The sequence below is a fragment of the Coregonus lavaretus genome (assembly GCF_964263955.1).
Source record: "Coregonus lavaretus genome assembly, chromosome: 30".
NCBI classification, from domain to species: domain Eukaryota; kingdom Metazoa; phylum Chordata; class Actinopteri; order Salmoniformes; family Salmonidae; genus Coregonus; species Coregonus lavaretus.
The window spans coordinates 32,589,693-32,650,640 of NC_140017.1; the positions used below are offsets into that span (position 1 = coordinate 32,589,693).

The 60,948-nt window shown below is 46.0% G+C and overlaps 2 protein-coding genes across 2 annotated transcripts in view; one reads left to right on the plus strand and one right to left on the minus strand.

The window, feature by feature from the left end:
• LOC311106210 (ephrin type-A receptor 4-like) overlaps positions 1-4,513 on the plus strand; it is a gene marked incomplete at its 3' end in the record, with an annotated part of 69,239 nt that extends 64,726 nt beyond the window's left edge. Inside the window, exon 4 of the mRNA XM_084148517.1 lies at positions 4,473-4,513. Coding sequence (XP_084004643.1) covers positions 4,473-4,513 — 41 coding nt within the window. The remainder of the gene's footprint in view (positions 1-4,472) is intronic.
• Positions 4,514-32,521: 28,008 nt separating this feature from the next.
• LOC311105435 (2-phosphoxylose phosphatase 1-like) lies at positions 32,522-56,481 on the minus strand. The gene is made up of 6 exons (XM_084147585.1): positions 56,360-56,481; positions 55,194-55,337; positions 47,740-47,916; positions 46,269-46,395; positions 34,608-34,747; positions 32,522-34,506 (listed from the first exon to the last, which is right to left on the minus strand). The coding sequence occupies exons 2-6, from the start codon at positions 55,270-55,272 to the stop codon at positions 33,455-33,457; spliced, it is 1,575 nt and encodes a 524-aa protein (XP_084003711.1). The 5' UTR covers positions 55,273-55,337; positions 56,360-56,481; the 3' UTR covers positions 32,522-33,454.
• Between the last annotated feature and the right edge of the window lie 4,467 nt (positions 56,482-60,948).

Consider the following 60,948-nt stretch of genomic DNA (forward strand, 5'->3'; position numbering starts at 1 on the left):
AGAGAAGTGGAGCCGGCCGGCTTCACCCTGGTCAGAGCGGACCGCGATCTGACACAGTCACAGGGAAAATCGATCCTGGTAAGAGAGCGACTCTGTACCCCCGACATTGAACTGCTTTCTGTGTCACTGCGGCCTTACTATCTGCCCCGTGAGTTCCCCCAATTGTTTGTTACCGTTGTGTACTGTTGATAATCACAAGTTTACTGGAGAACTGAGACCAAGTAGAGACTTTGGACAGGGTGGATATGGTATAATAAAGGCAGTTTATTCAGAGGTAAAGATATCTGGAATCGCGTGCACGGACTCGTTCGTCAAACTCTTAGGGAGCTATCTGAAGAGAGCCCCGAAAACATTGTGTGCAGACATTTTATACAATAAATGATGTAGGTTGAATCTAGTAGTTCTGATCTTCTGATTGGTCCTGATGAGTTGGGCGAGGTCCCCTCCACTGTTGCATTGGCTCTGAGTCGGGTTCTCTGTCTTCAAATGTTCAGCCTAAAGAGAGGGGATTTTTGTGTGTGTGTGTGTGTGTGTTTAACAGTGATGATGTGTGTGTGTGTGTGTGTGTGTTATCAGTGATGATGTGTGTGTGTGTGTGTGTGTGTGTGTGTGTGTGTGTCCTCAGAGCAAGAACTCGTGAGTTGGAAGAACTGAGAGACCTATGGCGTGGGTGTTGTCCTTGGCCACCTGCTGACAAGGCTGACAAGATAGGACTCTTTTGTCCATTGTTATAGGATAGGAACAGCATTGATTGAAAACAAACGCCCAACACAAAATGGGTCATGCACAAGATTTTAGTCAGACCAAGCTATAACATTATATATTTACTACGACAGTACATTCAACCAAAAGCTAATATAACAAAGGCATCAGAGATTATTTATAATCTGTCACAGAAACTGGAATCCATCTCCCCAGATCAGTCAATAAATGCTTCTGGTATTGACTTATATGCTGCCCCTGTCTTCATGTTGTTGCTGGACATATCTTTTTTAAAATGTGTGTAGGTCACCTAAATCATCAGAAAAATTGCCCCTCCTGAGAATTTTTTCAGGAGCCGCCACTGACAAGCAGGCAGAAACACACACACACACACACACAGGCAGAAACACACAAACACACACACACTGGTACAGTACATGCTCTGCTGATGACTCTGCTGACAGACAGGACCTGACACTTTGGACAGTGTGTTTTCAAAGCACCAGTCAAGTGAGCGGTTTGTGTCTCCAAAACATGACCTAGAAAAAGGAAAAGAAAAGCCCTCAGCAGCTTCTCAGAGTCTACAGTATCTCAATCCATCTCTCTCTCTCCCTCCCCCTCTCTCACTCGCTCTCTCTGTCTCTCCCACCTGACCCCCCTACATCTCCCTCTCCCACAGCCTAACGAGGTGAGGAAAAGTCAGAGAACTTGTGTGTGTGTGTGTGTGTGTGTGTGTGTGTGTGTGTGTGTGTGTGTGTGTGTGTGTGTGTGTTGGAGGGGCGAGTGGAAGGTGAAATACAGCAGTGGAACCTTTGTTATGACAAGGTAGCAACTGAGACAGGCCAGAGCAACGCTTCCTACCGACATAGTTACAAAGACATCTACCCCGACCCGGACCTCAACAGACTCAATCCAAAGGCACTGAAACACACTCCCCATGACACACACACACACACATTCTTCCAGCAGTAATAAATAAATAAATAAATAAGAACGGTGGGTTTAGAATCCAGTTGAATGTTTTTAATGAGAAAGCCGATACTCTGCCAGGGAATTTTAACGTGGGAGAGAAAGTGTTATTGAGCTTTCCAGGAGGGACGAAGACAGGAAAAGAGCAGAACAGAAAGAGAATAAATGTAACGCTAAAGCCCAGAACGTCAAGGTAAAGCAAAGAGATCCTAAATTACATCACTAACATAATGAAGTAGTGCTGTATATATTATCATGGTTTCTACTGGCTGGCCATGAACCTGGCGGATATCTTTGAGTGACATTAATTATTGTAATTCAATGTGAATGTTCAATGACCAGGATGCCAACGAACACTCAATGTCAATTAGAAATGATGCAATACAGTGATAAACGAGGTGGTACATGTTACCAATATTGGCATATTGATTTATGAGTTAGAACAGTCCCAAAGGACCGGAGCTGCTCAAAGACACAGAATGGCTATAGTGCCATACCCTGGTAGACGTCAATGCACTAATGAGAAATAATCACCAACCCTGGTGACACACGGCAGCCATGTTGTGCCAAAACCAGCTTTCAACAGTCCTTTCAGCATAGAGCTCTATAGAATGAAAGGAAATTAACTAATGCAATCCATCATCAGGGAATCACTGTTTCTTTCTCACTCATCAAAGTGGGGCTGGATGTCAAGGATATTCACTATCAAAAGATCTAATGATGGTACTGATGAGGTATCAGACGAGAAAGGACTCCATCACATTGAAATAACTGTCAGCTTCAGAGACTGTGGTTCCAGGCACTCAAATTGCTGACAAGATCCCGACATACAGTACAACACACTCCCTAACACACAGATTCACACACAGGCAGGTACACATGCTTAAACACACACACAAACACACACACACACACACACTGAAAGCAACAGAAACAGTCTCTTTATTGACATTGACAGATCCAACCTGAGCAGAGATGAAAATAGGCAGAGCTTGGTTTCCCATTTGAGTTCCAGTAGAAGAATGTCAGGCTAAATAAACAGAGTGTCTATCAGAGAACTGATCCAGCCCTGACTCCCTCCTCACTCCCTACTGAATGGATCAGGGGGAGGGTGTTCTGCTACAGGCAGTTACACAGAGCAGGGTTAGGTACACACACACACACACACACACACACATAATCACATGTACATATAGCCTAACACAAACACATACTCTCATGCATGTACACCTACACTGTGAACATGTATACACTCACACGCTCTCACAAAATGCATGTTAATACCCATACACTCATGGCAACATGTCAAGACAAATGTCAACTTACTCCCATATGAATGTGTTCACACACACCCACAAAGACTCTTGTACATGCAGAAGTATGAACAATGACACTTGCCCACAAACATGCCAAAGTGCCAGGACAAATATACACCAGTGAATGCCAAATCATGCTCCAACATGCATCAATGTATTCATGCCTGCATTCACTCACAAGTACATGCCAAGCTTTCACACAAGCCCACTGTATGACAACGCATATAGACCAACGCAGCATAAAGCCAAGACAAGCACACATGCAGATCAGTGCAAAGTACACACCCCTCTTCTACATGGAGTCTGAAAATTGTCCCAGAACAGGGAGTAGAATTAAGTAATCTTATTAAATGTATGTATGTGATTTTTAGAGAAAGCATGGAGCATGTCTTTGTGTGTTTACATCTCTCTACATGTGAATGAGTAGGAGGAGTGTATGTGTGTGTGTATGTGTGTGTGTGTGTGCATGTGTGTGTGTGCGTGTGTGCGTGTGTGTGATCTAGTGTGATGGGCTATCAATGGCTTGTAATATAATAATATATAAATATAATATGCCATTTAGCAGACGCTTTTATCCAAAGCGACTTACAGTCATGCGTGCATACATTTTTATTTTTATTTTTTGTGTATGGGTGGTCCCGGGGATCGAACCCACTACCCTGGCGTTACAAGCGCCGTGCTCTACCAGTGCTCTACCAGCTGAGCTACAGAGGACCAAAATACACATCCCGCTAAAAGGACTATCAGGATGTGTATTTTGGCTCAGGGCTGCTCTCTTCCCTCCAGTCCCATGGACAACCTCCCTCCTGCTTATGCTTTATGTCTCTCTGGCACGTTATGGCATATTTGGGGAAAGTATTGACTTATCGTCTCTGTAAAACGTTAGCCCAGAGGCTGTGAACGCTAAAAGGACGTTGAAACAAAACTGTGGGAGAAAAACATTTAAATTCACCAACACTTGAGAAGCACTGCAGACACCTATATATAGTACCCTGATAGAGCCTCCTATCACACACTAATAGCAAGAGAGATGGAGAGAGAGAGAGAGAGAGAGAGGGGATTGCACATGAGTTAAAAGTCTGGCACACTCTCTCATCAAGTGTTCAAATAAGACTAGTCTCAGGTAGTTTGCATTTAGTTTAACCACCAAGAATGTTTCTGGTTCCTGGACCTATCAAACCCAGAAACTGACACAGCTAAAAAATTAATATCAGAACACCTGAGCGAGCAGTCTGGGGGATGAGCAGGAGAATCCTGATGAAGTTGTACTCGACTGAATCCATATGGATCGGAGAGGAGGAGGAGGAGGAGGAGCTGAGAGTGACTGTGTTCACGAAGATCGAACACGCTTAGAAAAACCCTATTGATTGTGGTCATGGCTGGCCGAGTTCTCCTGTTTGGTTACTCATCTATTTCTGCGGTGTGCTGAGGTCAAGAGTTTCTCTCCCTCCTTTCTCCTCCTTTTCTTGTAACTCTCTCCATCAGTGATGGCCGAGCCAGCTGCTGGAGACACAACTCTCTACTGAGCCAGTGAACAGAGAAAGTTCATGGAAACTTATAATTGCTTAGTTAGAACTTGTACAAGCAATGATCTGACTGTGCTCATACAAGAAACATCTTTGAGCCGCACATAAAGTATAAACAATTTGGGAATCCTATCAAAACATCACTATATCACCTTTGATTATCAGAAGCCAACTGAAGGAGGGGAGAGAAGTATAACATGACTATAACAGATAGGAATGTGTTTCTGAGTGAAACTACCCATTGAGGGAACATAGTAATTGATGCACTGAAGTAAAAGGGCCTGGCTGATGTTTATTGTATGGCTTCCTAAAGTCATTCATCCAAAGCCCCTGTATCCCCCTGTCAGTGCCCTTACAGAAAAACCACTTGATTTCACATGTGGAAAATCACATCATTTCACATGCAATTTCACATATGAAATCATGTGAAAACATGTGTTTTTGGAACGCTTACATGTGATCACACATTTTCACATGTTGCTTTACATGTTATCACATTAACTTCACATAAGATCACGTGATCACATGAAAACATGTGTTTTTGGAACACTTCATGTGGCTTTTCCGTAAGGTTGCCATTAGAAAGAAAGTGGGATGGATGTAGGGAGGAGGGAGACAGGGAGACATGGAGGAGGGGGAGACAGGGAGGGGGGAGACAGAGAGGAGGGAGGAGGGGGAGACAGGGAGGGGGGAGACAGAGAGGAGGGAGACAGAGAGGAGGGAGACAGAGAGGAGGGAGACAGAGAGGAGGGAGACAGAGGAGGGAGACAGAGAGGAGGGAGACAGGGAGGAGGGATACAGGGAGGAGGGAGACAGGGAGGAGGGAGACAGGGAGGAGGGAGATGGAGAGGAGGGAGACGCGGAGGAGGGAGACAGGGAGGAGGGAGATGGAGAGGAGGGAGACGGGGAGGAGGGAGACAGGGAGGAGGGAGACAGGGAGGAGGGAGACAGAGAGGAGGGAGACAGGGAGGAGGGAGACAGGGAGGAGGGAGACAGGGAGGAGGGAGATGGAGAGGAGGGAGACGGGGAGGAGGGAGACAGGGAGGAGGGAGACAGGGAGGAGGGAGACAGAGAGGAGGGAGACAGAGAGGATCTCCCGAGTGGCGCAGTGGTCTAAGGCACTGCATTGCAGTGCTAGCTGTGCCACTAGAGATCCTGGTTCGAATCCAGGCTCTGTCGTAGCCGGCCGAGACCGGGAGACCCATGGGGCGGCGCACAATTGGCCCAGGGTAGGGGAGGGAATGGCCGGCAGGGATGTAGCTCAGTTGACAGAGCATGGCGTTTGCAACGCCAGGGTTGTGGGTTTGATTCCCACGGGGGGCCAGTATGAAAAATAGAGAGGAGGGAGACAGGGAGGAGGGAGACAGAGGAGGGAGACAGAGAGGAGGGAGACAGGGAGGAGGGAGACGGGGAGGAGGGAGACGGGGAGGAGGGAGACGGAGAGGAGGGAGACGGGGAGGAGGGAGACAGAGAGGAGGGAGGAGGGAGACAGAGAGGAGGGAGGAGGGAGACAGAGAGGAGGGAGACAGGGTAAGGTAAACAAAGACAGAAAAGAAAGAGAGGTAGAAAGATAGACAGTGAGAGAGTGAAATGGATTGGCGGAGAAGCTTGTGAACCATGTCAAAATCCAATACTGCAATTTCAGTTGAGGTATATGAGAGATGAGAGAAAGTAGATTTTGGTTTTATTGCGAAAGAAAATTGAAGTGGCAGCTATTGAGCTCCATCAATTATAGATTCCATCACGGCTTGTCAAGGTAGAGTTATCACTGTATAGACATACGTATTTGATGCTTACTGAATGGATGTTAATATTATCAGCAAACGCTAGTCGGGTTATCATGTCATCATCCTATTTAGAAATGTTCAGCCTTTGTACTTATTTTGACTGGTATCGCCAACCTGTTCTACTCACCACCCCGGTCGCTGTGAACTGGCTCCTGGGTAAATGAATGGCTTTAACACACATAGACTTGTGCATGCGCACCTCTCATTAGGGCAAGTCCTTTTAGGATGCCCGCTCTCCTCATTCAGGAAGAGCTGCTGTGAGGCAAGTTTATAATTTGTTCAAGTGAAACACTGTTAAATAAATAAGACCTATTGCTCTATCTGATCCTCCCTCAGTCTCAACAGTTGCTGCTCTACTCCAACTAACTAGGCTGCTAGGTCCTCTATCTCTACACTCTCTCAGATACTGCCTCATAATGGTGGAGAATGTGCAGGCCTATGTAAGTGTGTCTATGTACTTGTAGAGCTTTAGTTGCAGCTCTGGCCTGGGTGTGTTTGTTTAAATGGCACTGGTCATACAGAGGTTAATACGTTTTTATCGCAACGCATTAGCAGAGCTTGTAGCAGTTAACACTGCAGTGGGTCCACCATTAAGTGTCGATGAGAGACAGTACAGCTAGTATGTGTTTATGTACTGTGATACACAGAGAGACAGACCAGCGTACAGCCGACAGTTGGGAGAGGGGGAGGGTGGAGGGGTGAGGGAGAGGGCGTCAAAATGCCCTATCCCAGCTATGTCAACTATTTAATTCAATTCTCTAGAGAGCTGAGCCATCTGTCAAATGGAGTACTCAGCTGTCCCCTTCCTCAGGCATTCCCACAGCCATATCACAGAGCCCCGCTTAACACTAATGCAGCACTATCACGTACACCCACATACGCAAGCTCGCACACACATCCCTACACACACAGAACATGTTTATAGTATGGGAGTGATGTAAGTTTAGATGGATATTGCACTATTAGGACCTAGAGTCTAGGTGTTCACATCCTAACGGCGGCAGCACCAGGTGTGCAGTATTAGCTGCTAGTCGTGTTTAGACATTCATGTTCAACATCACCTCATGTGTAATCCCAATTCATCAGTGATATTGCTGTGCTGTGTATAACAATGTGAAGGGTGTTATGTCTCATAATGCTGATTTGTTATGATGTGACAGTAAACTTTAAGAGGACAGAAGGGGGTGGAGGGGAGGTGGTGAGACGAGGGGGCCTCCTTGGGGAAGACAGAGGGGGGGAGAGAGAGCGAGAGAGAGAGAGAGAGAGAGAGAGAGAGAGAGAGAGAGAGAGTGTGCGTGTAACGGCGGATGACTCATTTTCAGGAGACCTGGGTGGAGACTCCTGCAGGAGATTTTCAAGCGAGCCACAGGAGATGATGACTTCATTACCGCCTGAAAGATAGATGAAAACATTGAATCCTCCCTCCTCCTCTCATCCCTCCATCCGTAAAACAATCCAAAAGTCAAATCTCTCCAGAGACAGAGAAGAAAAACAAGGGAGAGACCATTCAATAATAGCAATCATAATACAACATTATTTGGCTCCCTTGCCTCTCTAGCCTTCACCCCATGCTTTGTTTTGCTGTACCATTGATTTACTTTCATTATTCTGCTTCCCCTTAGCAGCGAGAGAGCATGAGGGATAACACAGAAACATATTTATAATCATAATTTAAAACAGCGCTATGGATTTCTGTATTCCCTGCTGCCTGGCTGCTACCACAGCAGAAACACAGCCACAGACGTTATCTACTGTTGAGACTGCCATGTCATGCTGTGCCACTTCTCTCTCTCTTGTTCTCTCTTTGTTTCTCCCTCTATCTCTCTCCTTCCTTCCTTTCCTCCCCCTCAATCATCCTCAATTCAATTCCTTTCATTCTACATTTCTCCCCGTCTCTCCCTCTTGTTCTCCAGTTCTACCCTCACCTGGTCCTGCTGTCCCTCTGTCGAAGAATGAAATCAAGGTGTCTCCCAGCTGGCTTTCTGTGTTTCTCCTCTGCATGATAAAGGTTACCCACAGTAGGAGCTGAGAGAGATTCAATTCACAATCTCTACCTCTGACAGGGGAGTGCCAGCTGTGTGCGTTTGTATGTGTGTGTGTGTGTGTCCAAGTCATCCAAACAGACACACACACACACACACACAAACCCTAAATGGCGACACGTCACTGTACTCTGAGACCACACCAATACATTCCATCCATATAGCAACCTGCAGAAACACTCACTCACTCACTCACACACACACACACACACACACACAGTATTGTACAGCTAACCTTGTGGGGACACACAATTCAGTCCCATTCAAAATCCTATTTTCCCTAACCCCTAACCCTAAACCTAACCCGTACTCTTACCCTTAACCTAACCTTAACCCTAACCTTAAGGTGACAAGGAATATGGCAGAATACAGACAGTGTAGTTATTCACTCCGCAAGGCAATCAAACAGGCAAAACGTCAGTATAGAGACAAAGTGGAGTCGCAACTCAATGTCTCAGACACGAGATGTATGTGGCAGGGTCTACAGACAATCACAGACTACAAAAGGAAAACCAGCCACGTCGCCGAGATTGACGTCTTGCTTCCAGACAAGCTAAACACCTTCTTCGTCCGCTTTGAGGATAACACAGTGCCACAGACACGGCCCACTACCAAGGACTGTGGGATCTCCTTCTCCGTGGCCGACGTGAGTAAAACATTTAAATTAGTGAACCCTCGGAAGGCTGCCGGCCCAGATGGCATCCCTAGCCGCGTCCTCAGAGCATGCGCAGACCAGCTGGCTGGTGTGTTTACGGACATATTCAATCTCTCCCTGTCCCAGTCTGCTGTCCCCACATGCTTCAAGATGGCCACCATCGCTCCTGTACCCAAGAAAGTAAAGGTAACTGAACTAAACGACTATCGCCCCGTAGCACTCACCTCTGTCATCATGAAGTGCTTTGAAAGACTAGTCAAGGATCATATCACCTCTACCTTACCTGCCACCCTAAACCCACTTCAATTTGCTTACCGCCCCAATAGATCCACAGACGACGCAATCGCCATCACTCTGCCCTATCCCATCTGGACAAGAGGAATACCTATGTAAGAATGCTGTTCATTGACTTTAGCTCAGCATTCAACACCATAGTACCCTCCAAGCTCGAGGCCCTGGGTCTGAACCCCGCCCTGTCCAACTGGGTCCTGGACTTCCTGACGGGCCGCCCCCAGGTGGTGAAGGTAGGAAACAACACCTCCACTTCGCTGATCCTCAACACTGGGGCCCCACAAGGGTGCGTGCTCAGCCCACTCCTGTACTCCCTGTTCACCCATGACTGCGTGGCCAAGCACACCTCCAACTCAATCATCAGGTTTGCAGATGACGCAACAGTAGTAAGCTTGATTACCAACAATGACAAGACAGCCTACAGGGAGGAGGTGAGGGCTCTGGGAGTGTGGTGCCAGGAAAAGAACCTCTCACTCAACGTCAACAAAACAAAGGAGATGATCGTGGACTTCAGGAAACAGCAGAGGGTGCACCCCCCTATCCACATCGATGGGACCGCAGTGGAGAAGGTGGAAAGCTTCAAGTTCCTTGGTGTACACATCACTGACAACCTGAAAAGGACCACCCACACAGACATTGTGGTGAAGAAGGCGCAACAGAGCCTCTTCAACCTCAGGAGGCTAAAGACATTTGTCTTGGCACCTAAAACCCTCACAACCTTTTACAGATGTACAATTGAGAGCATCCTGTCGGGCTGTATCACCGCCTGGTATGGCAACTGCACCGCCCGCAACCGCAAGGCTCTCCAGAGGGTGGTGCGGTCTGCACAACGCATTACCGGGGGCAAACTACCCGCCCTCCAAGACACCTACAGCACCCGATGTCACAGGAAGGCCAAAAAGATCATCAAGGACATCAACCACCCGAGCCACTGCCTGTTCACCCTGCTATCATCCAGAAGGCGAGGTCAGTACAGGTGCATCAAAGCTGGACTGATAAACAGCTTCGATCTCAAGGCCATCAGACTGATAAACAGCCATCACTAGCACATTAGAGGCTGCTGCCTATAGACATAGACTAGAAATCACTGGCCACTTTAACCTCTTCATCACTAGGCACCTGGCTAAAGTGCCTGCCTCGAAAATGCATGCCCAAATTGAATAGAGCATATCTCCAAAACGACAAGGGCTATCAACATAATCTTGGTAGCAAAAGAAAGGTAACACGTGAGATGTATCTTGAAGTGAAATAATTAATGTAGGTATTACTGTGTCAGAATACATGAAGCTAGAACACAGCATAAATTGGGAGGTTTTGATTCCGCCTGAAAGTAACTTCAGGTTTTATAAGGAATGCTTTATTGGACTTATGCAGCTGCAGCCCCTAAACACTATGGGACCATAGCCCAATATCTGACGAGTACTTATGTGAAGTTTGATGCCAATAAAGTAAAGTAAACCAAAGTTGTAGGGGTTTTAGTTGAAGTATGTTTAGGCTGATTACCAAATGGAGACATTTGGGTAGATTTGGGCACCATCAGTGCCATTTGACTTTTATCAGGTACCAGACAGCAAAAGGCATTTAATTTCACTAACATATCACTATATGTGTACATTCCATCAAAATACAACTGTTTTGATGTTGTTTCCCATGTTCTCCCAGACCTCTATACGTGTTCCCATTAAAATAAACCATACAATGGGAAAGTTTGACTCCTGACTTTGAGAAAGCTTTCCCTTTTCTTTTGGGTTGAGGGCTCTTTACAGGGGACTCAGTGTCCGATGAAGACCGTGGCCGAGGGAGGGGAGCAGAAGTGCGTTGTCTAGACAAGCGGCCAGGCTGAGGAAGAGGAGGGTCTGCCTGAGGAAGGGGAAGCTCTGCCTGAGGAAGGGGAAGCTGTGGCTGAGGAGGCAGATGCTCTGGCTGTGGCTCATACCCCTATAAACATCTTCACTGTACAAACAAGACAAAAGAGAAAAGAAAATCATGACTAAAACACACTTGTATTCATTCATTGACATATCTGACTCAAAACAGTCAGATATATAAAATAAATAGTTAGAACTATGAGAATGTTGACTAAAGTGATAATTCTGTGACAATAAATAATACACATAGCGTTCTATTGTAAGTCAACTTGCGTGTGGGCCTCTAAGCTAAACTAGCTAAGCTAGCGCTAACTTACGTTGAGCTTCAGTTACTCAAATATATATTTTAGAATGTATGTTTTGTACTCATACAATAAATTAGTAATAGTAGTATTAGAAGTAATAAATAACAATGGGATTACATACTCTTCTGATGCTTGAGTAGGGCCCTGGACACGATAACCTTTGTTCTCGTCGTTGGGGTCTGGTTCGTCCGGTCTAAGCAGGTCCTCCTCATCGTCTGATTCAGAGTCAATGGGGATACATGGAGTCCAACTTTCATCTGTTACAATTAATAATGCCTCTGTAACTGTATATTTGTTACTAGAGCCTGCCATATTTGAATAAACTTTGCGTTTTACCTCCGAAATTCTAGTGTTGTGGTGCGCTCTGCGTAACCGTGCGTAATGCAGCACGTCAACTAATATGAGACAATGAGGTGCGCACCTGGATATTTCAACAACCGGTTGGTCGATTTTGACATGTGACCCCTCTATCGAAAGCTCTGGATCTGTAGAATTAAATGAGAACAATGACAAACCACCGGGATTGCATCATATATCCAGAAGATTACGACAAAACAGTGCCTGTTGTGATTGAACCAAACTACTGACTTCATCTTCAAACACATTGTTGGCCATGTAAAACGATGGAAACTCATTGAAATCGACTCGGAATGAGAGAGTGACCCTAGAGTATCTTTTCAAGTGGTTTTATTCGATCAGACACTACTTTTGGTAACTGTTAGAAATTGCGTAATTCAAATCTGGTATTGGAATAAGAGAAAACATAATCAAGAGATATTCAATCCAAGCTAAATTTATTATATGCAAAATGTATGTATGATAAGTATGTTGGTTCGTATACGGGCTCACTGAAATACCACACAGGGCAGACAGAGAACTAATCCATTGTTACAGGTTCTTCTTCAAATACTCTGACAGAGATAGTTCCCACCTCTCTGCTGGCCAATCAGAGTAGAGACTGAGCGTGGTTTAGACTTACTCAGCCAATCCGTTGGCGCACGGGCTGGTCCCAGTCCCTTGGCGCATCCCTGTTGCCAGGTGTCTATTTGTTTTGCAACTTATCCAGAAAGTCAGCACTTTTGCAGTACACGTCCTTGGACGGTTCACAGACAACAAAGAGAGAGTCTTCGGGTATTGTGAGACACAAGTTCTTATCTGTCCTACCCCCTAACGTTCCTTACATGAATCACAGCCTGTTATGTGAAACAATTTATATCAGTATAGTACAAACCTTCTATGCTTATCATTAATGCATTCCTTCTAAGCTATTCATCACATACAGATCCAATTATGAGAAAACAAATCCCAACATAACAGAAACAACAAAGGTAAGACGCAGTTTGTTGTTGTGATAAAAAAAAAAGGAAGTTCTTTGATTAATAGTTTAGTGAGGCTATCACTGTTGGAATCTGTGAGGTAGCAGCTTTTGAATGGTGTATCGTTTGTGTAGATAGGTTGAGAAAAATACGTTATCTGTCTACAAATATAGGGGCATGCACGGTTTCAAAATACAGTACTGGTTTTGCTATATACTTATATATTTGCTTGGAGTCTGAATATTATTTAATTTGGGCAACAACAGTTTAGCTAGATTCACAGTTGAGACGCTTCTCGTTCCAGTAGTGTATAACATTCAGGTATTCACACGTTTAAAAACCGTACTATGCCATTGTTTGAGATTGCGGGAGGAGTACCCCGGATATGGGGAACCTCGTGATGAAGAGGTTTAAGAAATGGAACACTAGCCACTTTAATAATGTTTGCATATCTTGCATTACTCATCTCATGTGTATATACTGTATTCTATACTATTCTACGGTATCTTAGTCCATGCCGCTCTAAAATCGCTCGTCCATATGTGTACAGTGAGGGAAAAAAGTATTTGATCCCCTGCTGATTTTGTACGTTTGCCCACTGACAAAGACATGATCAGTCTATCATTTTAATGGTAGGTTTATTTGAACAGTGAGAGACAGAATAACAACAACAAAAATCCAGAAAAACGCATGTCAAAAATTTGCATTTTAATGAGGGAAATAAGTATTTGACCCCACTGCAAAACATGACTTAGTACTTGGTGGCAAAACCCTTGTTGGCAATCACAGAAGTCAGACGTTTCTTGTAGTTGGCCACCAGGTTTGCACACATCTCATGAGGGATTTGTTCCACTCCTCTTTGCAGATCTTCTCCAAGTCATTAAGGTTTCGAGGCTGACGTTTGGCAACTCGAACCTTCAGCTCCCTCCACAGATTTTCTATGGGATTAAGGTCTGGAGACTGGCTAGGCCACTGCAGAACCTTAATGTGCTTCTTCTTGAGCCACTCCTTTGTTGCCTTGGCCGTGTGTTTTGGGTCATTGTCATGCTGGAATACCCATCCACGACCCCTTTTCAATGCCCTGGCTGAGGGAAGGAGGTTCTCACCCAAGATTTGACGGTACATGGCCCCGTCCATCGTCCCTTTGATGCGGTGAAGTTATCCTGTCCCCTTAGCAGAACCCCCCCCCCAAAGCATAACGTTTCCACCTCCATGTTTGACGGTGGGGATGGTGTTCTTGAGGTCATAGGCAGCATTCCTCCTCCTCCAAACACAGCGAGTTGAGTTGATGCCAAAGAGCTTGATTTTGGTCTCATCTGACCACAACACTTTCACCCAGTTCTCCTCTGAATCATTCAGATGTTCATTGGCAAACTTCAGACGGCCCTGTATATGTGCTTTCTTGAGCAGTGGGACCTTGCGGGCGATGCAGGATTTCAGTCCTTCACGGCGTAGTGTGTTACCAATTGTTTTCTTGGTGACTATGGTCCCAGCTGCCTTGAGATCATTGACAAGATCCTCCCGTGTAGTTCTGGGCTGATTCCTCACCGTTCTCATGATCATTGCAACTCCACGACGTGAGATTTGCATGGAGCCCCAGGCCGAGGGAGATTGACAGGTCTTTTGTGTTTCTTCCATTTGCGAATAATCGCACCAACTGTTGTCACCTTCTCACCAAGCTGCTTGGCGATGGTCTTGTAGCCCATTCCAGCCTTGTGTAGGTCTACAATCATGTCCCTGACATCCTTGGAGAACTCTTTGGTCTTGGCCATGGTGGAGAGTTTGGAATCTGATTGATTGATTGCTTCTGTGGACAGGTGTCTTTTATACAGGTAACAAGCTGAGATTAGGAGCACTCCCTTTAAGAGTGTGCTCCTAATCTCAGCTCGTTACCTGTATAAAAGACACCTGGGAGCCAGAAATCTTTCTGATTGAGAGGGGGTCAAATACTTATTTCCCTCATTAAAATGCAAATCAATTTTTAACATTTTTGACATGCGTTTTTCTGGATTTTTTTGTTGTTATTCTGTCTCTCACTGTTCAAATAAACCTACCATTAAAATTATAGACTGATAATTTCTTTGTCAGTGGGCAAACGTACAAAATCAGCAGGGGATCAAATACTTTTTTCCCTCACTGTATATATTCTTAATTCATTTCTTACTTAGATTTGTGTGTATTGGGTATATGTTGTGAAGTTGTTAGATATTACTTCTTAGATATAACTGCACTGTCGGAGCTAGAAGCACAAGCATTTTGCTACACCCGCAATAACATCTGCTAAACACGTGTATGTGACCAATAAAATTTTATTTTATTTGAACCCAAAAACCTAATCTTAACCCTAACCCTAAAACTAACCCTAGCTCCTAACCCTAACTCTTAACGTAATTCTAACCCTAACACTAATTCTAACGTTAACCCTAAACCCCCTAGAAATAGCATTTGACTTCGTGGGGACTAACAAAATGTCCTCAGTTGGTCAAATGTTTGTTTGTTTACTATTCTTGTGGGGTCTTCTGGTCTCCACAAGATAAGTTAAACACGTCCACACACACACACACACACACACACACACACACACACACACACACACACACACACACACACACACACACACACACACACACACACACACACACACACAGGACCCAGAGTAGTACGGTGCTTGACCAGGTAGCACCCAGAGAAAGCCTTGTTCAGCCCATGTTCTGTTCTGCCCCTGGGCATTCAGGGATTCTGTTCCCCAGCCAGGAACCTGCTGAGGAAGACAGGAAGTGGAACCTTTCCACCTGATATGCCGCCTTGCAGAGCCCCAGGGGAATCATTTTGGCATGACCCACGTGATGGATTAGCTGCTATTCCAGAACTGCTGTTCACCTTCGTTCAATCAGCGGCCAATCAGGCAGGCAGACAGACAGATGGTGTGGTGGGGACTCAGGTCCACACAATGGAACAGAACACAAGGTAATGGAGCCAAACTAGGCCACGTTTCAGGAAGACTGCATGGCTTCTAGAGAAAGTTGTGTGTTCTGCAGGAGGAACGCGAGGACGTGAGTTAGAAAGTCATCATTCATGAGATGTTGTTACAGGTGACATGATGAGATTAACCCTTTCCTCTCCTCAAAGAGGACCATGCACGCTACATGCCTCTTTCCATCTCTTGATGACATGATCTGACATATGGTCAGACGGATTCATTTGAATCATAAATGCCTGTATCTTTCATTCCAATCCATTCCATTCTGTGGGAGAATCTCAATTGCATACCCCTCGCTTCCCCTCTCCTCACCTCCTTCTCAAACCCCATTGGAGGAGAAGGTCAGAGGGGAGGGGAGGACTATGCAATTGAGATTCTCCCTCTGTCTACATGACTGCTCTAGCACTGCTCTCTCACACCACGTCTACTCTCTCTCTCTCGTCTTGATCTCTCCCTTCTCTCAGCCTCTCTCTCAGCCCCATGCTGTACAGTGGAGAGGTCTCTCAAGGGAGTAGTGTCTGTGTCCTAGGGATCAGAGACTCACAGACAGGCCTGACCTATTTTATCACAGAGGCAGACTTTTATCCCACTCTCTCTCTGCTTCTCTCCCTCTTCCTCTCTGTCTTTCTCTCCCTCTCTGTCTGCCTCTTCCTCTCTGTCTCTCTCCCTCTCTGTCTGTCTCTCTCCCTCTCTGTCTGCCTCACCCTCTCTCTCTGTCTCTCCCTCTCTGTCTCTCTCCCTCTCTGTGTGTCTCTTCCTCTCTGTGTCTCTCCCTCTCTGTCTGTCTCTCTCCCTGTCTGTCTCTCTCCCTGTCTGTCTCTCTCTCTCCCTCTCTGTCTCTCTCTCTCCCTCTCTGTCTGTCTCTCTCTCTCCCTCTCTGTCTCTCTCTCTCTCCCTCTCTGTCTGTCTCTCACCCTCTCTGTCTGTCTCTCTCTCTGTGTCTGCCTCTCCCTCTGTTTGTCTCTCTCCCTCTCTTTCTCTTTCTCTTTGTCTCTCTCTCTCTCCTTGTCTGCCTCTCCCTCTCTGTCTGTCTCTCTCTCTCTGTCTGCCTCTCCCTCTCTGTCTGTCTCTTCCTCTCTGTCTGTCTCTCCCTCTCTGTCTCTCCCTCTCTGTCTCTCTCCCTCTCTGTCTGTCTCTCTCCCTCTCTGTCTGTCTCTCTCCCTCTGTCTCTCTCCCTCTATGTCTGTCTCTCTCCCTCTCTCTGCCTCTCTCTGTCTGTCTCTCTCCCTCTCTCTCTCTCCCTCTCTCTCTCTCCCTCTCTGCCTCTCCTTCTCTGTCTGCCTCTCCCTCTCTGTCTGCCTCTCCCTCTCTGTCTGTCTCTTAATCTCTGTCTGTCTCTTAATCTCTGTCTGTCTCTGTCTGTCTGTCTGTCTGTCTGTCTGTCTGTCTGTCTGTCTGTCTGTCTGTCTGTCTGTCTGTCTGTCTGTCTGTCTGTCTGTCTGTCTGTCTGTCTGTCTGTCTGTCTGTCTGTCTGTCTCTCTCTCCTCTCTGTCTGTCTCTCTCCCTCTGTCTGTCTCTCTCCCTCTCTGTCTCTCTTCCTCTCTGTCTGCCTCTCTCTCTCTGTCTGCCTCTCCCTCTGTTTCTCTCTCCCTCTCTGTCTATCTCTCTCTCTTTGTCTGTCTCTCTCTCTCTGTCTGCCTCTCCCTCTCTGTCTGTCTCTTCCTCTCTGTCTGTCTCTCTCCCTCTCTCTCTGTCTCTCCCTCTCTGTCTCTCTCCCTCTCTGTGTGTCTCTTCCTCTCTGTGTCTCTCCCTCTCTGTCTGTCTCTCTCCCTGTCTGTCTCTCTCCCTGTCTGTCTCTCTCTCTCTCCCTCTCTGTCTCTCTCTCTCCCTCTCTGTCTGTCTCTCTCTCTCCCTCTCTGTCTCTCTCTCTCTCCCTCTCTGTCTGTCTCTCACCCTCTCTGTCTGTCTCTCTCTCTGTGTCTGCCTCTCCCTCTGTTTGTCTCTCTCCCTCTATTTCTCTTTCTCTTTGTCTCTCTCTCTCTCCTTGTCTGCCTCTCCCTCTCTGTCTGTCTCTCTCTCTCTGTCTGCCTCTCCCTCTCTGTCTGTCTCTTCCTCTCTGTCTGTCTCTCCCTCTCTGTCTCTCCCTCTCTGTCTCTCTCCCTCTCTGTCTGTCTCTCTCCCTCTCTGTCTGTCTCTCTCCCTCTCTCTGCCTCTCTCTGTCTGTCTCTCTCCCTCTCTCTCTCTCCCTCTCTCTCTCTCCCTCTCTGCCTCTCCTTCTCTGTCTGCCTCTCCCTCTCTGTCTGCCTCTCCCTCTCTGTCTGTCTCTTAATCTCTGTCTGTCTCTCTCCCTCCCTCTCTCTGTCTCTCTGTCTGTCTGTCTGTCTGTCTGTCTGTCTGTCTGTCTGTCTGTCTGTCTGTCTGTCTGTCTGTCTGTCTGTCTGTCTGTCTGTCTGTCTGTCTGTCTGTCTGTCTGTCTGTCTGTCTCTCTGTCTGTCTCTCTCCCTCTGTCTGTCTCTCTCCCTCTCTGTCTCTCTTCCTCTCTGTCTGCCTCTCTCTCTCTGTCTGCCTCTCCCTCTGTTTCTCTCTCCCTCTCTGTCTATCTCTCTCTCTTTGTCTGTCTCTCTCTCTGTCTGCCTCTCCCTCTCTGTCTGTCTCTTCCTCTCTGTCTGTCTCTCTCCCTCTCTGTCTGTCTCTTCCTCTCTGTCGGTCTCTCTCCCTCTCTGTCTGTCTCTCTCCCTCTCTGTCTGTCTCTCTCCCTCTCTGTCTGTCTCTCCCTCTCTGTCTGTCTCTCCCTCTCTGTCTGTCTCTCTCCCTCTCTGTCTGTCTCTCTCCCTCTCTGACTGTCTCTCTCCCTCTCTGACTGTCTCTCTCCCTCTCTGTCTGCCTCTCTCTTTCTGTCTGTCTCTCTCCCTCTCTGTCTGTCTCTCTCCCTCTCTGTCTATCGCTCTCTCTTTGTCTGTCTTTCCCTCTCTGTCTGTCTCTGTCCGTCTCTCTCTCTAGAAGGAGATGGCGAGAGCTTCTATAATTGGCATTCTGAGTTCATCACACACACATGCACACACACACACACACACACAGAGAGAGAGAGACAGAGACAGACAAGCAGGCAGATAGACAGACAGAAATGCTTGGAAACAGACAGACACATATTCAATCAATATTTGTAGCAGAGGGAGACAGACAGTGCTGCTGTGTGTGTTGTGATGAATTAGCCCTTGATAGAGCAACGCGGCAGTAATGACCAAACTCAATTAGATCAGCTCTGCCTCTCCGGGCTAAGACTCTGTCCCTTAGAGCGAGACGCATAAATCCAGATTATTTTAGCTAACGAGCACCAACACCAGCCCCAATAAATCACACACACACACACAAACACACACACTTGCACTTGCACACACACGCACGCACGCACGCATGCACACACACACTTGTCCAGTAGCCAGCTCTCACAGGTTCCTTCATCTCAGGGTGTTTGTTTAAGTAAAAGCTCAATAAAGACTCACATCTGAGAAAATACAGCAGGGTTTGGTCTAGACACTGACAGACAGGACACACAGAGTCTTTGGCCCTCAATTAGCTGACCCTTAGCGTAACACACACATACTTCCATGCCCAATCCTTCACTTATGACCCCTTGAGCTCTGTGCCTAAGAATATCACATTTCTTTGTTTGGCAGACAGGTTTGTGTTTTCTACATCATGGTACTGCTAAATACCGTATGCAGATAACTATCTGTCCCTAATAAAAAAATCCCTCAATAAGTAATAGTGTCACAAGAAGTGTATTTATGTGTTTATTGTATTCAACCTTTATTTAACCAGGTTAGTCTCGAGATAAAAAGGGATTTTTCAAGAGAGACCCGGAAAAAGACAGCAATATCAATACATAAGTTTTAGACAAAAAGTCACATGACATCAACAAGACGCAGATACATCAATACAAAAAGCAGCACGGTTTTACACAACACAAGTCACAGTCTCACAATAAGTATGAGTGTGTCAAATATCACTCAGCCACTTAACCCACTTCAGCTATTCTCTGTCAAGCCCTTCTAGTCATAGAACAGCAGCTTCTAACCATAGAACAGTACCTTCTAACTATAGAACAACACCTTCTAACTATAGAACAACACCTTCTAAATATAGAACAACACCTTCTAACTATAGAACAACACCTAACTATAGAACAACACCTTCTAACCATAGAACAGCACTTTCTAACTATAGAACAACATCTTCTAACTATAGAGCAGCACACTCTGACCATAGAACAGCACCTTCTAACCATAGAACAGCATTTTCTAACTATAGAACAGCACCTTCCAACTATAAAACAGCACCCTCGGACCATTGAACAGCACCTTCTAACTATAGAAGAGCACCTTCTAACTATAGAAGAGCACCTTTTAACTATAGAACATCACCTTCTAACTATAGGACAGCACCTTCTAAATATAGAACAACACCATCTAACTATAGAACAACACCATCTAACAATAGAGCAGCACCTTCTAACCATAAATGTGATATGAACCCGTAACCCTGACTCTCATATTGTCTCATCAGTTCTGATGATATTTCTACTTTAGTCTGTTCTAGTAGTGACTACCTCCACACTTTAGTCTGTTCTAGCAGTGACTACCTCCACACTTTAGTCTGTTCTAGTAGTGACTACCTCCACACTTTAGTGTGTTCTAGCAGTGACTACCTCCACACTTTAGTGTGTTCTAGCAATGACTACCTCCACACTGTCTGTTCTAGTAGTGACTACATCCACACTTTAGTCTGTTCTAGTAGTGACTACCTCCACACTGTCTGTTCTAGTAGTGACTACCTCCACACTTTAGTCTGTTCTAGCAGTGACTACCTCCACACTTTAGTCTGTTCTAGCAGTGACTACCTCCACACTTTAGTCTGTTCTAGCAGTGACTACCTCCACACTTTAGTGTGTTCTAGCAGTGACTACCTCCACACTTTAGTCTGTTCTAGTAGTGACTACCTCCACACTTTAGTCTGTTCTAGTAATGACTACCTCCACACTGTCTGTTCTAGTAGTGACTACCTCCACAATTTAGTATGTTCTAGTAGTGACTACCTCCACACTGTCTGTTCTAGTAGTGACTACCTCCACACTTTAGTATTTTCTAGTAGTGACTACCTCCACACTTTAGTCTGTTCTAGCAGTGACTACCTCCACACTTTAGTGTGTTCTAGCAGTGACTACCTCCACACTTTAGTCTGTTCTAGCAGTGACTACCTCCACACTGTCTGTTCTAGTAGTGACTACCTCCACACTTTAGTCTGTTCTAGCAGTGACTACCTCCACACTTTAGTCTGTTCTAGTAGTGACTACCTCCACAATTTAGTGTGTTCTAGCAGTGACTACCTCCACACTTTAGTCTGTTCTAGCAGTGACTACCTCCACACTTTAGTCTGTTCTAGCAGTGACTACCTCCACACTTTAGTCTGTTCTAGCAGTGACTACCTCCACACTTTAGTCTGTTCTAGCAGTGACTACCTCCACACTTTAGTGTGTTCTAGCAGTGACTACCTCCACACTTTAGTCTGTTCTAGTAGTGACTACCTCCACACTTTAGTCTGTTCTAGTAGTGACTACCTCCACACTGTCTGTTCTAGTAGTGAGTACCTCCACACTTTAGTCTGTTCTAGCAGTGACTACCTCCACAATTTAGTATGTTCTAGTAGTGACTACCTCCACACTGTCTGTTCTAGTAGTGACTACCTCCACACTTTAGTCTGTTCTAGCAGTGACTACCTCCACACTGTCTGTTCTAGTAGTGACTACCTCCACACTGTCTGTTCTAGTAGTGACTACCTCCACACTTTAGTCTGTTCTAGTAGTGACTACCTCCACACTGTCTGTTCTAGTAGTGACTACCTCCACACTTTAGTCTGTTCTAGCAGTGACTACCTCCACAATTTAGTATGTTCTAGTAGTGACTACCTCCACACTGTCTGTTCTAGTAGTGACTACCTCCACACTTTAGTCTGTTCTAGTAGTGACTACCTCCACACTGTCTGTTCTAGTAGTGACTACCTCTACACTTTAGTGTGTTCTAGCAGTGACTACCTCCACACTTTAGTCTGTTCTAGTAGTGACTACCTCCACATTTAGTCTGTTCTAGTAGTGACTACCTTCACACTTTAGTGTGTTCTACAGGTGACTACCACCACACTTGAGTCTGTTCTAGTAGTGAGTACCTCCACACTGTAATCTGTTCTAGTAGTGACTACCTCCACATTTAGTCTGTTCTAGTAGTGAGTACCTCCACACTTGAGTCTGTTCTAGTAGTGACTACCTCCACACTTTAGTCTGTTCTAGTAGTGACTAACTCCACATTTTAGTCTGTTCTAGTAGTGACTACCTCCACACTGTCTGTTCTAGTAGTGAGTACCTCCACAATCTAGTCTGTTTTAGTAGTGACTACCTCCACACTGTCTGTTCTAGCAGTGACTACCTCCACACTATCTGTTCTAGTAGTGACTACATCCACACTTTAGACTGTTCTAGTAGTGACTACATCCACACTTTAGTATGTTCTAGTAGTGACTACCTCCACACTTTAGTCTATTCTAGCAGTGACTACCTCCACACTTTAGTATGTTCTAGTAGTGACTACCTCCACACTTTAGTGTGTTCTAGTAGTGACTACCTCCACACTGTCTGTTCTAGTAGTGACTACCTTCACACTTTAGACTGTTCTAGCAGTGACTACCTCCACACTTTAGACTATTCTAGTAGTGACTACCTCCACACTTTAGTCTGTTCTAGTAGTGACTACCTCCACACTGTCTGTTCTAGTAGTGACTACCTCCACACTTTAGTCTGTTCTAGTAGTGACTACCTCCACACTGTATGTTCTAGTAGTGACTAGCTCCACACTTTAGACTGTTCTAGCAGTGACTACCTCCACACTTTAGTCTGTTCTAGTAGTGACTACCTCCACACTTTAGACTGTTCTAGCAGTGACTACCTCCACACTTTAGTCTGTTCTAGTAGTGACTACCTCCACACTGTCTGTTCTAGTAGTGACTACCTCCACACTTTAGACTGTTCTAGTAGTGACTACCTCCACAATTTAGTTTTTTCTAGTAGTGACTACCTCCACACTTTAGTCTGTTCTAGTAGTGAGTACCTTCACAATTTAGTCTGTTCTAGTAGTGACTACCTTCACACTGTCTGTTCTAGCAGTGACTACCTCCACACTGTCTGTTCTAGTAGTGACTACATCCACACTTTAGTCTGTTCTAGTAGTGACTACATCCACACTTTAGTCTGTTCTAGTAGTGACTACCTCCACACTTTAGTCTATTCTAGCAGTGACTACTTTCACACTTTAGTCTGTTCTAGTAGTGACTACCTCCACACTTTAGTGTGTTCTAGTATTGACTACCTCCACACTTTAGTATTTTCTAGTAGTGACTACCTCCACACTTTATTGTGTTCTAGCAGTGACTACCTCCACACTTTAGTCTGTTCTAGCAGTGACTACCTTCACATTTTAGTCTGTTCTAGTAGTGACTACCTCCACACTTTAGTCTGTTCTAGTAGTGACTACCTCCACACTTTAGTGTGTTCTAGCAGTGACTACCTCCACACTTTAGTCTGTTCTAGTAGTGACTACCTCCACATTTAGTCTGTTCTAGTAGTGAGTACCTCCACACTTTAGTCTGTTCTAGCAGTGACTACCTCCACACTTTAGTCTGTTCTAATAGTGACTACCTCCACACTTTAGTCTGTTCTAGCAGTGACTACCTCCACACTTTAGACTGTTCTAGCAGTGACTACCTCCACACTTTAGACTGTTCTAGCAGTGAGTACCTCCACACTTTAGTCTGTTCTAGCAGTGACTACCTCCACACTTTAGTCTGTTCTAATAGTGACTACCTCCACACTTTAGTCTGTTCTAGCAGTGACTACCTCCACACTTGAGTCTGTTCTAGCAGTGACTACCTCCACACTTTAGACTGTTCTAGTAGTGACTACCTCCACACTTTAGTGTGTTCTAGCAGTGAATACCTCCACACTTTAGTCTGTTCTAGTAGTGAGTACATCCACACTGTTTGTTCTAGTAGTGACTACCTCCACACTTTAGTCTGTTCTAGCAGTGACTACCGCCACACTTTAGTCTGTTCTAGCAGTGACTACCTCCATACTTTAGTGTGTTCTAGCAGTGACTACCTCCACACTTTAGTTTGTTCTAGCAGTGACTACCTCCACACTTTAGTTTGTTCTAGCAGTGACTACCTCCACATTTTAGTCTCTTCTAGCAGTGACTACCTCCACACTTTAGTCTGTTCTAGCAGTGACTACCTCCACACTTTAGTCTGTTCTAATAGTGACTACCTCCACACTTTAGTTTGTTCTAGCAGTGACTACCTCCACACTTTAGTTTGTTCTAGCAGTGACTACCTCCACATTTTAGTCTCTTCTAGCAGTGACTACCTCCACACTTTAGTCTGTTCTAGCAGTGACTACCTCCACACTTTAGTCTGTTCTAATAGTGACTACCTCCACACTTTAGTCTGTTCTAGCAGTGACTACCTCCACACTTTAGACTGTTCTAGCAGTGAGTACCTCCACACTTTAGTCTGTTCTAGCAGTGACTACCTCCACACTTTAGTCTGTTCTAATAGTGACTACCTCCACACTTTAGTCTGTTCTAGCAGTGACTACCTCCACACTTGAGTCTGTTCTAGCAGTGACTACCTCCACACTTTAGACTGTTCTAGTAGTGACTACCTCCACACTTTAGTGTGTTCTAGCAGTGAATACCTCCACACTTTAGTCTGTTCTAGTAGTGAGTACATCCACACTGTTTGTTCTAGTAGTGACTACCTCCACACTTTAGTCTGTTCTAGCAGTGACTACCTCCACACTTTAGTTTGTTCTAGCAGTGACAGCCGCGCGCTGCCCAGTGTCACAAACCTATCAGACGAGCTAAATGGCTTCTGTGTGCGCTTCGAGGCAAGCAACACTGAAGCATGTATGAGATCACCAACTGTTCCGGACGACTGAGTGATCACGCTCTCCATAGCTAATGTGAGTAAGACCTTGAAACAGGTCAACATTCACCAGACGGATTACCAGAATGTGTACTCCGAGCATGCGCTGACCAACTGGCAAGTGTCTTCACTGACATTTTCAACCTGTCCCTGGCCGAGTCTGTAATACCTACATGTTTCAAGCAGACCACCATCGTCTCTGTGCCCAAGAACACCAAGGTAACCTGCCTAAATGACTACCGACCCGTAGCACTCATGTCTGTAACCATGAAGTGCTTTGAAAGGCTGGTCATGGCTCACATCAACACCATCATCCCAGAAACCCTAGACCCACTCCAATTTGCATACCGCCCCAACAGATCCACAGATTACTCAATCTCTATTGCACTCAACACTGCCCTTTCCCACCTGGACAAAAGGAACACCTACATGAGAATGTTGTTAATTGACTACAGCTCAGCGTTCAACACCATAGTGCCCTCAAAGCTCATCACTAAGCTAAGGACCCTGGGACAAAACACCTCCCTCTGCAACTGGATCCTGGACTTCCTGACGGGCCGCCCCCAGGTGGTAAGGGTAGGCAACAACACATCTGCCACGCTGATCCTCAACACAGGGGCCCCTCAGGGTGCGTGCTTAGTCCCCTCCTGTACTCCCTGTTCACCCACGCCCCCATTCTCATCGACGGGGCTGTAGTGAAGCAGGTTGAGAGCTTCAAGTTCCTTGGTGTCCACATCACCAACAATCTATCATGGTCCAAACACACCAAGACAGTCGTAAAGAGGGCACGACAATGCCTATTCCCCCTCAGGAGACTGAAAAGATATGGCATGGGTCCTCAGATCCTCAAAAGGTTATACAGCTGCACCATCGAGAGAATCCTGACTGGTTGCATCACCACCTGGAATGGCAAATGCTCGGCCTCCGACCACAAGGCGCTACAGAGGGTAGTGCGTACGGCCCAGTACATCACTGGGGCCAAGCTTCCAGCCATCCAGGACCTCTATATCAGGCGGTGTCAGAGGAAGGCCCTAAAAATTGCCAAAGACTCCAGCCACCCTAGTCATAGACTGTTCTCTCTGCTACCGCACGGCAAGTGGTACCGAAGCGCCAAGTCTAGGTCCAAAAGCTTCTTAACAGCTTCTTCCCCCAAGCCATAAGACTGCTGAACAGCTAATCAAATGGCTACCCGGACTAATTGCATTGACCCCCCCCCCCCCTAATCAAATGGCTACCCGGACTAATAGCATTGACCCCCCCCCCCTTATTTTTACGCTGCTGCTACTCGCTGTTTATTATCTATTATCTATGCATAGTCACTTTACCCCTACCTACACGTACATATAACCTGAATTACATCGACTAACCTGTATCCCCGCACATTGACTCGGTACCAGTATCCCCTGTATATAGCCTCGTTATTGTTATTTTATTGTTGCTCTTATATTTTTTACTTTAGTTTATTTAGTAAATATTTTTCTTAACTCTTATTTTTCTTAAAACTGCATTGTTGGTTAAGGGCTTTTCAGTAAGCATTTCACTGTAAGGTCTAAACCTGTTGTATTCGGCGCATGTGACAAATACAATTTGATTTGATTTGATGTTTGACTACCTCTACACTTTAGTCTGTTCTAGCAGTGACTACCTCCACTTCCACCTTTTCCATTGGGGCTTTCTCTCAGCTCCATCCTGTCAATATACTTCTTCCTCTTTCAAACCTTCTACTTCTCCACAATATGAAATCAATCTCTCTCTCCCTCCCTCCTTCTCTCTGCTGTTCCCAGACCTGTGGCTATAACTGTGGTTGGGAGAGTGGGAGGAGGCAGCCTCATGTTTGCCATAACCACAACCTCTCCCTCCTTCCTTCCTTTCTTTCTTTCAACACTCCTGTTTCTCTCTCCTTCCCTCCCTCTGTCTGCAGTGTCAATCACTCCCTTCCACCCTTCATTACTCTCCCACTATCTGGTTCCCATGTCAACAGAGATCCTCTCTATGTGTCTGATTGACTCAGGCTCACTAACTGTGTTTGGGCATCTACATTCAGGATGTGTTGGTGTGGTTTAAAGCGTAAAGTAGGTATGGTTTGGGCTCTGACAAACAAGCCAAGTAGCTAACATGGGTTCAGACATGCGCGCGCGTGCACACACACACACACACAGAGGAGACGGAGCTAGTCGGGGCCGCAGGCAGCACAACACCTTAAAGACTGAGCGAGACCCGCTCCAGCTCTCGGGTTGTGGGAGGAAATTGCTGATCCGCCCTGCTGTACAGTATGACATCACAGAGAGTGTCTGGTAGTGTATGTGTCAGACAGACGCTGGAGGGCAGGGAGAGAGGAAAACAGCCTGGTCAGGAGTGGAGAGGAGGGCTTCAATCAATAACAGTGATGTCAGTGCAGGACCAAGAGAAGAGGTGAACAAGACACTATAGAAATTATTTATTAGAAAAACTGCTTGAAAAAAATATAGCCCAATAATGGCCTAAAAGGAGCCTAATGTTAGTCCTTAGTCTAAGGACCTTACATGTTCTGTTTAAAGGTGAATTGGCTCTGGAAGCCAATGTGAATCGATTCTCAATTTTGGTATGGTTCTAGAAACATAAATCCCTCTACTTTCATATCACATCAAAATAACTGTACACTTTTTAAACTGGTTTTAACACAGTTGCAGCCAACAGTATTTTTCAGTGACAACATGTTTGTGGCGTCCTTCTACGATTTACAAACAGGTGTTCGGTGACGCAGACAGCTAATTAGCACAGGTAGTCCACTTCGGTCTGTTTTCAGTAAACACGCGCTGTAACATGGAAATACGGCAGTGTGGGAACCCTAACCGTACAAATCTGTGTATCAATTGAACCTTTTTTTATGTGTTATTTCTCGCTGATACTAAAGATAAGGTCCTTATGCTTCCAAAACTGTACCGCAAGTGATGCCTGTTAATGTTTAGACCGGGTCTTAAAAAAACTCCCTCCTACAGATGACGCCTTTGTCCAATGACTTATGTGTGATGTAATGGATGGGCTAGAACAAAGACAGAGAGTGAGTGTACAGTATTACTGCCCCGGCACTAAGGATGACAATGAGCTTTTATAGCCAACTCCTACACTTTTATATTGATGTGAAAACTGAAATGTTGTTAGTATCCGCGTCAATAAATTTCATAAATAGAACAAACACATGCATGATTCATACTACTTCAGACAATATCTGGCTGTTTTAGAAAGGAAGGGGCAAAATGCATTCATTACATTCCCTACTCCCCGCTTTGTCAAGAAAAACCCAATGTTGATAGTGATGGCAACCCTGCCATGTTATTGCATTTTGCAGTCAATATTGTTCTTTTTCTACGAGTTCTGAAAGTGGAAAGTGGGACAGGTTTACGAGGGCACTTTAGAAAATGAGCCTGTGGAATTGATGTTTTGTCATCATCGGATTATGTTATTCATCGAGATGACACATTACTGGGCTGGGCTAGGGAGTAAGCGCTTTAGTTTGTATACATATATAAAATATATTGATTGTGCGTTAAGCCCTGCGGCACTCATGACAAACTATTCCTGTGATACTGGTGGATGGGGCATGGTGCAGGCAGAGTGAGAACAGCGGCTATCAGTGAAGGTATACTGCCATCTAGTGCTAGAGATGTACATGACCGTGAAAATGAGTCCAGACCAGGGGAATTCAACTCTTACCCTACGAGGTTTCGGAGCCTGCTGGTTTTCTGTTCTATCTGATAATTGATTGCAGACACCTGGTGTCACAGGTCTAAATCAGTCCCTGATTAGAGGGGAATAATGAAAAAATTCAGTGGAACTGGCTTCGAGGTCCAGTTGAGTTTGAAGGGTCTAGGCCTAGAGATCTACTGTCCTGTAGGTTTTCAGTCCAACCCTAATTTAGCATATCTGATTCAGCTAGTTAAGGTCTTGTTGAGCAGCTAATAAGTAGAATCAGGTGTGTTAAATTAGGGTTGAACTGAAAACCCACAGGATGGTAGATCTCCAGGAAGAGGGTTGGGTTAGCCCTGTTCTAGGCCATAGGCTTTGATAGACAACACATATTTGTATCATTCCAATTATGGTGTCTCTGAGAGCATAGACAGTGCCATTGAGGCTATCTCCATTTTGAAGTAGTCAAATGTCTTCTTCTACTACTTCTATGAGTTGGTAAACAAACTGAAATGGTGCATACTGCCACCTGGAGTGTGTTGTTTGAAAAGGTATAAGGCCAAGGTTGGTGATTTACTGCCACCTGCAGTTAGGGAATATTTGCTCCAGACAGAGTATAATTAATTGGCTGATCCCTACTGATGACCTGTAGGGAATGATGTGATCCTTCCTTAACCCTTAGGAAGTCCCATCCAGGGACTTTGACTTCTTCAAAGTGGCGCTGCCCATGCTAAAACAGGCTTTTGGGCACTAGTGTTGTCTATCTAAGCCTATGGTCTAGACCAGGGGAATTCAACTCTTACCCTACGAGGTCTGGAGCTTGCTGGTTTTCTGTTTTACCTGAAAATGAATTGCACACACCTGGTGTCCCAGGTCTAAATCAGTCCCTGATTAGAGGGGATTTTTTTTTTCTTTAAGCAGTGGAAGTGGCTTCGAGGTCCAGAGTTGAGTTTGAGGGGTCTAGACACTGCTGTGCAGAGGAACGATACTCCATCTCCACCTAATAATGTTAAAATGCAATGATAGCCAAGTATGGGGTTCTCTGTGTGGAAATAGTTGTTTGATGGTACAGGAGCTATATTTTAGGAGGTACAGGCAACTCTGTTGCACTACAGAAGAGCTTCTCAACTCAAGTTGTCGAGCACTATGATAACTAATGGTTTCATCATGGCATTTTAGCCTGCTATATGACCAAGACTTGTGGAGACTGGACATCAATGACTGAAATTGAGCTGAATACGAGTAGAAACAGTGTAGACACTGGCCCTCAGGATCTTGAGTCCCAGTGGCTGTAGCAGCCTATACCTGATATAACTACTTACCACCAGGGGGCAGACTTTCCTTCTTACCTGACAGTTGAGAGTCCAGGGATATCAATATTCAAAATCAATGTTGATTTCTATGTACAGTGGCTATATAAAGTCTACACCCTCTTGAACTTTATTCACATTTTGTTGCCTTAAAATTAAATCTAAAAAGGGATGAAATTAGATTTGTTGCCCATACAGATCTACAGAACCTACACATTTTCAAAGTAAAATAAAGTTGTAGAAAAATCATAATTGGATAAGTCTCCACCCCCCTGAGTTAATACTTGGTAGAAGCACCTTTGGCAGCCATTACAGCTGTGAATCATTTTCATTAAGATTCTACCAACTTTGCACAACTTTTAAGGCAAGCTCATTAGATTTGGAAATCATTGATGGACAGCAATGTTCAAACCTTATCTCTGATTTTCAAGCAAATTTAAGTCAGGACTGAGACTAGACCACCAAGGAACACTCAACACCTTGTGGAAAGCCATTCTGGTGTCTTTGGCATTACAATTTGTGTAATTGTCCCACTTAAAAATACAGCTCTATCCCAGGGTTAGGTTTTCAGAAGACTGAGGCGGGTTTTCCTTTAACTTTTTACCTTGGCTTTGCTCCTTTCATATTTATTTTGATCCTGACAAACTCCCCAGTCCCTGCCAATGATAAGCATACCCATAACATGATGCTGCCACCACAATACTTGAAAATGTTATGAATTCCAATTTGTTGTGGTTTACGTTAGCTAGATGGCTAATGCTAACGTTAGGGGTTAAGGTTAGGAGAGGGGTTAGCTAACATGCTAAGTAGTTACAAAGTAGCTAAAAAGTAGTAAGTAGTTGCAAAGTTGCCCATGATGAGATTCGAACACGCAACCTTTGGGTCGCATTATACGCTCACCCATCCACCCAACTTTAATTTTTGCCTAAGTAGCCTTCTATCTTATGTTACCATACCAAACGTAACATATCATACTAATTTGAGTGTCCCGGATTTACAGCGGCTTGCGAAAGTATTCACCCCCTTGGCATTTTTCCTATTTTGTTGCCTTACAACCTGGAATTAAAATAGATTTTTTGGGAGGTTTGTATAATTTGATTTACACAACATGCCTACCACTTTGAAGATGCAAAATATTTTTTGGGGTGAAACAAACAAGAAAACAGAAAACTTGAGCGTGCATAACTAATCACCCCCCCAAAGTAAATACTTTGTAGAGCAATTACAGCGGCAAGTCTCTTGGGGTATGTCTCTAAAAGCTTGGCACATCTAGCCACTGGGATTTTTGGCCATTCTTCAAGGCAAAACTGCTCCAGCTCCTTCAAGTTGGATGGGTTCAGCTGGTGTACAGCAATCTTTAAGTCATACCACAGATTCTCAATTGGATTGAGGTCTGGGCTTTGACTAGGCCATTCCAAGACATTTAAATGTTTCCCCTTAAACCACTCAAGTGTTGCTTTAGCAGTATGCTTAGGGTCATTGTCCTGCTGGAAGGTGAACCTCCGTCCCAGTCTCAAATCTCTGGAAGACTGAAACAGGTTTCCCTCAAGAATTTCCCTGTATTTAGCACCATCCATCATTCCTTCAATTCTGACCAGTTTCCCAGTCCCTGCCGATGAAAAACATCCCCACTTCATGCTGCCACCACCATGCTTCACTGTGGGGATGGTGTTCTCGGGGTGATGAGAGGTGTTGTGTTTGTGTCAGACACAGCGTTTTCCTTGATTGCCAAAAAGCTCAATTTTAGTCTCATCTGACCAGAGTACGAGTACCTTCTTCCATATGTTTGGGGAGTCTCCCACATGGCTTTTGGCGAACACCAAATGTGTTTGCTTATTTTTTTCTTTAAGCAATGGCTTTTTTTCTGGCCACTCTTCCGTAAAGCCCAGCTCTGTGGAGTGTACGGCTTAAAGTGGTCCTATGGACAGATACTCCAATCTCCGCTGTGGAGCTTTGCAGCTCCTTCAGGGTTGTCTTTGGTCTCTTTGTTGCCTCTCTGATTAATGCCCTCCTTGCCTGGTCCGTGAGTTTTGGTGGGCAGCCCTCTCTTGGCAGGTTTGTTTTGGTGCCATATTCTTTCCATTTTTTTTATAATGGATTTAAATGGTGCTCTGTAGGATGTTCAAAGTTTCAGATATTTTTGTATAACCCAACCCTCATCTGTACTTCTCCACAACTTTGTCCCTGACCTGTTTGGAGAGCTCCTTGGTCTTCATGGTGCCGCTTGCTTGATGGTGCCCCTTGCTTAGTGGCGTTGCAGACTCTGGGGCCTTTCAGAACAGGTGTATATATACTGAGATCATGTGACAGATCATGTGACACTTAGATTGCACACAGGTGGACTTCATTTAGGGGCTTCATAGCAAAGGGGGTGAATACATATGCACGCACCACTTTTCCGTTATTTATTTTGTATAATTTTTTGAAACAAGTTATTTTTTTCATTTCACTTCACCAATTTTGACTATGTTGTGTATGTCCATTACATGAAATCCAAATAAAATTCCATTTAAATTACAGGTTGTAATGCAACAAAATAGGAAAAACGCCAAGGGGGGTGAATACTTTTGCAAGGAACAGTATGTTTACTATGTTACGTCTATGAGACTTGGGGAATTCAGAACAGTAATATGTTAGCGCATACGTTTTCACACAATACAGAGACAGTTGTGAGGAAACACATTTTATTACTTCGTGGCCCACTGTGGCATGTGCTTTATGGTAAAATTTATAATTATTCAAACTGATGATCGTTTAAAAAAATTGTCCCAACTGGAAAATGGCCACTGAAAAATGGTTGCCTTCACGTAGTGAAAAAATGTATAATTACTGATTACATATTTATTAACTGTTATTGCCATCTTATAGCAGCAGTGGAATCTAAGTACCATAACAACTAGCCTTTAATAAGGTGCAGAATATTTTCATTATTGAGTAAACATTGAGTGTAAATTGTTGGAATGACTTAATTCTTAACATTTAAATCTACTTCAGCTTGAAGTATGTGGTTGAGCTCTTTTTATAGCAGTAAACTAAAATGAATTAATTGTACAGCAAAACTGACCCTAATTTTATTGGTCTCAGCACCATTTGAATCAAAATGTCAAACAATATCAAGACATAAATAAATGTTTACATTTTATATGAACTAATCCAGCATTAGTGTTTCCAGCTTCAACGTTCCCCCTTCAATGCATGAATTTGGGAAAACCGGAATCTCAACATTCCAAGTTGGACTTTAGGAATGTGTGATTAAAGTGGCTGAGTGTCCTTAACTTTCACCTCAGAATGTCTTTTCCTTACAAACATTTCAAAAACGTAAAAATGGTAGAAAGGTCAATGTTCAAATGTGTATAATTGCAGGTTAAGCATCCGGGTGTGATTGTCGACACCACAAGGCTGTCAGTTTAGAGGTCAAACTTTATCGACAAAGACATCTGATCAAGAAGGCATGAAGAGTGTGTATAAAGTATGTGTGTGTTTGTGTATAGGAATTTGCTGGTGAAAATATGTATTTTTGCAGTGTGTTTGTGCATGTGATATGTATGATCAGTATTTATGCTTTCTAGGAATGTTTGTGACTTTACAAAAATGTCAAAGTTTTAAGACACTAAAATAGTGCAATAGGGCACTACCATCAAAGTGGGAAAAGCGCTATTAACAAATTCCGAAATCAGCTAAATTATAACTCCCTCTTTCTCTGATTAATTCCCTTCTTCTCCTCCTTTTCTCTCTCCATCCTTCCATCTGTCAGTCAGCCTGTCCGTCGGTAGCAGGCGTTGTGGTAGGATGTGGCGTTGAAGACACTGAACATGTCTTTCTTGACGAACGACAGGAAGTTACCCAGGGGGCATAGCGGCTGTGCGGCGTGGCGGTCATGTGAGCGACAGAAGGTGGTATGGAAGGTCACATCCTCTCCGTTGTACAGAACCCTCACAAACATGTCTCCCCCGCCCTTTGACCTCTCCCCTTTCACCCTAGCAGCCTTATCCTGGCCCTGGCCTTGCCCCTTGCGTTGTCCCTGCGTTGCAGGCGGACTCTTCCACAACTCAAACACAACCCTCGCCGCAAACCTCGGGAACAGTGCCTCCTCCAAGCCCAGGGCGCTTAGCAATGGCGCCACAGTGACATCGTGAGCCGAGGACAGGGTGAACACCTCCTCTCCTCCAGCGCGGGGTTTTCGGCCTGGAGCGTTGGCCTTGGCGACGCGCTCCATCCTGTTGGCGGTGCGGTTGAGGTAGGGGTGCGTGGCGAGCAGGGCGTAGCGGCGATACAGCCCCACCCTCCTCCTGTCCACCTCGTCCTCTAACTGCTGCCTGCGGATCACAGCGAACTGGGTCAGAGTCAGACAGCCCCCACTGCCGATAGCACTCCCTGCTGGCACACAGGGGAAGGACAGGCCGTGGCACAGTTGGCACAGTAGGGAGTCTATAGGGTTGGCAGCTCTGAGCTGGCGCGGGGGCAGACCTAGCGTACGGGCCATGTCTGCGTAGGTCCTCTCCAGTTCAGTGTCTGCCACTCTAAGGCGGTACTGTCTCCGCTGCTCCTCCTCCAGATAGCGGTTCCTAGCAGGACAGTCACAGGCTGAGCCACAGAACAACGTGCTCCACTGGTGGTGGACTGTCAGACGGCTCCAGTCAAAGTCTGGCAGGAACCCATACAGAAGAGCCATCCCGCTCTGGAGGGTGCGGCTCCTGCCCGTAGTCTCGACCCACACCTGCTTGGTCGACCAATTGGGCGGGAGTAGTTTGTGGCGCTTGTAGGCTTGGCGAAGGAGCTGGCCATTGCGTAAGTGCTGCACCACACCTGAAGAGGCGGAAGAAAGAGATTGGTTCTAAACCCAGCCCATCTGGAAAGTGACTGGTTGGTTCATTACGCATCTTTAATGTGATTGATTGTTTGGTTACCTGTCTGAGTGAGCTCACCCATCTCACAGGCGCTGTGGTTAGGGAGGCGGGGCAACGAGCTGAGAGTCCCCTCCCAGCGGCCACGCCCCCCCTGCGCCATGTGACCAATGAAGGAATTCAGCTGGTGGTGGGAGGGCTTCCTGAAAGGGGGGGGGGGAGGGGGGAGAGAGAGAGAGAGAGAGAGTAATTTTACTATTCATTTTTTATTGTTTATTTCACTTCTGTTTATTATCTATTTAACTTGCTTTGGCAATGTAAACATATGCTTCCCATGCCAATAAAGCCCCTTAAATTGAAATTGAATTGAGCGAGAGGTAGGCTAAGGAGGGGGAATAGTTTCCAGCTGGAGAGACCGCAGACAGACAGAGTGTCGACTCGGCATGCTAGTGCCAGCTCTCTCTCTCTCTCTCACTCACACACACACACACACACACACACACACACACACACACACACCCCATCTGTCCCCTAGGATCCCGCCTATAACCCATATGCTAGTGCAGAATAGATCCCCATAATTACACACTGGCCAAAATAAAAAACAGACCCAGATTGTAGACCTTTATAAATAGAACCTTTATAAATGTTAATCCCTCTCTCTCTCCCAAACACACACACACATAATCCACACACACCCCCAGAGACATTTACATACATTTACATTTTAGTCATTTAGCAGACGCTCTTATCCAGAGCGACTTACAGTTAGTGAATACATATATTATTTTTTTTACTGGCCCCCCGTGGGAATCGAACCCACAACCCTGGCGTTGCAAACGCCATGCTCTATCAACTGAGCTACATCCCTGCCGGCCATTCCCTCCCCTACCCTCGACGACGCTGGGCCAATTGTGCGCCGCCCATGAGTCTCCCGGTCGCGGCCGGCTGCGACAGAGCCTGGATTCGAACCAGGATCTCTAGTGGCACAGTTAGCACTGCGATGCAGTGCCTTAGACCACTGCGCCACTCAGGAGTACTGAGACAACACAGCCTGCTCAAACACACACTTCTGGTGCATCTATTGCAGCTCCAGCAAAACTGAACTCCTCTCTCAGGAGTTCCATATCTCAACCTCCCTAAGTCTCCCTCCATCCCTCACTCTCTCCATGTCTCACACTCTCGCTTTCTCTCTTCCCACTCTCTCCGCTCGGCTGTCTTGCCCTGCATCGCTCTGTTTCTCTCCCTCCCTCCCTCCCTCCCTCCCAGCTCTGACTTGGAGTGGAATGTCAGTGCGGAGAGCCAGATGGCATTGAATATTGAATACCAGTCACACCAAACACACACACACAGGGAGAGAGAGAGTTGCAGAGGTGCACTGTGGGGGAAAGAGAGATCGAGAGAGAGAGTGTACAGACACAAACTCAGAATGCCTGAGCGCTCATGTGGTTTGGGTTATGCCTTCTTATGACATGCCACACATTAGTGAGATGTGTAATTATCTACTAGCCAAGGTTTGGCATCATAGCAGACATATTCACCAGTCCTCTCAGCTCTGTGAAGGCCAGGCCCAGTGACCAAAGATGACTCTGTAATGAATACTCAGGGAGAAAAAGGTGTAGATTCACGCGCAGAGCGCGGCAGGTGTTTATTATGCCTTCACAGAAGGCAGGAATCGTGGTCACAGGTAGGCAAACAGGCAGGTGAAACAAAACTAGGACTGAAGGCTAAAACTGGTTCTCACAAACAAGCTAGAAAAAAGGCTTAGTAGAGTCAAAACGAACAATACCTCACAAGGCACAAACAGAATGAACTGAACTAAATAAGGAGCTGATGAGACCAGGTGAGTAACTAACACAGGTGAAATCAATGAACAAAAATGAAAGACAGGGCTACGTTCAAGAACACGAAGAAACAGGGCTACGTTCAAGAACATAAGGTGAACTAAGAAAATAAATACAGAACCTTACAGTAACCCCCCCCAAAGGGAGGCTCCTGACGACACAACGGCACCGGAGGGTGGAGTGGGCAGGCGGGGGCGCAGAGGCGGCCGCCTACCTCGGGGGCGAGGTCCGGCAGGCTGGTTTGACGTTCTGTGTCGAGGCTGATGTCCACTGGGTCTTCAGGCCCATAACCTTCCCAGTCCACCAAATAGTGGATGCAACCTCTCAGGCGTTTGGAATCAAGGATGGCCTGAATGGCGTAGGCAGGTTCCCCTCCGACGTCCAACGGTGGGGGCGCACTGCGGGTTGAGACTGGAGGATGAAGAGGACTGTAGGTGACCGGTTTCAACAGAGACACATGAAAGGACGAGGTGATTTTATACTGATGGGGTAACTGGAGGCGGTATGTGACAGGGTTGATGCGATGGGTTATCTTGAAGGGACCAATGAAGCGAGGACAGAACTTTTTGGAGGGGAGGCGGAGCCGGATGTCTCTGGTAGAGAGCCACACACGTTGTCCGGGGTGAAAGAGTGGCGTAGGTCGGCGGCGTCTGTCGGCAAAGCGTTTCTGGGTATTAGAGGCTTCCTGCAGATGCCGGTGAGCGGTCTCCCATACCTGCTCACTATGCCGAAACCAGTCGTCGACAGCTGGGACAGTACCAGGCTCCGCCTCCCAGAAACATGGGGGGTTGGTAACCAAGGACACACTGAAACGGAGTAAGGCGGAGGGATGAATGCATGAGTGAGTTCTGAGCGTATTCGGCCCAGGCCATATACCGACTCCAGTCGTGTGGAGAAGCAGAACATTGTTGGCGGAGGTACTTCCCTATTTCTTGATTTAGGCGTTCCGTCTGCCCGTTGGTCTGGGGATGATACCCGGAGGAGAGGCTGAGGGCGACCCCAAGTCGGTCACAGAAGGCTCGCCACACCCGGGAGACAAATTGGGGCCCGTGGTCAGAGACGATGTCCTCCGGAATCCCATACAGACGGAACACTTTTCTATATATATCCTGGCGCCGACGAAGATGGCGGCCTCACGACTAGCTCTTAGGAAACTTTGCAGTATTTTGTTTTTTTATGTATTATATTTTACATTATTAGCTCAGAGAGTGTTTTGCATCATTACATACAGCCAGGAAAAAATATTGGATATCTGAGCGGCGGTAACTCACCAGCATTACGACCAGGAATACGACTTTCCCGAAGCAGATCCTTTGTTTGCTCTCCCCAGGGCAACTGAACTGATTCCAGCGGCTGACTCAAAACATCGCCGGCAGAGGAGAGGCACTCGGAGCGGCCTGCTGGTTCGACTTAGGAGGCGTGCACAACACCCACCGCTTCCAAGTATACTACTCGCTAATGTTCAGTCTTTGGTTAACAAAGTCGACGAACTATGGGCAAGGATTTCTGTCCAGAGAGACATCAAGGCCTGTAACATACTCTGTTTCACGGAAACATGGCTCTCTTGGGATATTCTGTCGAAATCGGTCCAGCCAGGTGGATTCTCAGTTCATCGCGCAGACAGGAATAAATATCTCTCCGGGAAGCAGAAGGGCGGTGGTGTGTGTTTCATGATTAACGACTCATGGTGTAATTGTAGTAACATACAGGAACTCAAGTCATTCTGTTCACCCGACCTAGAATATCTCACAATCAAATGCCGACTGTATTATCTCCCAAGATTATTTTCTTCGGTTGTAGTCACGGCCGTGTATATCCCCCCTCAAGCCGATACCACGACGGCCCTCAAAGAACTTCACTGGACCTTATGCAAACTGGAAACCACATATCCTGAGGCTGCATTTATTGTAGCCGGGGATTTTAACAAAGCAAATTTGAGGACTAGACTGCCGAAGTTCTATCAACATATCGACTGTTGTACTCGCGCTGCCAAAATCCTCGACCATTGCTATTCGAACTTCCGGGATGGTTATAAGGCCCTCCCCCGCCCTCCTTTCGGCAAATCTGACCACGACTCCATTTTGCTTCTCCCTTCCTATAGGCAGAAACTCAAACAGGAAGTACCCGTGCTAAGGACTATTCAACGCTGGTCTGACCAATCGGAATCCACGCTTCAAGATTGTTTTGATCACGCGGACTGGGATATGTTCCGGGTAGCTTCCGAAAATAATTTAGACAAAAACACTGAAACGGTGACTGAGATTATCAGGAAGTGTATAGGTGATGTTCTGCGCACTGTGACTATTAAAACCTACCCTAACCAGAAACCGTGGATAGATGGCAGCATTCGTGCAAATCTGAAAGCACGAACCACTGCATTCAACCATGACAAGGTGACTGGGAATATGGCAGAATACAAACAGTGTAGCTATTCACTCCGCAAGGCAATTAAACTGGCAAAACATCAGTATAGAGACAAAGTGGAGTCGCAATTCAACGGCTCAGACACGAGACGTATGTGGCAGGGTCTACAGACAATCACGGACTACAAAAGAAAACCAGCCACGTCGCCAACACAGACGTCTCGCTTCCAGACAAGCTAAACACCTTCTTCGCCCGCTTTGAGGATAACACAGTGCCACTGACGAGGCCCACTACCAAGGACTGTGGCCTCTCCTTCTCCATGGCCGACGTGATTAAGACATTTAAGCATGTTAACACCCGCAAAGCTGCTGGCCCAGACGGCATCCCAAGCCGCGTCCTCAGAGCATGCACAGACCAGCTGGCTGGTGTGTTTATGGACATATTCAATCTCTCCCTTTCCCAGTCTGCTGTTTCCACATGCTTCAAGATGGCCACCATTGTTCCTGTACCCAAGAAAGCAAAGGTAACTGAACTAAATGACTATCGCCCTGTAGCACTCACCTCTGTCATCATGAAGTGCTTTGAGAGACTAGTCAAGGATCATATCACCTCTACCTTACCTGTCACCCTAGACCCACTTCAATTTGCTTACCACCCCAATAGATCCACAGACGATGCAATCGCCATCACACTGCCCTATCCCATCTGGACAAGAGGAATACCTATGTAAGAATGCTGTTCATTGACTTTAGCTCAGCATTCAACACCATAGTACCCTCCAAGCTCATCATTAAGCTTGAGGCCCTGGGTCTGAACCCCGCCCTGTGCAACTGGGTCCTGGACTTCCTGACGGGCCGCCCACAGGTGGTGAAGGTAGGAAACAACATCTCCACTTCGCTGATTCTCAACACTGGGGCCCCACAAGGGTGCATGCTCAGCCCCCTCCTGTACTCCCTGTTCACCCATGAATGCGTGGCCAAGCACGCCTCCAACTCAATCATCAAGTTTGCAGACGACACAACAGTAGTAGGTTTGATTACCAACAATGACGAGACCGCCTACAGGGAGGAGGTGAGGGCTCTGGGAGTGTGGTGCCAGGAAAATAACCTCTCACTCAACATCAACAAAACAAAGGAGATGATCGTGGACTTCAGGAAACAGCAAAGGGTGCACCCCCTTATCCACATCAACGGGACCGCAGTGGAGAAGGTGGAAAGCTTCAAGTTCCTTGGTGTACATATCACGACAAACTGAAATGGTCCACCCACGCAGACAGTGTGGTGAAGAAGGCGCAACAGAGCCTCTTCAACCTCAGGAGGCTGAAGAAATTCAGCTTAGCACTTAAAACCCTCACAAACTTTTACAGATGCACAATTGAGAGCATCCTGTCGGGCTGTATCACCGCCTGGCCACTTTAAGAAATAGAACACTAGTCACTTTAATAATGTTTACATATCTTGCACTACTCATCTCATATGTATATACTGCATTCTATTCTATAATATTCTACTGTATCTTAGTCCATGCCGCTCTGTCATTGCTTGTCCATATATATATTAAATCCCATTCCTTACTAGTTTTGTGTGTATTGGGTATATGTTGTGAAATAGTTAGATATTACTTGTTAGATATTACTGCACTGTCGGAGCTAGAAGCACAAGCATTTCGCTACACCCGCTATAACATCTGCTAAACATGTGTATGTGACAAATCAAATCTTATTTGATTTGAACACCTGTTGGAACATACACTCAGCCAATTCCATGGCGTTAGGTAAATGAGGAAGAGGAACCAGACAACACATTTTTGAAAAACTGTCTACTATGACAAGGATGGTGGTGTTACCAGAGGATTCAGGAACGTCTGTGATGAAGTCAACAGCTATGTGGGACCAGGGTCTGTGAGGGATTGTCAAAGCTTGAAGCTTACCGGAAGGGAGATGACGAGGGCTTTTGGTTTGGGCGCAGATTGGACAGCAGAGTACGTAATCCCTGACGTCGGATGCCAGTGAGGACCACCAGAATTTACGGGCTAGAAGTTCGGTGGTTCGTGTAATGCCCGGATGTCCTGACCCCAAGGACGTGTGACACCATTGCATCAGTTGGGGTCTAACAGCTGCTGGTACGTAACTCTTCCCAGCTGGTGTCTCAGGAGGAGCCGGGTCTGAGGTTAGGGCTTCTTGTATGGCAGAGTGAACCTCCCACTGTACCGGTCCCATAATGCAAGAGGAAGGAATAATGGGTGTAGGGTCTGAGTTACTGGTCGGAAGGTCAAACTGGCGGGGGAGACCATCAGCTTTTACGTTCTTCTTTCCAGGGATGTAAGTAACATGAAAATGGAAGCGTGTGAAGAAGAGAGCCCAGCGGGCTTGTCTGGAGTTTAACCTCTTGGCCCCTCTGATATATTCCAGATTACGATGATCTGTTAGGACGAGAAAGGGATGTTGTGTGCCCTCCAAACAGTGGCGCCACTCGTCGAGGGCCAGCTTGATGGCGAGGAGTTCTCTGTTCCCCACATCGTAATTCCTCTCAGTGGGGGATAACTTCCTGGAGAAGAAGGCACAAGCATGTGATTTTGGAGGTGTTCCCACCCGCTGAGCGAGTATGGCTCCTACTCCTACTTCGGAGGCATCCACCTCCAGGGTGAAAGGAAGGGTCGGATCAGGTTGGCGAAGGACAGGAGCTGAGGTGAAGAGCCATTTCAAGGTGTTGAAAGCAGTCAGTGCGGTATCAGTCCATTGAAGGGCCCGGGTCTTTTGGCTGGTAAGGGCAGTGAGGGGAGCGGCAGTAGAACTGAAGTTCTGAATTAACCGGCGATAGAAGTTGGAGAACCCAATGAAACGTTGGAGTTCCTTAACGGTGGTGGGTTTGGGCCAGTTACTGACGGCGGTGACTTTGTTCTCATCCATGCTGACCCCTCCAGGTGTCAGTACGAAACCGAGGAAGTTTACTGAGGTTACATGGAAGGTGCTCTTTTCAGTCTTCAAATAAAGGTTATGGTCAAGGAGCCGTTGAAGAACCCTTTGTACATGCTGTATGTGTTCCTTCAGGGAGTGGGAGTAAATCTAGACAATGTAGACAATGAGAAAGCGGTTGATCATATCCTGGAAAACCTAGTTCATAAAGGATTGGAAGATGGGGGGGGCGTTAGTAAGGCCGTAGGGCATGACCAGGTATTCGTAGTGCCCTCGTGCGGTGATAAAAGCCGTCTTCCATACGTCGCCTTCACGTATACGGACAAGGTTATAAGCACTCCGCAGGTTGAGTTTTGTATAGATGTTGGCGTGGCCCACTTGTTCAAGGGTCGCTGGGATCAGAGGAAGAGGGAAACGGTTCTTGACCGTAACGTAATTCAGGGAACGGTAATCAATACATGGACGAAGACCACCATCCTTTTTTCCAACGAAGAAGAAGCTGGACGCAGCCGGAGAAGAAGAAGGACGAATGAATCCGTTTGAGTGCTTCATCAATGTAGTTCTCCATTGCCTCATTTTCCGGGATAGATAGAGGGTAAACACGGCCCTTCGGTGTGGACACTCCAGGGAGTAAGTCAATAGCACAGTCCCCTGGGCGATGTAGTGGCAGAGTGGAGGCCTTGATTTTGCTGAAGACATTGCTGTACTGGGTGTATTCAGATGGTATGGTGGGTGGCACTGCAGAGGCAGAGTCCTCATGGTGGTGGCTTTGCAGGGTAGGCAGAGACAACTGGTGAAGCAGGTAGAAGACCAGGACAGTAGTTCACCTTGTAGCCACGAGATGGCAGGGTCGTGACGACAAAGCCAGGGGTGTCCGAAGATGACTGGCTGTTTGGGGGATGAGAGTTCCATGAGTTGAATAGTTTCGATGTGGAAGACTCCAATCTGGAGGGTAACGCTCTGTGTCAGGTGCGTAATGAAGCCCGTGCCCAATGGCTGCCCGTCCAGGGTGTTAATCCTTAAGGGAGGGGTGACAGGTGTAAGATCAATGTCAAGCTCTTGTACTAGCTGTACTAGTTGTTTCTGGGAGATATTTAGAAATACGGACCCGCCTACCTGCATGGCAGCGGAGGGACTCTTCTAATCTCTCCGTGGGGGGCGAACAGGGCAATGGCTGAGTAGATTATCTTTCCCTCCACAGTATAGGCAGAGCCCTTCTTGGATCCGCCTTCGACGTTCGATACACGGGAGAGGAGCATGACCCAACTGCATGGGCTCTGGAAGACTCGGACGGGATGACGGAATCATGGAAAGAGAAGGTTTCAGGTCCCTGGGTGGCAGAGTTATTTGGCAGTCGGCGATGAGGTGGTCGATGGAGATGAACATACGAATGTATTGATTTAAATCCTGAAGGTCACCTCTACAGGCCAGCTCCGCCTGAAGTTCCCCTCTTCGGTAGACAGTAAGTAAAGCAGCCTCACTCCATCCACTCCCTGCAGCCATGGTGCTGAACTCGAGGGCATACTCGGCAGCTGAATTCCTTGTTGAAGGTCTATTAGGAGGTCCCCTATAGGACGACCGGAAGGAGAGTGATCGAATACCTCTTTGAAGAGGATGTGGAAATGGGTCTCAGATCCGAGTTCTGAGCAGTCCATATGGCGATGGCCCAATCCAGGGCTTTGCCTGTGAGTAGAGACACAACAAAATCCACCCTGCTCTTGTCAGTGGCGATGTTAGTGGGGTTGTGCTCAATGTATTTGCTGCATTGCATCAGAAATCCCTGACATTTCCCATGTGAACCGTCATATTTTCCAGGCATGGATATGAATGAAGGAGGGCTATGGGTTACGATACCTGGCATCGGAGAAGTAGGGATAGGCTGGTGGAGAAGATGGCAGATTACCTCCATATGCTCCTCTTGCCACTGTAGCTCCGCTGAATCCATTCCGTTTTTGGTGAGGTATTCTGTAATGAATTATCAGGGAGAAAAATGTGTAGATTCACGCGCAGAGCGCGGCAGGTGTTTATTACGCCTTCGCAGAAGGCAGGAATCGTGGTCACAGGCAGGCAATGGTCATACACAGGTAGGCAAACAGGCAGGTGAAACAAAACTAGGACTGAAGGTTAAAACTGGTTCTCACAAACGAGCTAGGAAAAGGCTTAGTAGAGTCAAAACGAACAATACCTCACAAGGCACAAACAGAATGAACTGAACTAAATAAGGAGCTGATGAGACCAGGTGAGTAACTAACACAGGTGAAATCAATGAACAAAAATGAAAGACAGGACTACGTTCAAGAACACAAAGAAACAGGGCTACGTTCAAGAACACAAGGTGAACTAAGAAAATAAATACAGAACTTTACAGACTCAGATTACTGATTCTTCCTCTGCAAGACTCATCAACTCAAAATGAAATGCCCATGTTGAATTTAGCAAATGGCCAGAGACCAAGATATGCCAAAAAGAGGATTGGGGAGGAATTTATCGGCCATATGTTCAGAATGACGTGCCAAGATCCAAGGTCATGCAAGTCACCGGGGAACACTCTGTTGTGCCAATGAAAGTAGACAGAACCCAAGTGCCCTCTCACACACACACACACACACTCTTTTCACACACACTTCTGACTGAGGGAAGCCAGGTCTGAAAGAGCTCTTCCTGCCCTGATCTTTGCTTTTGAGAATGTGCAGAAAGAGCCACAGCAATGACTTTCCTTTTCTATAAATAATATCTTAGCAGAAACTGTCATCTGCATGATGAGAGACAGATCAGAGCAGTGGGATGTAGTGGGATGACAAACAGGATGACAGGTGGATGGGGGGGAGGGTGAACAGTGGGATGACAGGTGGATGAGAGGGGGGGTGAACAGTGGGATGACAGACAGGATGACAGGTGGATGAGAGGGGGGTGAACAGTGGGATGACAGACAGGACGACAGGTGGATGAGGGGGGGGTGAACAGCGGGATGACAGACAGGATGACAGGTGAATGAGAGGGGGGGTGAACAGCAGGATGACAGACAGGATGACAGGTGGATGAGAGGGGGAGGTGAACAGTGGGATGACAGACAGGATGACAGGTGAATGAGAGGGGGAGGTGAACAGATAATAAGAGACAGGTATACACAGAGAGAGAAAATGATATGGGAAGATGAGAGAACATGAAAGAGAGAAAGGATATCAAATATCAAAACGTGTGTGTGTGTACGTGTGTAAAGTCATTTCTCAGCAGCATAGAAAATCATGTTTTTCCAAATCAAGCGAGATAACAGAGGCAGCAAAACCTCTGTGTATGTGTTTGTTTGTGTGTGTGTGTCTGTGGGTCTGTGTGTTGGTCTGTATGTGTGTGTGTGTGTGTGTGTGTGTGTGAGCACACATCCATCTGCACCAGAGAGTAGCAGCAGAACAGATGTAGAGTACACACCCGTCACAACAATGATAAGCAATGACACAGTCTACCAGAGAGAGAGAGAGAGAGAGAAGGAGGGAAAACAAGTGGGAGAAGATGAGACAAATAAAAGTCAAATGGAGAGACAGAATGACTTACAGTCAAAATAGTCACACTTTGAAATAAGGAGAGAGTGTCTTTAGAGCTGTCTGATCCCTCTGATGTTCCTAGGTCTGAGACTGAGTGCTAGTGAAAGTGAACCGGTGGTCCCAAGCAGGACATGCACCTCCCTGAAACTCCAGATAATTCCATAGCAGACATCTCAGCTCTAACCCCAGAGACTACATCTAACACAGTCAGACTGAGCATCTAGTAGCTCCAAATCACACACTGCAAAACTACATCTAATCACTTCGACTAGCAGCAACAGCTCATTTTCCCTTCTCACATACCCCTCTTCTCCATTGCAGTTCTCACATACCCCTCTTCTCCATTGCAGTTCTCACATACCCCTCTTCTCCATTGCAGTTCTCACATACTCCTCTTCTCCATTGCAGGTCTCACATACCCCTCTTCTCCATTGCAGTTCTCACATACCCCTCTTCTCCATTGCAGTTCTCACATACCCCTCTTCTCCATTGCAGTTCTCACATACCCCTCTTCTCCATTGCAGTTCTCACATACCCCTCTTCTCCATTGCAGTTCTCACATACCCCTCTTCTCCATAGCAATTATTGCTTAAGTTTTTCACCGTTGTGCTAACCAGAAACTCTAGTAAAGACTGTGGGGTAAGAGAGGGGAGAGGGCTAATTTCACAAGCCAAAGCGGTTTCATTTTCTGACTGCAGTCAAAACTGAATTTCTTTGGGGGAATGAGCTGTTGACAACTGAAATTTTTATGGATGGTTCCTGCCAGCTAGTTCTCCTTAGAGAGAGAAAGAGAAAAAGAGAAAGAGAGAGAGAGAAGTGTGTCTGACTCAAATGTCTATGTGTAATGCTTTTCTGCCCTGTATTCACAATGATCTAATGGAAACTGGAGCTGGAGGGAATACCTAACATTTACAGTAGAGACTCCAGTTAATTCAGGAGGCCATCTTTATTTAACAGAAGTCCTTAATGAATGAATAATGAATAATGGGAGACTACAGACTATTTGTTGCATCATCATTCCCTAGGTTTGGTTGGATGTTCAGTCAGTGGGCGTTGCTCTCACCTCTTTGGGGACAGGGTACAGTCGATGGCAGGCCGCTTGGTTTTGGGGATGGCGTAAAGGGGGTAACGGTCGCCATGGCGAATCATCACCTGGACAGACAGCAGCTTGTAGTCCACAGGGCTGTGTCCTGGGAGGGGAGAGGACCACGCATATTCATCATCACCATCACTACCATCATCATAATCATCTCCATCATCACCATCATAGAGGTAGTAGTGGTTGTAGCGGTCATAGTAAGGCCCGTTATGGTAGTGATAGTGACGATTTATAATAAACAACACTCTTGGCTTATTCTTGGTGTATTACACCAACACAACACCAGAGGAAGTGGTTTACAGATAACCTTGAAATATGTGATACAAGTGACTCCAATCCTTCTTGATACATCTGAAGTGTTGCTGTCATGAGTCTGTGAGAGAGTGCATAGTTTGAAAAAAGACTATAGTAGTGCTCCACTGACTGACAGAGACAAACCGTTCCAGCAGTCAGATGTTCTTCGATACCACAGTGGCCTTAACTTCTGACCTATGCATAGCTAATAGTGCTGAGTGATTAGTGATTTTTGAGGTCGGTCTGGTTTTGCTTAAATTATTAAAAAAATAATCACAGTTTTGGTTTCGATATCCTCTCTATCCTCTAACTAACTATGACCTTTATCCTCTCTATCCTCTAACTAACCATGACCCTTTATCATCTCTATCCTTTAACTAACCATTGCCTTTTATCAGCTCTATCCTCTAACTAACCATTACCCTTTAACATCTCTATCCTCTAACTAACCATGACTCTTTATAATCTCTATCCTCTAACTAACTATTACCCTTTATCATCTCTATCCTCTAACTAACCATGACCCTTTATAATCTCTATCCTCTAACTACCTGTTATCATCTTTATCCTCTACCTAACTATGACCCTTTATCATCTCTATCCTCTAACTACCTGTTATAATCTCTATCCTCTAACTAACCATGACCCTTTATCATCTCTATCCTCTAACTAACCATGACCCTTTATAATCTCTATCCTCTAACTAACTATTACCCTTTATAATCTCTACCCTCTAACTAACCATGACCCTTTATAATCTCTATCCTCTAACTAACTATGACCCTTTATCATCTCTATCCTCTAACTATGACCCTTTATCATCTCTATCCTCTAACTAACCATGACCCTTTATAATCTCTATCCTCTAACTAACTATGACCCAACCCCAGCCTATCAATTCTCTTTACATAACCCAACACATCTGGTGTACACACATCTAAATGTTCTGTATTTCTCCACATGGCTAAGCCTTCCTTGTTACCTAGGGTTCTGTTCTAAACCCTGAACTTTGACCTGTCTTCACTGATTGGTTGAGCCAACGGCTAACACGCTAGCAGACTGCAAAGGACTGAAACATTGCTCTTTCTTCCCAGTTACCAATTGAACTTCGGATAAGACTGTGTGTGTGTGCGCGTCTCACCCTCCCAGGCCTGTTCAGAGCGGTTGGGGGTGTTGCAGTAGCCATAAGCCTCAGAGATGGGGTTTGGTTCAGGAGCCTCTGTGTGGGGGACAGGGATCACTCTCTTCCTGCTCTTCCCCTGGCCTTGACCCTGGGGGGGCCGCTCCTCACCCATGGGCGTAGTGGGGATTAGGTGCACTGGAGAGAGAGGAGAAGGGGGGGGGGGGAGTATTACCATTTTCAAATTAGTTTAATGGGTCAATTCTTCAATGTTTGACAGATTGTGAGGGAGAGAGAGACTGAATGAAATAGCAGAGAATGAGGGATTGAGTGTGAGAGAGAGAGCCCAGCCTCCCCCAGCTTCAGCCCAGCTCATCTACATGTGAACAGCAGTAGAACCCTATACAGAACCCCTCACCACTACCCCAGGGTTGCCTTGACAACCATTGACCTGTGACCCCTAGGCCAGGCGGCCCAATGGGAGAGAGTGGTGTGGGAACCACTGCAGTCCCATTCATAAACACAGGATCCTGGGAAGGAGTTGAAACTCAATGCCCTCCTAGCAATACCCAATACCACGCACACACACAAAGACACAGACACAGGCACACACACAGACACACACACTTACCTCAGAAACCCTGGTTGTCCTGAAGCCGGGCAGTGGAGTACATTTACATCATTTTACATTTTAGTCATTTAGCAGACGCTCTTATCCAGAGCAACTTACAGTTAGTGAGTGCATACATATTTATAAATTTTTCATACTGGCCCCCCATGGGAATCGAACCCACAACCCTGGCGTTGCAAACGCCATGCTCTACCAACTGAGCTACATCCCTGCCAGCCATTCCCTCCCCTCCCTGGACAACGCTGGGCCAATTGTGCGCCGCCCCATGGGTCTCCCGGTCGCGGCCGGCTACGACAGAGCCTGGATTCGAACCAGGATCTCTAGTGGCACAGCCTTAGACCACTGCGCCACTCGGGAGGTCGGAGTAGGTAAATATTACATATCTTTACAAAGAGAGACAGAGCAAGACTCTTTCTAATCATAAAAGGAGGGAGGCCCTATCATTCCTATGACAACCTTTAAATCAACTAGCCTAAATAGAAGCCACACTATCTTAAAGCGAGGGTATCCATATTAACCCCAAACAGTACATTCCATCTCCCGGGTACAGCAACCCCTCAGAGTGGAGTGGAAACAGGAAAGACATTTGAAGGTATAAAAACTGCGTAACCATGACAACAAAAAATATATGTGCCGAATTATATAGCATAGACTCACCGGTCAGTTAGCATCAGTATAGACTGTCAGTTAACATCAGTATAGAATCACTGGTCAGTTAGCATCAGTATAGACTGTCAGTTAACATCAGTATAGACTCACTGGTCAGTTAGCATCAGTATAGACGGTCAGTTAACATCAGTATAGACTCACTGGTCAGTTAGCATCAGTATAGACGGTCAGTTAACATCAGTATAGACTCACTGGTCAGTTAGCATCAGTATAGACTGTCAGTTAACATCAGTATAGAATCACTGGTCAGTTAGCATCAGTATAGACTGTCAGTTAACATCAGTATAGAATCACTGGTCAGTTAGCATCAGTATAGACGGTCAGTTATATCAGTATAGACTCACCGGTCAGTTAACATCAGTATAGACTCACTGGTCAGTTAGCATCAGTATAGACGGTCAGTTAACATCAGTATAGACTCACTGGTCAGTTAGCATTAGTATAGACTCACCGGTCAGTTAACATCAGTATAGACTCACCAGTGAAGAGGAAGATGAGGAGGTGTGTGTGAGCAAAGGAGAGCATTCTGAGACCTGCTCACTGGGTAGAGGGGAAGACACACACTAGAACCCATTCACTGAACAGGTCCCCCTCTCCCCGTACACACACACTCACCGACAAACACACACGCCTGCGCACTGGGTAGACCCACGGCCCAATTACAGGCCTGCTCACTGCCCTGATCTGCCTCAGTCGCCCATACAAAGGGCCTTTTGTAACAGACTGCCCACACACTGAAGAAACACACAAGCCACACAAGCCCAGCGCATCAACACCAACTCACACACCCGCAAACACACAGAGTTATGTACAAGCCTGGAGCATGAACACACACACACACACACACACACACACACACCAAAGCAACACACATGCAAGCCTAAGGCATCCTCCTACAGTACACACACAACGTCAGTAGGCCAGGTCTATGCAACAACTAGCTAGCCTTAAGAAATGTACATAAAGAAATGTACAGCAGGGCCAGTAATTAGGTGTTTAGCGGGTAGTTCTGACTGTATGCATTGGCTGAGAGTTGAAAAAGGTGAGCCTATTACACTGATGAGAGCTTCCTTCCTGCCTTATACCTCAGTGTTTTACACCACCTGTACTGTGGTAAAGAGTCAGCTGCTACAGTAAACCTTAAACACAGAGGATGGACCGTGAATGCCCTTCCTCCTCCTCTTGCTCCCCTCCCTCTCTCCCACCAGAGAAATAAAACAGGGCCATTTCCAAATGGTGAGAGATAGAGAAAGAGGGAGAAAGGTATCTGCTATAATAAACATAATGCGTGGCCTTGGCATGGCAGGCATAGCCATCCATCCAGGAGAAGAGTAAGGGGGAGTACACACAGTATAATCTTATGATAGCTAGGTGGCACCACCACATCTCAGTCATAGCAAGTACATTTTCCTCAATAAAGTAGCTATCAGCAAAGTTAGTCCAAGTGTTAGTTCACGAACGGCAATTCCTCTGAGCCTACTAGACTTGGACTGTCTCTACTTCTTGTGGTCTATCTGTCTGTCTGCCTCTACTACCTGGGGTCTATCTGTCTCCATGTCAGTGACTCATAGCTATCCTCCAAAACACGTCGCTCTGAGTTTGGCTTCCATTCCTGTAGTCTCTCTCTCACCATATTCCTTTCTCTCCCCTTTTCTCTCTTTCCTCCGATGTCATATCTCACCTCTTTTTTATTCATGCTTTTTAAAAATCTCTGTGGATTTACTGTCTGGCTCTGTTGATTACTCTCTCTCCCTGTCTCTCCTCTCTCCCTGTCTCACCTCTCTCCCTGTCTCACCTCTCTCCCTGTCTCTACTCTCTCTCCTCTCTCCCTGTCTCTCCTCTCTCCCTGTCTCTCCCTGTCTCTCTTCTGGTCTCTCCTCGTCTCGCCTCTCTCCGTCTCACCTATCTTCCTATCTCCCTTTCTCTCCTCGTCTCTCGTCTCTCCCCTTGTCTCTCTCCCTGTCTCTCCTCGTCTCTCCTCTCTCCTCGTCTCTCCTCTCGTCTCTCTCCTTGTTTCTCCTCTCTTCTCGTCTCTCCCTGTCTCTCCTCTCTTCCGGTCTCTCCTCTCTCCCTGTCTCACCTCTCTCCCTGTCTCTCCTCTCACCCTGTCTCTCCTCGTCTCTCCTGTCTCTCCTATCTTCCTGTCTCTCCTCTCTCCCTGTCTCTCCTCTCTCCCTTTCTCTCCTCATCTCTCCTCTCTCCCGGTCTCTCCTCTCTCTCTCCTGGTCTCTGCTCTCTCTATCCCAGTCTCTCCTCTCTCCCGGTCTCTCCTCTCTCCCAGTCTCTCCTCTCTCCCTGTCTCTCCTCTCTCCCAGTCTCTACTCTCTCCCAGTCTCTCCTCGTCTCTCCTCTCTCACTGTCTCTCCTCTCCTCTCTCCTTGTTCTCTCCCCTTGTCTCGCCTCTCTCACCTCTCTCCCTGTCTCTCCTCTCTCCGTCGCTCCTCTCTCCCTGTCGCTCCTCTCATTGTCTCTCCTCTCTCCCTGTCTCTCCTCTCTCTCCTATCTCCCTGTCTCTACTTGTCACCCCTCTCTCCCTGTCTTTCTCCCTGTCTCTCCTCTCCCTGTCTCTCCTCTCCTCGTCTCTCCTCGTTTCTCCTCTCTTCTTGTCTCTCCTCTCTCCTTGTCTCTCCTCTCTCCTTGTCTCTCCTCTCTCCCTGTCTCTCCTCTCTCCGTGTCTCTCCTCTCTCCCGGTCTCTCCTGTCTCCTGGTCTCTCCCTGTCTATCCTCTCTCCTCTCCTTGTCTCTCCTCTCTCCTTGTCTCTCCTCTCTCCCTGTCTCTCCTCTCTCCCGGTCTCTCCTCTCTCCCAGTCTCTCCTCTCTCCCAGTCTCTCCCAGTCTCTCCTCTCTCCCAGTCTCTCCTCTCTCCTTGTCTCTTCTCTCCTCTCTCCTTGTTCTCTCCCCTTGTCTCGCCTCTCTCCGTCTCACCTCTATCCCTGTCTCTCCCTGTCTCTCCTCTCTCCCTGTCTCTCCTCTCTCCCTGTCTCTCGTCTCTCCCTGTCTCTCCTCTCTCCCTCTCTCTCCTCGTTTCTCCTCTCTCCTCGTTTCTCCTCTCTTCTTGACTCACCTCTATCCCTGTCTCTCCTCTCCCTGTCTCTCCTCTCCCTGTCGCTCCTCTCTCCCTGTCGCTCCTCTCTCCCTGTCTCGCCTCTCTCCCTGTCTCGCCTCTCTCCGTCTCACCTATCTTCCTGTCTCTCCTATCTCCCCTCGTCTCTCCCCGTCTCCCCTCTCTCCCTGTCTCCCCTATCATCACTCTTCTTGTCTCTCCTCTCTTCTTGTCTCTCCTCTCTCCTTGTCTCGCCTCTCTCCCTGTCTCTCCTCATCTCTCCTCTCTCCGTGTCTCTCCTCTCTCCCTGTCACTCCTCTCTCCCTGTCTATCATCTCTCCTCGTCTCTCCTCTCTCGTCTCACCTATCTTCCTGTCTCTCCTATCTCCCCTCGTCTCTCCTCTCTCCCCGTCTCTCCTTGTCACTCCTCTCGTCTCTCCTCTCGTCTCTCCTCTCTTCTTGTCTCTCCTCGCTCCCTGTCTCTCCTCATCTCTCCTCTCTCCGTGTCTCTCTTCTCTCCCGGTCTCTCCTCTCCCGGTCGCTCCTCTCTCCCTGTCGCTCCTCTCTCCCTGTCTATCCTCCCTCCGTGTCTCTCCTCGTCTCTCCTCTCTTCTTGTCTCACCTCTCTCCCTGTCTCTCCTCTCTCCCGGTCTCTCCTCTCTCCCGGTCTCTCCTCACTCCCGGTCTCTCCTCTCTCCTCTGCTTGTCTCTCCTCTCTCCCTGTCGCTCCTCTCTCCCTGTCTCTACTCTCTCCCTGTCTCTCCTCTCCCGGTCTCTCATCTCTCTGTGTCTCTCCTCATCTCTCCTCTCTCCGTGTCTCTCCTCTCTCCCTGTCGCTCCTCTCTCCGTCTCTCCTCACTCCTTGTCTATCCTCTCTCCCTGTCTCTCCTCTCTGCGTCTCTCCTCTCTCCCTGTATCTCCTCTCTCCCTGTCTCTCCTCTCTTCTTGTCTCTCCTCTCTTCTTGTCTCGCCTCTCTCCGTCTCACCTCTCTCCCTGTCTCTCCGTCTCTCCTCTCTCATTGTCTCTCCTCTCTCATTGTCTCTCCCTGTCCATTCCTCTCATTATATACATGTATTTTACTCCATCACCCTCTCTCTCTGTGAATTTCTCATCACTGTTACTCCATTCTGCTCTGCTCTCAGCTTTCTCTTTTATCTTCCCTTCAATTCCTGTAGTCTATACTTTCCTATATCACTCTGCTGATGTTATCGCGTCCCCCTCTCTCCATGACTTTATCTCGTCCTCCATTCCCTCTGCTGTCGTCTATCCTTTCCTCTCTTCTATCTCTCTCTCCAGCTGTTTTCGTTCCCCTCCTTCTCCATCCTCTGTTCCGCTATGCGTCACACCTCCTTCCTGTGGGACTCCCGGCTGCTTGTCAAACAGTTGTCACGCCTCTGCTGCCATGACGACCCCAGTCCAGATTTCCGAGAGGTCGTGGCGGCAGGCAGAGTGTCAGAGTCACGGCAAACCATCTGTCATCGCCTGTCTGGATCCCACACCGTAATCAATCAAGTTTCAGGAAACAAATTAAAAGCCATGCTTCAATACACTGACTTGTTTTCCCAATCTTCAAATAATCAAAAGAAAAGAAAGATGGAGGGAGTGAGTGAGGGAAGGCAGGAGGAAAAGTGAGAGAAGTAGCGTAAGAAAGAACAGACCAAAACAGAAAGATAAGAGTCAGAGACTAAAATAGAAAAAAAGAGAGATGACTTGAGCGGAAAACAGATAAGCGAGGGAGAGAAAGTGGAGGAGAAAGAGGAATGACAATCAATGAAACATGAAGTGCTGCTGTCCCACTGGGCCTTCCCCTGGCTCCTTGGCTGTACTAGAGGATAATGACCTGCAGTCTGATGAATAAGTTATGACAGCCTCTCTCCAACACAGACAACCTACAGATCACATGACAGGGAAGGAGAGGACGCTAACACAGACCATACTTTGATTACGTAAATCCCATGTTCTCCCCAAGTGACCGAGAACTAAATGAAGAGTCAAGACACATTCTGAAGAGTCAAGACACATTCTCAATGACAAAGTAAGGGACCCGTACGAGCCTAGGCATATGCATGTGCGGCGTGCACACACACACACACTATGGTAACAATTATAATGGGATGTAATATTTTATTGCCTTTTGTTTTTGCTAAAGGAGAAGATTAGAGGGCAGGAGCGGAGAATGGTTTTAAGTAGTGGCATTAAAGTTACTTCAGCCTACAATCCCCCTCAAACACACACATCTGCCTTTGAGGGAGAGAGCGAGGGAGAAGAGTGATGGCAGCAGGGTCACAGAGTTCACACATTCTCAATGCAGAGTTAGGACACACACTCACAGAGTTCCAATCTCTTCTGGCATCAGTAAAGACTTGAGGCAAGAGAGCAGGGTACAGAGGGAGAGAGAGAAAGGTATGCACTACACAGCATATTTCACATATAAGTTAAAAGGTGGGTTTCCATAGAGGGATATCGAGTCGTTGTTTGAGCCGATAGTACATGCTTGTCCAGACTGGAACTAATCCTAGTGAAAAACACTTCATCACAGACATGGGGTTTCAGTAACCCAGAATAATCAACATAATCTGTGACTAAGATTTTTCAGCCAAATATGGATCTTATTTTTGCAACTCAATAACATCCTCCAGTATAGCATTCTTTTTAATTATATTCTTTTCACATAACAGCTAAAGGACTCTTCCTCCCATCCACCCACAGTAAGAGTCTTACGCATCTAATCGACTGGGCCGATTTCCTTGTATTCATTAGCATCGAGTACACTGTGTCTGGACTATGCACAGGGGAGATGGTGGACAATGACCCAACGGTGGCAGAAGTCATTTTCTACCAGCAGCGCCTGCCATTCCACAGCAGACACGTCATAGGAAGAACACTTAAGAGTATCTCAGGGTATCATAGTGGACTAGTCTATATATATATATAGAATGTCTCTAGAGGCCCTGTTTTCATGTCAATGGGTCCCTTGGAGAGGAAAACACAGGTGGTCAGAAATAATACACACACACACCGCGTGATCATACACAAACACACCTGGATATACACACCAAGCGCTCATACACAAATTACAACCACAAATAATGGCAGATGTAGAGACACTACAATGCACTACACAAACTTACAGAATTGGAGGCTGAGGCTCACGATGGCCAGCACCGCCCCCACTACCACCAGGAGAATGAAGCGGTTTCGAGCCAGCATCCTGACATGTGATTGGTCCGTCTCCCTGTCAGTCAGCCACCCACACTTTGCCCCATTCCTGCTGTCTAAATACACACAACAAAGACAAGCAACATTATGAATCAAACATGCCTATAACATGCCTCTAAACCAATAGAATAAATATTTAAAAAATTGCTGCACACAATGAACCACACACAAACTAGCCATTTTCCACTATACATCCTGTCTCCTATGAATAGACCTATGAGAGAGCAGGGATCTATGAACCATCTGGGAGGGAAAGGCAGAAAGAACATGTAAAAAACCTACCATTTATGTCGGTTATACACAACGCAACCCTGCTATTAGACAGACTAAAAATAAGAGCATGGCTAGAAGAGGAAAAAAGGGTGCCTCAATCAGAATCCTCAATAACCTCCCCTCAGAAATTGCCTACATGACAGATGTTCTCTCAAGTCATGTTCATGCACATTTTTACAAATTATAAGGTTTATAGTTGGACATATGGAGCTCAAAACGTGGTCAACTAAACTGTCTCCAAAATGTTTTTGCGTTTCAATGTATAAATGTTTTATATGTAACCAGCCTGTATGTACTGTATCTTAATGTGTTTAAACTCCTCTGTGGAACTCATGTAGCGCTTACTGCTGCATTGTAGTAGCCTACTAGCGAGGAGATACTATTTCATGATAATTGCACTAATTAAAACAATGTTGACGCATTGTGACAGTTTGTCTGTTAGTCTCGGCTACAATGCTATGCTGACCAGCTACAATGGAATGGATTATTCGGTAGCTAGCGAACTGGCTAACAGTAGCTAGATAGTCTTGTTATAGCTAACACATGCACTAAGGTAGTGTCTTGCGTTCTGCATCAATGCTACCGGTATAACAGCTAAAGTTACAGCTCGTAAAGCTAAATATGCGGTAATAAACTTGTTGATTTTTTTCGCGGAATCTAATGGTTCCGGTTTCGTCGTTATTACAAAACGCCAAGCCTTTGTTTACAATGTACCTATTCAAGACAAAATCGTGGGAAAATGCTAAGTAGCTAAACTGACTAACTAACATATTGCTTGCTGGTCGTTTATCTCGGATTATCTTACCCGGTAGCGAGTCTCAATCAGAATTTGAATCCACCCAGCGTGGTGCTGGCTTCTACTCTTCTAGACTCCCTAGCGATGTGCGCTGGTGGTGGCTGTCCTGCCGACTGGCTCCACCGTGCTGTGCTAGCCTCCTACTCCACGTTTCAGATGCAACTGAAATTGAATGGCTCGCTGCGCCACCGTCCCCCGGAAAACATTCGCAATGCATCCGATTGCATCCCTCTTGGTGCACACCTTTTGTCTTGCATGTCCACTATTCTGGTGTGAGACGTGGAGGACCACCACGTCAACCTGTCATCACCATTATTCTATGGACATCAACCAATATGATGCAGTGATTTAAAAAAAAAATTAGCCTACACAATTGCATCAAGATATTAATCATTTTGCAGAGAAACAGTTTGAACGTTCTTTTTCCCGCCACATAAATCTACTTATGCTAGGCCTATAATCAGTCGATACTTTTGATGATGATGATGATGATGTGGAAGAGGTGATCCCCCTGGCTGATGAAGAAAGGAGGGAAATGAAGACAGGTGAGAGGAGGGGGGAAGGAAAGCAGCAAGAACCTCAAGGGTAGAATAAGAGAATGGTGGGAAGTTGTTAGAAATGCACACACACACACAGAATAACAGAATATTTATGTTGATTTATTTTCTCTTTTGTACGTTAACTATTGTCACATCGTTATAACACTGTACATAGCCGTAATATGACATTTGAAATGTCTCTATTCCTCTGAAACGTTTGTGAGTGTAATGTTTATTTTACTTTTGTTTATTATCGATTTCACTTGCTTTAGCATTGTAAACATATGCTTCCCATGCCAATAAATCCCTTTGAATTGAATTGAGAGAGGCTTGTTCACAGAGCCATCAAACTATCTGCACTGACCCTATCTTGCACTGACTATGCACACTCACAAGACTATATACACTGCAGTGCCGTTCGGAAAGTATTCAGACCCCTTGACTTTTATCACATTTTGTTACATTACAGCTTTATTCTAAAATTGATTAAATTGTTTTTTTCCCTCATCAATCTACACACAATACCCCATAATGACAGAGCAAAAACAGTTTGTTTTTTGTGTGCTAATTTATTTTAAAATATACAACAACAGAAAGATTACATTTTCATAAGTATTAAGACCCTTTACTCAGTACTTTGTTGAAGCATCTTTGGCAGTGATTACAGCATCAAGTCTTCTTGGGTATGACGCTACAAGCTTGGCACACCTGTATTTGGGGAGTTTCTCCCATTCTTCTCTGCAGATCCTCTCAAGCTCTGTCAGGTTGGATGGGGAGCGTTGCTGCACAGCTATTTTCAGGTCTCTCCAGAGATGTTCGATCGGGTTCAATTCCGGGCTCTGGCTGGGCCACTCAAGGACATTCAAAGACTTGTCCCGAAGCCACTCCTGCGTTCTCTTGGCTGTGTGCCTAGGGTCGTTGTCCTGTTGGAAGGTGAACCTTCGCCCCCAGTCGGAGGTCCTGAGCGTTCTGGAGCAGGTTTTCATCAAGGATCTCTCTATACTTTGCTCCGTTAATCTTTCCCTCGATCCTGAGTAGTCTCCCAGTCCCTGCCGCTAAAGAACATCCCCACAGCATGATGCTGCCACCACCATATAATAATAATATGCCATTTAGCTGACGCTTTTATCCAAAGCGACTTTTTTTTTTTTTTTTTTTTTTTTGTATGGGTGGTCCCGGGGATCGAACCCACTACCTTGGCGTTACAAGCGCCGTGCTCTACCAGCTGAGCTACAGAGGACCACCAGCTGAGCTACAGAGGACCACCATGCTTCACCGTAGGGATGGTGCCAGGTTTCCTCCAGACGTGACGGTTGGCATTCAGGCCAAAGAGTTCAATCTTGGTTTCATCAGACCAGAGAATATTGTTTCTCATGGTCTGAGAGTCTTTAGGTGCATTTTGGCAAACTCCAAGCGGGCTGTCATGTGCCTTTTACTGAGGAGTGGCTTCCGTCTGGCAACTCTACCATAAAGGCTTGATTGGTGGAGTGCTGCAGAGATGGTTGTCCTTCTGGAAGGTTCTCCCATCTCCACAGAGGAACTCTAGAGTTCTGCCAGAGTGACCATCGGGTTCTTGGTCACCTCCCTGACCAAGACCCTTCTCCCCCGATTGCTCAGTTTGGCTGGGCGGCCAGCTCTAAGAAGAGTCTTGGTGGTTCCAAACTTATTCCACTTAAGAATGATGGAGGCCACTGTGTTCTTGGGGACCTTCAATGCTGCAGACATTTTTTGGTACCCTTCCCCAGATCTGTGCCTCGACACAATCCTGTCTCGGAGCTCTACGGACAATTCCTTAGACCTCATGGCTTGGATCTTGCTCTGACATGCACTGTCAACTGTGGGACCTTATATAGACAAGTATGTGCCTTTCCAAATCATGTCCAATCAATTGAATTTACCACAGGTGGACTCCAATCAAGTTGTAGAAACATCTCAAGGATGATCAATGGAAACAGGATGCACCTGAGCTCAATTTTGAGTCTCATAGCAAAGGGTCTGAATACTTATGTAAATAAGTTATTTCTGTTTTTATTTTAAATACATTTGCACACATTTCTAAAAACCAGTTTTCGCTTTTTCATTATGGGGTATTGTGTGTAGATTGCTGAGGATTTATTTTAATTTAATCCATTTTAGAATAAGGCTGTAACGTAACAAAATGTGGAAAAAGTCAAGGGGTCTGAATATTTTCCGAAGATACTGTATATACACACACACACACTCACTACACTGACACTCTCATACAAAACCCCCACACATTCACATGCACTAAATACGCACACACACACACACACACACACACACACGCGCATACCGACCACACAAACACACAGAAGCGCACACACATACTTTTACACTCATTATATGCTGCTGCTGCTCTGTTCTTTGTTTTACTCTTATTATTATCTATCCTGATGCCTAGTCACTTTACCCTGCCTTCATGTACATATCTACCTCAAATACCTCATACCCAAGCCATTGATCTGGTATTGGTATTCCCTGTATATAGATCCATTCTTGTGTATTTTAATCCTCATGTTACAAAAAAAACAATGTCATTTTTTACGCTGCATGATTGGGAAGGGCTCATAAGCAAGCGTTTCACTGTTAAGTCTACACCCGTTGTATTCGCCGCATGTGACAAATATGATTTGATTTGGAATATCCTCCTGACAATACTGACACTGTGTGGACAAAGTTGACAACAACATGTTAGTGAGATAAGTTGTGACCATAGAGAAGGATAGATGACTCTAGTGCCTAAAATACAGTTTTAGACTGAGCAGCGCCATTGAAGACTTACGCCATTTCCAAAACTGGGAGGGACTTCCTATTGGTTAAGGAAGGATCACATAATTCCATCCAACTCATCAGGAGGGATCAGCCAATGAATTAAACTCATGAGCAAACATTCCATAACTGCAGGTGGCAGTAAATCGCCAACCTTGGCTTTATACCTGTTCCAACAACACACTCCAGGTGGCAGTATGCACCCTTTCAGTTTGTTTAACAACTCATAGAAGTAGTAGAATAATAAAATTGACTACTTCAAAATGGAGATGGCCTCAATGGCGCTGCCTATACGCTCACAGACTCCATAATGGGACAGCTACACAGAAGAGTACTCTATCATTCTCTATGGGTGTGACACGTTAATGCAATGTTCCTCCCAATAGGGGTCATAGTGGATACTGATTGGACCTTGCCTTGGGGAATGCAGGGACATTTTACTATCCTGCAACCTTGACCATATAGATGATTAATCACATACCAGTAGACATAACATATCACCGTCAGACAGAATTATCATTTGTAGGCAATTTTTTGTATCTTTATAACAGAGGAGGCTGGTGAGAGGAGCTATAGGAGGATGGGCTCATTGTAATGGCTGGAATGGAACTAATGGAATGGTATCAAACACATCAAACATATGGAAACCACATGTTTGACTCCATCCTCCCCTCAGCAGCCTCCACTGCTGCAGCCCCCTATATGTCTTTCGGTGTGTTTTCACAGACTATCTGTTTGCGGATATTTTTATTTATTTATCCAGGTTAGTCTCATTGAGATAAAACCAATTTTTCAAGAGAGATCTGGTCCAACCAAGGCAACAGCAGGTTGGATATAGAATTCTACTGTTTTCTACTACATTCTACTATAGTTTTATTGTAACAGTAGAGCTGACCATTAGAATTAAGCAGTTGGTTAGAAGCACATCATTGTCAAATCAACTTTTCTGAAAAAAGATAAGGAGTGGATAGATGATGTCGGCTACCTGTAGTGCACATCAATATTCTAAAGTGGTATATTGTCCGTGACTAGCCTCGTATGAACCATCCTGATCACGCAAGCTTACATTCTGTTCGCGAGATCAGAATGGTTCGTATGAGGCTAGTCTGTGACAGCACTGATCTGACAAAAAAGGGCAGGTGAAATAAATGTTAGTTTATTTGTTCTGTTCTTTCACGTCAGGGTAGGTGAATGATGGGAGACAATGAAACAAAGGGATTTAAGATAAGATTCCTTCTGAAGTCCTTTGAATGAGAACTGCTTTGATAG

What these genes read in the sequence shown, in the direction of transcription:
- LOC311105435 (XM_084147585.1), bottom strand. Translation starts at nt 55,272, where the DNA reads ATGCTGGCTCGAAACCGCTTCATTCTCCTGGTGGTAGTGGGGGCGGTG. An exon ending in GAGCCTCAGCCTCCAATTCT is followed by an intron (nt 47,917 to 55,193) that starts GTAAGTTTGTGT and finishes CTCTCTCTCCAG; the next exon opens with TGCACCTAATCCCCACTACG. An exon ending in TGTACCCTGTCCCCAAAGAG is followed by an intron (nt 34,748 to 46,268) that starts GTGAGAGCAACG and finishes CCCCCCTTTCAG; the next exon opens with GAAGCCCTCCCACCACCAGC.